Raw genomic sequence first — 72,089 nt, forward strand, 5'->3', positions numbered from 1 at the left:
GATCTCTTATATACTGGGATCCTAACCTAAATGCCTCTATCTGGGATGTAAGGGGAAAACGTTTCTCCTTGTGGAGACTGACAAATCAATCTGGCTGTCAATGGTAAGGAGTCTTACAGCTGCAATGCTCCTCTGGCTAATATTCAAATTGTCTCTTCAAGGAGACAAACTCTAGTGCCACCTATTGGAAGTAGCAATCCTAAGGGGCACTTTGCACACTACGACATCACAAGCCGATGCTTGCGATGCCGAGCGCGATAGTCCCCACCCCCGTCGCAGCTGCGATATCATGGTGATAGCTGCTGTAGTGAACATTATCGCTACGCCAGCTTCACATGCACTCACCGGCCCTGCAACGTCGCTCTGGCCAGCAACCTGCCTCATAGCGACGTCACACGGCAGGCGGCCAATAAAAGCGGAGGGGCGGAGATGAGCGGGGTGTAAACATCCTGCCCACCTCCTTCCTTCCGTGTAGCTGGTGTGAGCCGCAGGACGCAGGTAGATGTTCCTCGCTCCTGTGGCTTCACACACAGCGATGTATGCTGCCGCAGGAACGAGGAACAACATCGTAACATCGGTCATTTCCAAATTATGGAAATAACCGACGCTACACCGATGATACGATTACGACGATTTTGCGCTCGTTAATTTTATCAAAAAGGCTTTACACACTACGATATCGCCTGCGACGCCGGATGTGCGGTACTTTCAATTTGACCCCACCGACATCGCACCTGCGATGTCGTAGTGTGCAAAGTGCCCCTAAAAGTGGCCCTTTAACAAGCCTTTTCATATGACTTGGGATTTATGCCAGATCAGAAGCTCAATTTGCAGACACGGTGTTTGGGAGAGTTCTCATTCAGCAAGATCAGATCTCATACTTTGCACTGACGAGGGACAATCATCCCTAAACACCGTGTCTGCAAATTGAGGTTCTGATCTGGCATAAATCCTAGGTCATATGAAAAGGCTTGTCAAAGGGTCACTTTTGACTTTTAGGATTGCTACTTCCAATAGGTGGCACTAGTGTTCATCTATCTGGGATAAATACCTACATATCTGGGCAGAAAGGATCCAGCTATAAATGAAGGTGGACACAGCCTGGTTATAGGGCAGAGTGCTGAGTCAGAAATAAATTGATATATAATTTATTAAGACTGGCTTTTTTATATTATTTTTGAAGAAAAGTGAACTGGACTAATATGTGCCAAATTTATGAAAAGGCGAGCACTCCTTATTGAAGTTGGTACAAATTTTAGCTGCTGTGCACCTCCCCCAGAAATGTACCCCAGCTAGAATCTGGAATAGACTTCTGTAATAATTAACACAACTTTTACACGCAGAGAATGTAGACGTGGCATTGCTTAATGTATATATAGGAGCCTGTGGCCCCTTTGGTGCTTTTATTCCCTGTATTTGTCCTGATGAAGGGGATGATAATGCCCCTGAAACACGTAGACCCATGTGAAGAAAGGGATCGTTTAATATCCTCGTGTGGACCTGTGGTTTTGGCGCGGTATTCAAACCCGTTCTTCTTTCTACTCTGCAAACCAATTTAACATCAGTAGCATAGAGAAAACGTTTGATGAATTGCTCTCATAGTATAAACCTTGATATCTGTTGTCCGATTTTTTATTTCGAAGAAATTGACATTTTTCTTAATATGGGAATGAGCTGTCAAGATCTATGGGCCGGACACAGATCTCCCAGAGAATCTGCTTCCATAAATGTTCTTAAATGAAAGTGGGCCCAGTGTGAGACATGTAGATCGGGAGAGTAGACTGTCAGTCATTACATGTCTCACACTGGTAACACCCGCTTTCATTTAAAATAAGCTCTGTAGGAAGATTCTTAGGAAGATCTATGTCCAGTCCGTAAATCTTAACAGCTCATTTACATATTTGGAAAAATGTGGATTTCTCTGCAATAATACATCGAACTGAAGATATCAAGCTACAATTTTATTGAGCTTTTTATGCGCGACATGTCCATATAGATGGCTAGGGAGGGTTGAGCCTATGGACACATTTGCTCTCATGAAGAGACCTTTGTAGTAAGAAGTGGCTAACTCATTAAGAATTAGACACATCTTACAAATGGTGTGTTCTTCCTCCAGAAATGTAGAAATGTTACTCCAGGAGTACTTTTCTGGTATAATTTATGCGGACATTTTAATAAATTTGCCTAATGGGTAGAGTTGAGCGCGGTTCGTGGTTCGAGGTTCTCCAGTTCGGGGCTCGAGTGATTTTGGGGGCTGTTCGAGATCGAACTAGAACTCGAGCTTTTTGCAAAAGCTCGATAGTTCTAGATACGTTCGAGAACGGTTCTAGCAGCAAAAAGCAGGGCTTTTTACAGCTAGAGTGTGCAGGAGCCATCGCTGGCAGCCTGCCAGAAGCTGGTAACCAAGATAAACATCGGGTATCCAAGCAAAACGCTTTGGTTAGTAACCCGATGTTTATCTTAGTTACGTGCAGGAAGCCCACACTTTCCCGCTCAGCTCGCTCCGCCCCCTCCTGCCCGCGGCATGTACACACGTACACACACACACACACACACACACACACACACACACACACACACACACACATGGTCCCGCTCGGCTTACCTGCGGTCGGCCCGGGGGCAACAGTCCTTGGCACTGGAAACTGTGGCTGCCGGCCCTTTAAGGCTCACTGTGTTCTCCTGCATTGAGCATCATCTGTGGGCGGAGCTACCGCCCGGCGTCCTGCTCGGTCGCACAGATGAAGGAGTCACAGTGTCAGCCAGCGACCCCCAGCAAATCGCTTCCCTCCGGCGCTGTGTGGGCCCCATCTGCACCGTGACCTGATCAGTATGTGGGACATCACTCCCTCCCCGCCCCTCCCTGTCCCCCCGTGCGTGTGTGGGCCCCGCAGAGCCGTGTGTGTGGCCCCCGGAGCCGCGTGTGTGGGCCCCGCAGAGCCGTGTGTGTGACCCCCGGAGCCGCGTGTGTGGGCCCCGCAGAGCAAGGTGTGTGTTTGTATGTATGCATGCAGCAGAGCAGTATGCGTGTCTATATGAATGTATATATGCAGCAGAGCAGTATGCGTGTCTGTATGTATGTATGTATATATGCAGCAGAGCAGTATGCGTGTCTGTATGTATGTATATATGTAGCAGAGTAGTATGCGTGTCTGTATGTATGTATGTATATATGCAGCAGAGCAGTATGCGTGTCTGTCTGTATGTATGTATGCAGCAGAGCAGTATGCGTGTCTGTATGTATGCATGTATGTATGCAGCAGAGCAGTATATGTGTCTGTATGTATGTATGTATATATGCAGCAGAGCAGTATGCATGTCTGTATGCATGTATATATGCAGCAGAGCAGTATGCATGTCTGTATGCATGTATATATGCAGCAGAGCAGTGTGTGTGTGTCTGTATGTATATATGCAGCAGAGCAGTATGCGTGTCTGTATGTATGCATGTATGTATGCAGCAGAGCAGTATATGTGTCTGTATGTATGTATGTATATATGCAGCAGAGCAGTATGCATGTCTGTATGCATGTATATATGCAGCAGAGCAGTATGCATGTCTGTATGCATGTATATATGCAGCAGAGCAGTATGCGTGTCTGTATGTATGCATGTATGTATGCAGCAGAGCAGTATATGTGTCTGTATGTATGTATGTATATATGCAGCAGAGCAGTATGCGTGTCTGTATGTATGTATGTATATATGCAGCAGAGCAGTATGCGTGTCTGTATGTATGCATGTATATATGCAGCAGAGCAGTATGCGTGTCTGTATGTATGCATGTATGTATGCAGCAGAGCAGTATGCGTGTCTGTATGTATGCATGTATGTATGCAGCAGAGCAGTATGCGTGTCTGTATGTATGCATGTATGTATGCAGCAGAGCAGTATGCGTGTCTGTATGTATGCATGTATGTATGCAGCAGAGCAGTATGCGTGTCTGTATGTATGCATGCAGAGCAGTATGCGTGTCTGTCTGTCTGTATGTATGTATGTATGTATACAGAAGAGCAGTATGCGTGTCTGTCTGTATGTATGTATGCATGTATGTATGCAGCAGAGCAGTATGCGTGTCTGTATGTATGTATGCAGCAGAGCAGTGTGTGTGTGTGTCTGTATGTATGTATGCAGCAGAGCAGTATGCGTGTCTGTCTGTATGTATGTATGCAGCAGAGCAGTGTGTGTGTGTGTCTGTATGTATGCAGCAGAGCAGTATGTGTGTGTCTGTCTATATGTATGTATGTAGCAGAGCAGTGTGTGTGTGTCTGTCTATATGTATGTATGCATGCAGAGCAGTATGTGTGTGTCTGTATGTATGTATGCAGCATAGCAGTGTGTGTCTCTGTATGTATGCATGTATGATGTGTATCTATGTATGTCAGTGTATATGACTGTATAGATTTGTCTGTTTATATGTATTTTTGTGAGTTTGTCTTTAAATATGTATATGTACGTGTATGTATCTGTGTATGTGTGTGTGTCTGCGTGTGTATGGGACCCACTGAGACTCTTCCGCCCGGGGCCCACAAAAACCTGGAGCCGGCCCTGCCTGCGGTGATGAAGTCCCGCCATCCCGACCTCAGCGCTGTCACTGTCCTCCATGGTCGCCGCTTGTCACATCACCTTCTCTCGCTTCCGACCCGAGACTGACTAGCGGTGACGTCACGGGCCTCTCGCGATTCTTGGCTGTGAAGGCGGCGGTCATTGAACTTAGTGACAGGGGCTGTCAGCAGTGCTGGAGATCAGCGCAGGTAATGTACCTCGCTGACAGCAGCACTTGTCATGCCCTGCAGTGACCTGGGCTGACCCATTGATGTTAGCTCAGGTCACTGCACTGCTCTCCCAGCCAATGGGGAACATCCTGCTCTTCATTGACTGGGACAGTGTGGATCGTCATGGCAACCCCTTGGATTACACCAGACCTGGATTTGTTTTTCATTCTAATAAATTGGTTAAAGAGGGAATGTTTTGGGGAGTGTTTTTTCAAATAAAAATGTGTTTGTCGTCTATTTTTTTTATTACTGACTGGGTTGGTGATGTCGGGTATCTGATAGACGCCTGACCTCACCAACCCCAGGGCTTGATGCCAGGTGACATTACACACCTGGTATTAACCCCATATATTACCCCGTTTGCCACCGCACCAGGGCGCGGGATGAGCTGGGGCGAAGCACCAGGATTGGCGCATCTAATGGATGCGCCACTTCTGGGGCGGCTGCGGCCTGCTATTTTTAGGCTGGGGAGAGTCCAATAACCATGGACCTCCCTAGTCTGAGAATATCAGGCCCCAGCTGTCTGCTTTACCTTGGCTGGTGATCCAATTTTGGGGGACCCCTACGTGTTTTTTTTTTAAATTATTTATTTAATTTAAAATAACAGCGTGGGGTGCCCTCAGTTTTGGATTACCAGCCAAGGTGAGGTTGCCAGCTGTGGTCTGCAGGCTGCAGCCGTCTGCTTTACCCTAGCTGGCTACAAAACTAGGGGGAACCCTACGTCATTTTTTTTTTCATTTTTTTGGCTAAATACAAAGCTAAGCACCCCTTAGTGCCACATGAAAGGCACCAAAGGGTGCTCCACTTTTTCTCCACTTTTTCTCCATTTTTTTCTCCACTTTTTCTCCACTTTTTCTACATTTTTTTTCTACATTTTTTCTCCATTTTTTCTCCACTTTTTCTTCACTTTTTCTCCACTTTTTATCCATTTTTTCTCCACTTTTTCTCCACTTTTTCTCCATTTTTTTCTCCATTTTTTCTCCACTTTTTCTCCATTTTTACTCCACTTTTTCTCCACTTTTTCTCCATTTTTTTCTCCACTTTTTCTCCACTTTTTCTCCATTTTTTTCTCCACTTTTTCTCCACTTTTTCTCCATTTTTTTCTCCACTTATTCTCCACTTTTTCTCCTTTTTTTTCTCCACTTATTCTCCACTTATTCTCCACTTATTCTCCACTTTTTCTCCACTTTTTCTTCACTTTTTCTCCATTTTTTTCTCCACTTTTTTCTCCACTTTTTTCTCCACTTTTTCTCCACTTTTTCTCCACTTTTTCTCCTTTTTTTTCTCCACTTTTTCTCCACTTTTTCTCCACTTATTCTCCACTTATTCTACACTTTTTCTCCACTTTTTCTCCACTTTTTCTCCACTTTTTCTCCACTTTTTCTCCAATTTTTTTCCACTTATTCTCCACTTTTTCTCCACTTTTTCTCCACTTTTTCTCCACTTATTTTCCACTTTTTCTCCACTTTTTCTCCACTTTTTATCCATTTTTTTCTCCATTTTTACTCCACTTTTTCTCCACTTTTTCTCCATTTTTTTCTCTACTTTTTCTCCACTTTTTCTCCACTTTTTCTCCTTTTTTTTCTCCACTTTTTCTCCAATTTTTCTCCACTTTTTCTCCACTTTTTCTCCACTTTTTCTCCATTTTTTTCTCCACTTATTCTCCACTTATTCTCCACTTATTCTCCACTTATTCTCCACTTTTTCTCCACTTTTTCTCCACTTATTCTCCACTTTTTCTCCATTTTTTTCTCCACTTTTTCTCCACTTTTTCTCCACTTTTTCTCCACTTATTCTCCACTTTTTCTCCACTTTTTCTCCACTTATTCTCCACTTTTTCTCCACTTTTTCTCCATTTTTTTCTCCACTTTTTCTCCACTTTTTCTCCATTTTTTTCTCCACTTTTTCTCCACTTTTTCTCCGTTCTTTTTCTATGGTCGGTCTACCCATTAGCTCTGCCATGCATACTGTAGCTCTACACCTACTGCACATGTTACTTTATGATTGACATCTCTTTCGTACCAGAGCTGTCTAAGTCTACTCTGACCCCATATTTGTCATTACTATATTGTCCTTGTACTGTATTATGACATTTGTATCATGTGTTTCATTTCTTGCTGTGTTGCAATTTTTTTGCTGCATCCCAATTGTACCTCTACATTGTTCGAGTTTGTTATTGTTCTCTCACTCTTATGTGATACTGATTATTGTCATTTTTCATGATTACATGCAGATAAGTCCAATCTGACGAAGGCTCAGGCTGAAACGTCATTTGTAACTTGTTTTGGACAAAAACATATATGCTTATGAAAAAAAATTTTTTCTTAATACGGACCAATAAAGAGTGATTTTGCATTACTATCCGTTGTGACTTACTGACTTAGTCTGGGAGATTTAGAGTGCCGAGGTTACTCACTAATTGTATCTATTATTACCTCTGAGCACCTATATACCAGTGAGCAGAGCTTCCTCTACAGTAGTTCTCCTGATTAGGCATGCCCTTACCTCATGAGCAGGGCATTGCAGCTTTGGTAGCAACCATTACGACATGGACTCTGCTGCTGTGGACCCGGGGAGAGTGAGTGCAGATTCATTGCACCCACACTCCTCACATGAAGGGTCCGCACTCCTAGAAAATGGGGGATACGTTCCCTGAGTGTCTCCCCCCCATATTCTAGACGGTCCAGAGTCGTCGTGGGACCCCTTTATTTTTTTTCTTACAATAAATTGGTGAAAGAGGAAATGTTTTGGGGACTGTTTTTTCAAATAAATTTCTTTTGTCGATTTTTTTTTTTTTGTTAGTACTGACAGTTTATGATGTTGGGTATCTAATAGATGCCATGACATCACAAACTGCTGGGCTTGATCTCAGGTGACTTTACAGCTAGTATCAACCCGATTTATTACCCCGTTTGCCACTGCACCAGGGCACGGGATGAGCTGGGGTGAAGCGCCAGGATTGGCGCATCTAGTGGATGCGCCACGTCTGGGGTGCCTGCGGCCTGCTATTTTTAGGCTGTGAAGGCCCAATAACTATGGACCTTCCCACCCTGAGAATACCAGACCACACCTGTCCGCTTTACCTTGGCTGGTGATCCAATTTGGGGGGGACCCTACTTTTATTGTGTAATTATTAATATTTATAAAATAATTATAAAAAAGAGCCTGAGGGGACCTCCACATTGGATCCCCAACCACGGTAAAGCTGCCAGCTGTGGTTTACAGGCTACAGCCGTCTGCTTTACCCTAGCTGGCTATCAAAAATGGGGGGACCCAACGTCATTTTTTTTTTTAACCATTTTTTAAATAGAAAAAATTAATGGGCTTCCCTGTATTTTGATTGCCAACCAAGGTAACGGCAGGCAGATGGGGGTGGCAACCCATAGCTGTCTGCTTTATCTGCGCTGAGAATCAAAAATACCGCGGAGCGCTACGTCATTTTTTTAAAGATTTATTTTTACAGCACTGTGATGTCTAGCAATCAAAATACAGGGCAGCCCATTTTATTTTTAGTTATTTAAATAAATAATTAAAAAAAATATATATGGGCTCCCGCTGCATTTTTTGTATTGCTAGCTAAGGGTAATCCAAGCAGCTACTGGCGGCTAACCCCCACTGCTTGGTGTTACCTTCACTGGCAATGGAAAATCCAGGGAAGCATTTTTTATTTTTTTTGCCAAAAAACTACAAAAAAAAGGACGTGAGCTTCGCCATATTTTTGTATGCTAGCCAGGTACAGCAGGCAGCCACGGGCTGCCTCCAACCCCCAGTTGCCTATTTGTACCCGGCTGGGAACCAAAAATATAGGGAAGCCCGTTTTTTTTTAATTATTTCACTTATTTCATGAAATAATTAAAAAACAAATGACGTGGGCTTCGCCCCATTTTTGTGTCCAGCCGGGTACAACTAGGCAGCTGGGGATTGGAATCCGCAGCACAGGTTAGCCCGAGGTTTCTGGGCCCCTCTACTGCGGATTTCAGTCCGCAGCCGCCCCAGAAAATGGCGCTCTCATAGAAGCGCCATCATCTGGCGCTGTATCCAACTCTTCCAACAGCCCTGGAGCCGGGTGGCTTGTTGGGTAATCATGAGTTAATACTGGCTTTGTTTTACTAGCCAGTATTAAGCCAGAGATTCTTAATGTCAGGCACGTTTGACCCGGCCATTAAGAATCTCCAATAAAGGGTTAAAAAAAACACCACACAGAGAAAAAATACTTTAATAGAAATAAATACACAGACACATTAGAGACTCCATCTTTATTACCCCCTGTCAGCCCTCCACGATCCTGCTCTTCTGTCTTCTTTCTTTCTAGTGTAGTAGTAGTGACGATTGTAGTGAGGATGAGATTCACCAGCTCATCACTTGGGGCTGGGGAACCTCCATCCTCACTACAATGCTCACTACAATCCTCACTAGTGTAGTAGTAGTGACGATTGTAGTGAGGATGAGATTCACCAGCTCATCACTTGGGGCTGGGGAACCTCCATCCTCACTACAATGCTCACTACAATCCTCACTAGTGTAGTAGTAGTGACGATTGTAGTGAGGATGAGTTTACCCAGCTCATCACTTGGGGCTGGGGAACCTCCATCCTCACTACAATGCTCACTACAATCGTGCAGCCTTCACTCCGTGAGTGATCAGTGCTGGCTGTCAGCGGTAACAGCGGTAACGCTGACAGACGCGTTACCATAGCAACGGTGCTCTCGGAGCCGCGGTTAGCGGTGACATCACCGCTAACTGCGTTGCTATGGCAACGGTGATCTCCGTTAATGACCGGCTGTGACAGCCGGTCCCTAACGGAACGGGGAGTCGACCGTGTGCTAGAGCATGTCGCCGGTACACGGCAATACACATATGTGCACCGTGTACCGGAGAGATGCACTCGCAGGTCCTACATGACGTGTCATAGTCATGTGACCAGTCTGTAGCCAATGAGATAATAGCCACGTGACTGGTCACATGGCTATTCTGACGTCACGACAGGTCCTGCATCTCTGCTGGCAGTGCCGGTCACGGGAGGATTCAGCGATCATCGGATGGAATAGCGGCAGGAGACAGAGTGCAGAAGGGATCGCGAGGACCGGTAAGTGTTATGGCAATGTTTATTAACTGTTTGTGTACATTTATCATGCATTTTTATGTGTTTGTGATTGCCTCCCATTCTAGCCTATACGTTCGAGTTCGGTTCGTCGAACGTTCGACGAACCGAACTCGAACGGGACCCCCGTTCGGCGAGCCGACCTCGAGCCGAACCGGGACCGGTTCGCTCATCTCTACTAATGGGCTTCATCTCGCCCCATCCCAGTTGCGGCAACTTTGGCGAAACTGGCTGGGACTGATGACAAAATGCCAGAAGTCGCAACAATTTTGTACAACTTTCAGTTGATAGAAATGTTTGCAACATTCCAAGGTTTTGTTGCCAGAAATCTGGAGAAAATGCCTTGATAAATTGGGCCCAATACCTATTAAATTTAATGAGGTTGAGCTGCAATATCAAACATAGCCCAAGGATAAGAGTGGTGTTTTTTCTGGTTTGCATTCACATAAAATCCCAAAGGCTACATAATTAATGAAATTATACTTTTAATTTAACCACACATTAACACAAGGGCACCATCAACCCTCTGGACTGGATTCACTCCAGCGGACATGGAAACATTCATTCATTAAAGGGATTGTCCACTACTTGGACAACCCCTTCCCATTCCCTTTGTTTGCTCCCGTAAAAATAAATAAGCCTATACTCACCTCCGATGCAGCTGCGGTTTTAGGGATGTTTGAAGATGCGTTCCCGGGGCCCACGTGACATTGTTATGACACGTGAGCCATGTGACCAAACAGTGCTGGCTTCCTTCACCCCACCTTCGGATATTTGAGCAGGAAGTCAGTGCAGTGTCCAAAGGCGAGGAGACATATGCTGGGCGCTGATTGGTCGGGAGGCTTGAGTGTCATAAAAATGTCACCTGGGTCCTGGGAACATGACTTCAGACAGCTGGGACCACGGCCACACCGGAGATGAGTGTAGGCTTATTTACTTTTACGGGGGCGAACAAGGGGAATGAGTAGGATTTGTCCAAGTAGTAGACATCCCCTTTAAGTGCATTGTGCATAAGTCCATTTTTTCACGAATAGTCCAGTTTCTTCCCATTATTTTCATAGATTCATTCTATTATGTTCATTCTGGTCCTCACACAATTCTTCATCAACATCCAGCGGCGGAGCGCATTTTGTAGTTTCATCCCCTTGCTGTAAAGCTTCTTTTAAACGCCTCCAGAAAACTTTTCTCTCCACATATCCATCCAACCACTTGAGGTAAGTGTTCTTTCGAAGATATTTGTTTAGTCCAATCATATGTTTAAGATGACCCATGTTAACTGCCTCCAGTAGAATAACAATGATCCCGCATTGACTTTCCAAGAACTGCCAGGACATGACCATCTCGAATTCGTAGCTGCACCATTTGCTCTCAATAAAGTTTTGGGAAAGTATAATCAAAGCTTTTCTGCTTCTACGAATGCCTTCATTCAAGATATTGGTAGTGATGGGCATGCCTGGTATAAAATCTCGGTAATGTAGGCATAATTGAAAGCTTGGGTTACCTCCTTCTAATTTGGGGACCAATTGCTCTTTTACCCATTCTTCATCTAAGCTGGAATGGATGACAAATGCATCGTATTCCTTTTCACAATTTTCGGTTTTATCAGTATGTAATAAATAGCAAAGATAAAAATACCTTTTTTTATAACAATAAAATATACCCCCAGTAATGACTATTATAATTATAAAAATGCTGAAAAATACATAAATAATCATATTACAACTTAAGTCCACCTTACTAAGCTGCATACCCTTGAGATATTCTGGTGTGCTACATTTCAGATTTTCCCTAAATTTCAGTCCTCTCTGGCTTTGCTCATTGACCCACGACAGAAATGTTTTCTGGTGGCACGAACAATCATACGGATTATGTGACAGGTCCACATTTACCAAAATTTTGGATATAAATTGAGTTGTTTCTTCAGTGAAGGTCTGGAAACTGTTGGAACTCAGATTTAACATGGTGAGAGCTATTAATGGACTGAGCATTAGCAGCTGGAGATCTACCAAGTGGTTCTTACTGAGGTCTAATGATTGCAAAAACTTAAGACTGGCAAATGTCTCAATGGGAACATACTTCAGTCCACAAGATGAAACGTCCAAGAAGCGAAGTTGTGTCAAGTTTTCGAATACAGAAGCCAAGATATTGATATTGAAGGTAGTGTGGGATACTTTAAGGACTTCTAAATTCTTCAGGCCACAAAAAGAGCACTGAATTGAGAAGTGGCATGGTGTGTACGACAGGTCAAGGTAAAGTAGTCTTTCCATAAAAAAAAAGATTGGATGTGTCCCTACGTTGGTCAACTTTGTGTGACTGAGATCTAGCACACGAAGGTGAGACATGTTTAGGAATAAACTGCTCAAGCTTATCTGAGGATTGTAACTGAGATTTAGATATTTAAGAATAGGTGCCCCATTGTAAATCAAAGCACAACATGGGTCAATATATAGATTATTCCTGCTCAAGTCCAAAAATTCAAGGTTAGGGGCTTCTATTCGGTCTCTGAAGATGGAGAACTCTTCGTTTCGTGTTATCCGAATCTCTTTCAGTTCTTTCAGCCTTGAGATGACTCTCGATGGCATTTTAGTGATCAGACTTTTCTTTATTTCAATCTTTTGAAGGCTGGAGGTTACAAATTTAAAGTCCAAAAAATGTAAATCTGTATTTATCACCCGAAGAGATGTGATATTTCTAAAACATTCACAGAAGGTATTTTCGTCCGAAAAATGCAAACCACTTATTATCACCTTCTTAATGTTCATTTCACATAATTTTTCGAAATGTTCACTATTTACCACAATTTTCAAACGAGAGTTTCTGTAATGGCCAATCACTACTGTCTCAACACAAAGTCCGTACATGGCATTTAGGCTCCTGTTCATAATATCTGCATTAGAAAAACAGCCTTTTAAATGTAACATACGTAAAGAAATGAGTCGAAAAGCACCAGGATCAATGTGCTCTATATGGTTCTGAGATAATATGAGAGAAAAATTGGAAATATTTATATTCCGTAGGTTCTTTAGGTCATTTTCTTTTATTTCATTAATCTGGTTTGCATGGAGGTCCAGAACGTGCAAGGAGGACACATAGGTGGGCAGGTACAAACTCTTTAGCAAGTTCTTGCCAACATTCAGCTCCTTTAGCGAGATAAGGTGAGCCACAGGAAGCTTTGATAGTGAAGTAAGAGATGTCTCAACAACAACAAGTCGCTGTAAGGAACCAAGGTCCAAAAAAGTCAGTGAAGACCAAAATCCTATTGGGTTTCCAGTGAGGATTAGTGTATGCAAATTCTCAAGGCCAACGAAAGCATGATCTTCAATTGTGGTAATACTGCACCTATAAAGATGTAAAAAGTATAAGACAAAGGTATACAGACTGTAAGATGACGACTGACCTCATTGTACAGTGCCTACAAGTAGTATTCAACCCCCTGCAGATTTAGCAGGTTTACACATTCGGAATTAACTTGGCATTGTGACATTTGGACTGTAGATCAGCCTGGAAGTGTGAAATGCACTGCAGCAAAAAAGAATGTTATTTCTTTTTTTATTTTTTTTTTGAATTGTGAAAAGTTTATTCAGAGGGTCATTTATTATTCAACCCCTCAAACCACAAGAATTCTGTTTGGTTCCCCTAAAGTATTAAGAAGTATTTCGGGCACAAAGAACAATGAGCTTCACATGTTTGGATTAATTATCTCTTTTTCCAGCCTTTTCTGACTAATTAAGACCCTCCCCAAACTTGTGAACAGCACTCATACTTGGTCAACATGGGAAAGACAAAGGAGCATTCCAAGGCCATCAGAGACAAGATCGTGGAGGGTCACAAGGCTGGCAAGGGGTACAAAACCCTTTCCAAGGAGTTAGGCCTACCTGTCTCCACTGTTGGGAGCATCATCCGGAAGTGGAAGGCTTATTGAATTACTGTTAGCCTTCCACAGCCTGGACACCCTTTGAAAGTTTCCACCCGTGCTGAGGCCAGGCTTGTCCGAAGAGTCAAGGCTAACCCAAGGACAACAAGGAAGGAGCTCCGGGAAGATCTCATGGCAGTGGGGACATTGGTTTCAGTCAATACCATAAGTAACGTACTCCACCGCAATGGTCTCCGTTCCAGACGAGCCCGTAAGGTACCTTTACTTTCAAAGCGTCATGTCAAGGCACGTCTACAGTTTGCTCATGATCACTTGGAGGACTCTGAGACAGACTGGTTCAAGGTTCTCTGGTCTGATGAGACCAAGATCGAGATCTTTGGTGCCAACCACACACGTGACGTTTGGAGACTGGATGGCACTGCATACGACCCCAAGAATACCATCCCTACAGTCAAGCATGGTGGTGGCAGCATCATGCTGTGGGGCTGTTTCTCAGCCAAGGGGCCTGGCCATCTGGTCCGCATCCATGGGAAGATGGATAGCACGGCCTACCTGGAGATTTTGGCCAAGAACCTCCGCTCCTCTATCAAGGATCTTAAGATGGGTCGTCATTTCATCTTCCAACAAGACAACGACCCAAAGCACACAGCCAAGAAAACCAAGGCCTGGTTCAAGAGGGAAAAAATCAAGGTGTTGCAGTGGCCTAGTCAGTCTCCTGACCTTAACCCAATTGAAAACTTGTGGAAGGAGCTCAAGATTAAAGTCCACATGAGACACCCAAAGATCCTAGATAATTTGGAGAAGATCTGCATGGAGGAGTGGGCCAAGATAACTCCAGAGACCAGTGCCGGCCTGATCAGGTCTTATAAAAGATGATTATTAGCTGTAATTGCAAACAAGGGTTATTCAACAAAATATTAAACCTAGGGGTTGAATAATAATTGACCCACACTTTTATGTTGAAAATTTATTAAAATTTAACTGAGCAACATAACTTGTTGGTTTGTAAGATTTATGCATCTGTTAATAAATCCTGCTCTTGTTTGAAGTTTGCAGGCTCTAACTTATTTGCATCTTATCAAACCTGCTAAATCTGCAGGGGGTTGAATACTACTTGTAAGCACTGTATATGTACCACGGAAGTGGTGTAAACCTGGAGGTCCTTTCTGGTACGTGTAGAAACATATTTTGCTAAAATGTTCATTGGGACATCTTTACAGGTAGCTGGAGAGATGAGTGGGTCTGGTTATCTACATACCCCCGCCCGTGGGTGAGTCTGAGGCAGTGTCGGACTGGCTACTGGAGGAACCGCCAGTAATACTAAGCCTGGCTGCGGTTACCTGATTTGAACTCCGGAGCGCTCACCTGAGCTCCGGAGTTCAGCTCGGCATGTCCGCAGCTGTGACATGCACTGAATCGCAATTGCCAGGGAATCAGTCAGCGCTCGTGGTTCAGTCCTGCAAACCCTGAGTTCAGTCTAGGCTGCACTCCGGAGCTCAGGTGAGAGCTCTGGAGTTCAATGCAGGTAACCGCAGCCAGGCCTGGTATTACTGGCGGATCCTCTGGTAGCCAGTCTGACACTGGTCTGAGGTGTCACTCCTGACATGTAAAATGAAGTCTGTTGTTTGACACATGTCAGAGTTTGTGGAGCAGTGTGTGAAGAAGCAGCTTCTGGCCTCCGACACACATCCGTGCCGCTGATACGTGTTTGCCATTTTTTGCACGTACTGGCGGCACGGAGACACGTTCAGCAATGCTACCCTATTGTAGCAGGCACACACATGTAAAACCACATGGAACTTGTGTCCATGTGCGTTTGTACGTGTGTGCGTTTTTCTACATGCTGACATGTCCACGTTTTCTCCGGCAGCATGGGTGTCACACGGCCCGCACCCGTACAACACGGATGTAGTGTGGATGTGGTACCATGTGACACGCGCCGGAGAAAACACACGTGTCAGTGAAAAAAAACAAAACATTTACTCACCTTCTCCAGCCCTCCTGTCTCTGCCGCTGGTGCCACTTGCTGCCGACCGCCGCTCATTATGCTCATTTAATATTCACTTCACTGCGGCCGGCAGCAGCAGCAGCAGCGGGGAGACGGGAGGGCTGGAGACCGAAGATCAGCACCACGGACAGCAGGAAGAACCACGTGAGTATGCAAATTAACGGTTCTACGTGTGCTATCGGGGACAGCACACATAGAACACACGTGGACCGCAAGTACCCGAGACACATACTTACCACACGCAACACGCAGGGTAAATACGTCTCTGCGTGTTTTTAACGGAAGTGTGTTTCAGGCCTCTGAGAGAGAGGAGGCTGCAAAGCTCTTAGAGATAGGAAACCTCTGGAAGGAACCCCAGCTGAGAAAGCTGAGGGTTAGCTTCAATCGTCGGAAAGTGAGTGATTGGAGGCTGAGGGAGCTCCACTCGGATACTACTGAAAGAAGGGTATCCAAAACTTGTGCGAGAGGACCATGAGGTAACTGACCAGAAATCCGTGTAAAGTGTGTTACAAAGGCGGTTTATGGTATGACCTGACTAAACTTGCTGGACTTTAATGATGTGCGTTTCGGTGGGCTACCTTTGAGACGCAGCCAAGTGAGTTAACCCCATCACTTACAGGGTGTGAAGTGTGTGTAATGCCATAAGAGACAAGCACCTTCACAAACCATTTTGAAGGATCTTTTGGAACACTCACCTTGTAAGGTCAAGAAGTTCAAGTTTAGACATCTGGAAGAAGTTCTTCCTGTGAAGACTCCTGAGTGGGTTAAAACTAAGGTCTAGTCTTATGGTATATGCAGGTAAATACGGGGGCACCGCAGAGAAATTGCAATTACAGCAGTGCAATGATCCTGGAGGAAGTTCCTAGAGTGAATAGAGAAATGTTCTGTTAATATTACCGTGGATAACATTATGATCACTCAAGTTTGTAGTAGTCACTGGGCAGTTAATACATAATGCTAATACAATGCAGAATAAATCTGTGGTTGGCAGAAGAGTCTAAAGGGCCATTTACACGCTGCGACATCGCCAACGATATATCGTCGGTGTCACGGTGTTTGTGACGCACATCCAGCGTCGTTAGCGACATTGCAGCGTGCGATAGGCAGGGGCAATCTGCAACGATCGCAAAAGAGGCAAAAATCGTTGGTCTGTGAGACGTCGTTCATTTACCAAAAATCATTGTCTGGTCAGTAGCGAGGTTGTTCCTCATTCCTGCGGCATCACAAATCACTATGTGTGAGACCGCAGGAGCAACGATCATCTCCTTACCTGCGTCCACCGGCAATAAGGAATGAAGGAGGTGGGCGGGATGTTCCGGCCACTCATCTTCACCCCTCCTTTTCTATTGGACGGCCGTTTTGTGACGTTGCTGTGACGCCGAACACACCTTCCCCTTGAAGGAGGGATTGATCGGCGGACACAGCGACGTCGCAGAACAGGTATGTGTGTGTGACACTGCCGTAGCGATAATGTTCTCTACGGCAGCGATCACCACATATCGCACCAACGACGGGGGCGGGTGCTATTGCTCGCGACATCGCTAGCAATCGCTAGCGATGTCGCAACGTGTAAAGCACCCTTTAATCTGATCCCTCTGCATTTATAAAATGGAAGCATAATAAAAAGTGTCGTACATTATATAATTAATCAAATTACTTCTCAAAGATATACACAAGCATAACGACCATTTGGAACTTCATGCTTACAAGAGCTGAAGGTGGAATTTAAACTTGATTAATTTTTTGCGCCATCCTTCACCCCTATTAATAGTGCCAGAGGAGTGCAACCCTTTAATAATACCAGCAAATTGCACCCTATTAATTGTGACAGCAAAGTATTGCCTTGCTGTGTCTCTATAGTAAGAAAAAAAAATATGTCTTCAACAAAAGAGCCTCTAGTTGTAAAGGGAATCTGTCAGCAGGTTTTTGCTATGTAAACTGAAGCCAGCATGCTGCAAGGGTTAACCCTATATTAAATAGAGAATTCAGGGATGCCGTTCTTGTCAAGGTCTGATCTGTTGTTTACTTGCTATGTTTGTTTAACCAGCAGGACCATTATCATTGCTTGGACTATAAAGTCAACCGCACGGCAGTCTGGAACACCCCCTTCTCTGATTGACACCTCACTGTCAATATACAATCTCTATTGAGAGCCAGGTGTGGGTGGGAGCAGCCCTTTCAGCTCTGCTACATGACTAAAGCTAAGGCCATTTTCACACTGTGTTCCTATCCCTGTTTAGTGATCTCATTGGGGCTTCTGTCCGAACCCCCGCAAAACGGGTTTCGGACGTATGCGCCGATGGGGCCATTGACTATAATGATGCAGACGGAATTACAGTGTGCTCTGTCATGCACCATTTTTGGGGAAATACACTTAACGAAGGTGGCCTCCCAGACGTAGTATACTGTGTCTGGGAGTCTGCCTCCAATAAGCCTATACTCCTGAAAATGGTGCACGACAGAGCACTGTGACTCTGTTTGCACCATTATAAGTCAACAGCCCTGTCGGCACATATGTCCGAAACCCATTTTGCGGGTGGTTTGTATGGAAGCCCCAACGGAATGACTGAACAGGGACGCAGCAAGTAATCTGAGTGAGACATCACTGGATTCAGGATCTCTTTGCCTACATTATGCTGCTTTCAGCTGAGGTAGCAAAAACCTGCTGACAGATTCCCTTTAATTAAGAACAAGTATGTACCCAGCTCATCTCAGATATTTTCAGATTCATGCAATTTCGGGGACACAGTAAAAATGAAACAAACAAATTCCCCAAAACAATGTTAGTTATCTAAAACAGTGATATGTTGCACAATTTATGATTCAAGCTTAAAAGATCTTAGTTGCTGAGTTGACATGCCGTGACTAAGGTCTTCCAAGCTGGAAACATGTACATTCTATGCCTTGAATGTTGTACCATTTCTGATTTGTAATAAATCCTTCATTTTTTGAATATCGGATACTGAAATTCTTATATTCTAATATGAGTGATCTTGTAAAGTTCACAGAGACTGAGAAATATAGTGGAATCCTACAAGTGTCTACATTACACATAGTTATTATTCCGATTGTTACGCTTCCTTGTTAGTGTAACGCCCCTGCAGCCGGACAGAGGCTGCGAGAGAGTGCAGATCTCCAGAGAACAGCTCCTGCTGAGGAGATGCCACGAGACCAGGGCTGATAACATCTAGAGGAAGGGGATGGAGCCAAGGACTGGGGACCCTGGAGAATGTTGTACCTGGTGGCGGTTAAGGTGTACGCTACCGGGCAAGAGAGAGACAGAGAGGCGGCGAGGCCCCAAGATGCTCTATGCCACAGGGACAGCACTAACGCACACGAAAGAGAGAAACCCCCAGAACACCTCACCGGACCCTTCCTCCTACCTGCCCGGGACCGACCAGAGGCTAGAGGAGGCGAGGACCAGCACTCCTGTGTGATGTGGAACAGACTGTAAATAAAGAGAAGCTGGAATCCGCATTCCGTGACTGGTGTGAGTAATGCTACAGCCCCGTGCCCCCGGTGTCCCTGAGGACTGCTGCCCTGGGTCTCATTAATCTCCCGTGGCTCCCCCGCTCCACCCGTGGGGAGCGATTCCATCTGGCTGCCTGTAACACCTGACCCGGAGAGAGACTGTGCAGCGGCGGCTGAACACCTGGCCGCATACCACGGGTGGCGCTGCTAGCACGCCGTCCCCATCCCATACCGTTTCCTGGGGAGAGCTGTGGCAGATTAGGCCGAGACCTCAGTGGCTGCGGCAACTGATGGCAAGCTCCCTAGGAACCCCATTACCCTCCTTCCATCTCCCTTGTCACACTGGACTGACTGTCAGACTTTCCCGTTATTGAAACCCGCCGGGGTCACGGAAGCCGGGTCGGGTCATTCACAGCCGGATCTCAATACCATCGGCCCGGTGACCGTGCCAGCCCTGGAGGCCCCGGCGCGGGCGTTTCATTAGCTTTCTTCATGGCCCGGTAAGCCCCTTTCTTTGGTTTGGTACTGGCTACACTGGAATACTGAGTCTAAAGGAATTTCCCCATTGTTTACCCTTAAACCATGGTCATGTGATGCCCCAGGGCTATGGGGTACTCACTCCCGGGTGTGTGTGACACTCAGAGGAGTCGCGGTCGAGGCTGATGCCCGGTTCCGTGACCCTGGGGGCAGGTCCGAGTATAAAATAAAAGGGGGTAAAAATAAAAATAAGGAGTTTGTCGACTACGCCCCTTGTGGTGTGTGGCTAGGTTATTTGAGCCGCCGCTTAAGGGTTCTACTGGGGCTGATGGAGTTGTGCAGCTTAGGTGTTGTGGGCCCTCGACAAGCAGGGCTGGCCCATAGCAGTGGATGATGGAGGTTATAATAGGGGATAGTCAGTGTGTGTGTATGGACACGGTAAGGAAACAGTCCACAACAGTATTACAGTTTTAATTTGCCTTGTTTTACTCAAGTGTTTGGCCCTGCTGGTGCCGGATCCAGGTGTTCCCGCTCCCCTTATTCTCCGTTGCAGCTGTTACCTTGGTTGGCTGTCCTCCGTGCACACTTGTTGTTGATGGGCTCCCATGGCCTAGAGCTACTTGGGAACCCCTCTGTTTCTCTCTTGGTCCTATTGCAGGCAACCTGGACTATTTAAGGGGTTCAGTCCCTGGTCCCCTTTTTCCTGCTTGTGTTTCAGACTTTTTGGGTTGGCGATGGACCCTGGAGGTCTTCTCGCCCGGCAGAGTTAACAGCTGACCATAAAGTGTCCCACTGTCCTAGGGTCTGCACCCCGCCTTGTGTTGAGTACTGTGAGCCTTGGTTCCAGACTTCCACGGGTTCCTGGAGTCTGTCGCTTCCACAAGTAACCCATGGTCCCTGGAGTACCGGTTCCGTACTCCACAGTCCCTCACTCCTTTTACAGCACTCCGGTGTTACTTCAGGTCAGTTTCTATACTTTCCACTTTCTACTACTTCACTCTTCTCCTTCTTGCTTCTGTGACGCCCTGGGCAAGCCAGGGGTCACAGGTCATAACACCACCACACCCTACACCCCAGTTAGGAACACCAAGGCTAACCTAAAATCCTTGTTGCCTTCCTCCAGGGGCTGATATCCACACCAGGGGGGGTGGGCCAGGTGGTTGGCTCCGCCCACCGAGGAGTTCACAGCCCTGGAAGCGGGAGAACCAGGCAGATAAGAAAAGTTAGTGAAAGTAGAAGGAAGTGAAGTGGTGGAGGAGCAAAGGAGAGAAGCTGAAGTAAGGGAAAGTGACAGTTAAGACAGCCTGAAGCTGGTCCGGGTGTGTGCCCCGGACTGAGAGACAGCAAGGTCAGCAGACGGCGGTGACTGTCTGCAGGGGTGGCTGTTTGGAGGTTGCCGAAAGGACCGCGGACGGGTGGTGGCCCGGCGGTACCGGAGCGGTATACGAAGAACAGTCAGCACCTGTGGCAGGGGCCTTTTGGATCCCGGCAAGGCTAGGAGTCGCCGTGAATTTGCCAAATCTGTTAGTGAAGGGGACCTCTGGGTCTCCCAACAAGCAAGTCCCGACTGAAGGCAACAGTCCAACTGTTACAGAGAGACACCGCCACCGCCAGGGCACCAGTTTCTCAGGGCCAGCGCCTGCGGGCAAAGTAGGGCTCCTCCGGTCCATATCCAAGCCCGGGAGCGGGTTACCAGTGGGAACCCATCGAAACCATCATCATCTTAGGTGCAGGAAAAGGGACCGTCACCGTCAACTACTGGGGAAAAGCAAGTGTGACGCCCTGGGCAAGCCAGGGGTCACAGGTCACAACATCACATGCACCCCACATTCCCGGCAGGTACATCTAGGCTAACCCAAAATCCTTGTTGCCTTCCTCCAGGGGCTGATGTCCACACCAGGGGGTGGGCCAGGCGGTTGGCTCTGCCCACCGAGGAGTTCACAGCCCTGGAGGCGGGAGAACCAGGCAGATGAGTTTAAGAGGTGAAAGTAGAAGGAAGTGGTAGAGGAGCTTGTAAGAGGAGTTAAAGTGGAAAACTAAGGAACAGTTAAGAAAGCCTGAAGTTGGTCCGGGTGTGTGCCCCGGACTGAGACAGCAAGGTCAGCAGACGGCGGTGATAGTCTGCAGGGGGACTGCTTGGAGGTTGCTGGAAGGACCGCAGACGGGTGGTGACCCGGCGGTACCGGAGCAGTATACGAAGAACAGTCAGCACCAGGGCAGGGGCCTGTCGGATCCCGCAAGGCTAGGATTCGCCATAATTTGCCAAATCCGTCAGTGAAGGGGACCTCTGTCTCCTAACAACCAAGTCCCGATTGAAGGCAACAGTCCGACCGTTAAGGGGAGACACCGCCACCGCCAAGGCACCAGTTTCCCAGGGCCAGCGCCTGCGGGCAAGAGAGGGGCTCCTCCGGCTCATATCCAGGTCGGGGAGCGGGTAACCGGTGGGGACCCATCGCTACCAAAAGACTTCACATAGGTGCAGGGAAGAGACCGTCACCACTAACTGCAGGGAACAGCAGCACCGCAACCGTCCGAGGGACCCGTCCAACCAGCCGTTTTTTTACCGAGAACTGTGTCGTGTTTACTGGCTGAGTGAGTACCTCCGTGCCGTGCGGCACAGCGCTGCCCCTGCGCCCCTGCACCTCCACAGGACCCATACCCGCCTGTCCACCATTCCAACCCCATCACTGGGCCCCGGGAGCACCAAACCCCCCTTCCCACGGAGGGGCAAATCAACAACTGGCTGCTCCATACCATCCCTCCCGGGCTCCCCAGACAGAGCAGCGGTGGTGTCCACTTAATCACCACAACCGTGGGTGGCGTCACGGACAATAAACTATCCCAAAACCCAATCCCCTTTCACTCACGGGTGAGGAGCGCCGCTAGAGTCCCCGGGATCCGGCCCATCGCTCGAGCCACCGAGCAGCGGCAGCAGCAGGCCGCAGCAGCCTCAGCGGCAGCCGGACCCGAGCAGTGGGAGAGCACGGCGTCCCCTCCTCCGCCCGCGACAACTTGGCGTCACGAACAGGATCTTACCGCTCTGCCATTGGGTAGAGGTGCACCTTGTGACCGCCGGAGGTATCCGGCCGGAAAATTTCAGAAGTCGCCATCTTTGGCGCGAAAAGTTCCCGCTCGAGCGTCTTCTCGAGTAGTAGAGGCGCGAAGGCCAAAACCCCGCCCCGATAGAGGAGGGGCCGGAAAGAGGCTAAGGGGGACGGAAACAAGATGTCTGCGCCTGACGGAGCCGCTGGAGGAGCGGTGGTCGCAGCCACAGTGGCACCCGTGGATGGGAATGGGCCTGCCCAAGTCCCGGCCGCGCTGGCGGGGGGTGCCGTGGCCCCCGTGCTCGCTCAGGTGATGCCGTTCTCCTTGCCCTATGCGCCCGGAGCTACCTGGCTACCGCAGTATGACGGGAAACCTGATGCTTTACAGGTCTTCCGGAAAAAGCTTAACCTGTTGCTAGAACTGTACCCCCTGACCGATAAGCAACGTGCAGCGGTAGTGCTGGGCCAGTTAACCGGTGCGGCTGAGCAGGAGGCGGAGACCTGGGCCGAGGGGGACCGGCTCTCTGTAGCCACCATCTTTGAGAAGCTACAGACTGCCTTTGAGACCCGGACCGAAGCTGAGCTGAGGATGCAGTTTTACCAGTGCCGGCAACGGTCTGTGGATAGCATTCGAGAGTATGCTTTACGTCTGCAAACCGCCCTCCGCACGCTAAAGCGGGTGAACCCTATGAATGAGGCGGACAGCGACAAGATGTTAGTAGAGCAATTTGTGCAGGGGATGAGATCCCCTGAGGATCGCAAACAACTCCGGCTGTGGGCCCTAGAACACCCTGATGTGGACTTTGCCGTGTTAAAGGAACGGGCCATTAAAGCACTGCAGCCCCCAGCTTCAGAAATCTTGGAGCCAGCCCCGTGGCCCATTGAGACGGCCCCCGTGGTGGTGTCCCCTGCCCTACCAACCTTTCCAATACCTACGGCCCCAAGCAGCACGATGGAGGAACTGGCAGCCCAGGTCCGTCGCATGGACGGAGACTTCGCCAAGATTCTTGCTGCACTCCAACCTTTGACCAGATCTCAGCCTCCAGCACCGATACAGCTTGCCGACAGCCCTGAGGATGTCCCCTGGATGCAGCGGAGAAGTGCTAACAACCCGCGGAGCAGACCTCCAACCTGCTACAAGTGCCGTAAGCCTGGGCATTACTTCCGACAGTGCCCGTTAAACGAGCAACCCCTGGGGCCCCGGGCCAATCCTCAGGAGTAGAACCCCGTGGCCCTCCAGACTGGCGGGACCGGTATATCGGGGCCCGGCCCATCATCCCCGTGGCTGTGGACGTCATACCGGTGATGGCTCTCTTGGACACTGGATCACAGGTAACCACCATACCATACACATTGTACCAGCGGTATTGGGGGATAGACGAGCTGGCACCCCCAGATACTAGCATAACGCTAATTGCTGCTAATGGACTCCCATTGACCCAAGTGGGGTATAAACAGGTGGCTATGACAGTGGGGCAAGCTGAACTGCAACACCAGGGTATGATTGTGATCATGAATGAACCCAGTGATCATAACCCGAAGATAGTGCTAGGAACCAATGTGATGGAGCACTGTATGGGTGATGTGTTGGCCCTACTGCAACAGCTGGCCGCCACGGCGGCGGGGAGCCGACAAAGAGCTGTGCAGCGTGAGATCCGAGCCTTGATGTACCGCCAGCATGTAAACTCAACAGGAGGAGAGATTGGTGGAGTGAGGGTGATGGATGTTGCTCCGTTGATTGTGCCCCCTAGGAGTGAGATGATGATTTGGTGTAGGGCAGCAGTAGGGCCTCAGGGGCGTGACTACCCTGCCCTGATGGAGCCCATACCCTCCGAGCACTGGCCCACTGTAATGGCTGACCGAGGGGTGGTAGACGTAAAGAAGGGGAGAGTGCCCGTGAGGGTACTGAACTGTGGGGAGGAAGAAGTCAGGCTTCCCCGGTATGCCACCATTGCCAAGCTGCTCACCCTGGATCCCCACACCATCCATGAGGCCACCCCCTCAGTTTCCCCAACTACTACTAGCACTCCCTCGCCTCAAGGGGAGGTAAATGAGTGGCACCAACAGCTACATGTGGGCACTGATGATACCCCTACACATCACAAGGCAGGGGTATACAGGGTGGTGCGGGAGTATGAGCAGGTTTTAAGCAAACACCCACTAGACTTTGGGCAGATCAAGGGGGTCCAACACCACATCCCCACCGGTGAACACCCCCCTATCAAGGAGAGGTACAGCCTATTCCCCCTGCACATTACCAGTGTGCCAAAGATATTTTGAGGAACATGAAGGAGGCAGGGGTTATTCGGGACAGCTGTAGTCCCTGGGCCGCTCCGTTGGTACTGGTCAAGAAGAAGGATGGTACCATGCGGATGTGTGTGGACTACCGGAAGATAAATCAGATAACGCATAAAGATGCCTACCCACTGCCCCATATTGAAGAGTCTTTGGCCGCACTGAGAACCGCAAATGACTTCTCTACTCTTGACCTCACCAGTGGGTACTGGCAAGTGGCAGTGGCCCCGGAGGACCGGGAGAAAACCGCTTTCACCACCCCAATGGGGCTCTGTGAATTCAATAGTATGCCGTTTGGGCTGTGCAATGCCCCTGGAACCTTCCAACGGCTGATGGAGTGCTGTCTGGAACATCTAAACTTCGAGACCGTCCTGTTATACCTGGATGATGTGATCGTGTACTCCCAGACGTATGAAGCCCATCTGGAGCACCTAGCCGAGGTGTTCGCGTCCCTTTCCAAATACAGGATGAAGTTGAAGCCCTCTAAGTGTCACCTGCTGAAACCCAGAGTGCAGTACCTGGGGCATGTGGTGAGTGCGGAAGGTGTCGCCCCCGACCCTGAGAAGATCACTGCCATCCAGGACTGGCCAAGACCAACCACCGTGAGGGAAGTAAGGCAGTTTTTGGGTCTGGTGGGGTACTACCGACGCTTCATCAAGGGGTACACGAAGATGGCTGCTCCCATGCAAGACCTCCTCGTGGGACAGACCAAAGGTGGTAGACCCATCGGAGCCCCACTGGTGTGGGAGGACAGGCATGAGGAATCCTTCCGCCAGCTGAAAGCGGCCTTGACTGGAGAAGAGGTCCTAGCGTACCCTGACTACGGTTGCCCATTCATCCTCTACACAGATGCTAGCAATGTGGGTTTGGGGGCAGTCCTGTCCCAGGTCCAGGAAGGAAAGGAGAATGTGATTGCCTATGCTAGCCGAAAACTCCGGCCGACTGAAAGGAACCCTGAGAACTACAGCTCCTTCAAGCTCGAGCTCCTGGCACTGGTGTGGGCTATCACCGCAGCGGTTCCGCCACTACTTGGCCGCAGCAAAATTCACCGCTTTCACGGATAACAATCCGTTGACTCACCTGGACACAGCCAAGTTGGGCGCGTTGGAGCAGCGGTGGGTGGCCAGACTAGCCAACTATGACTTCACAATCAAATAAAGGTCCGGTCGTGTCAACATTAATGCTGATGCACTCTCTCGGATGCCCGACTTGTCAGAAGGGGGGTGCGAGGATGATGACCTCGAAGAGATCAAGTTGCCTGCATTTCACCAGCCACCAACTGAGAAGGTACATGTCCACCAACAACGGGTGAACCTGGATCCGCTGCCCAGTCAGGAGTGGCAGGAAGCTCAAAATCAGGCACCCGCTGTCCGCCTAGTCAAGACCCTGGTGGAGCAAGGCGCTGCTGGAATAGACCCTGCCGCCCCAGCTGAAGCCCAATGCTTGTGGAAGGAACGGACCCGGCTGTATCTGCACCAAGGGAAGTTGTACCGTGAGCTGATTAACCCGAAGACTCATGAGAAGATCCGCCAGTTGGTCATTTCCCAAGCTGATGTACCCACTGTTCTGCAGGCGTACGATGATGGTGCCAGACACTTTGGATGGAAGAAGCTGGAGATGCTGTTGAGGCAGCGGTTCTATTGGAGTGGGATGCAGGAGTCTGTGGAGGCCTGGTGTCGAGAGTGCGGTCCTTGTACATTGAGGAGGAAGGACGAAGCTAGCCAGAAGGCTCCCCTACGCCCGATCATTACACATCAACCGCTGGAGCTGGTCGCCTTGGACCATGTAAAGCTCACCCCCAGCCGAAGTGGGTACACCTACGCTCTGACCATAGTAGATCATTACTCCCGGTTCATGGTGGTTGTCCCGGTCAAAGACCTAACCGGCCGTACCGCCGCTAGAGCGTTCCAAGCTTACTTCTGTCGACCCCATGGATACCCGGAGAAGGTGCTTACCGACCAAGGCCCAGCCTTTGAGGCGGAGGTGTTCCATGAGTTCTGTCAGCTGTACGGCTGCAAGAAGATCCGGACCACACCCTACCATGCCCAGACCAATGGTATGTGTGAGAAGATGAACCATTTGGTCCTTGGCCTCCTTAAAACGTTGCCGTTGGAAGAGCGGAACCTGTGGCCGGAGAAGCTGCCTGACCTGGTCGACATGTACATCCCATCAAGCTCAACGAAGTGTACCCCAGCTTATCTGATGAGGGCTCGTCCCGGCCGACTGCCGGTGGACCTGGAAATGGGACTGGAAGCCCCAGAGACGCTCCCCTCGACGGCTGAATGGGACACCCGGCGGAGGGTGCAGTACCGACAGATTCAGGAGTATGTGGAGAAGAATCTAAGTCGGAGTCGAGAACAACAGGAGCGGCACTTCAATCAGAAAGCGTCTGCAGGCCCTTTCCAGCCCGGAGATGTGGTTTTAAAGCGGAAGAGGAAGACCCACAAGCTGGACGATCAATGGGAACAAACTCCATACGTCATACAGCCCACAGGATGGGAAGATGGAAAGGCCTACCAGGTCAGTCGTGACCAAGGGGGCACTTTGGCCACGGTTTCCCAGGACCATCTGAAAAGGTGCCCACCAGCATTGAGGGCGATGGCTGAAGTACCAGTTCCTCCACCAGCAGAGAAGGCAAAAGAGGTGATCCACACTGTGATGGATGACTTCCCAGCAGACTGGTCTACACAGAACGGTGCGGTGATTCTTCCAGTGATACTGTTCCCACAACCTGTGGATGAAGAAGTGATGGAAGTGGTCAACCGTGAGCCAGAACCAGTGCCAGTACCCAGGGATGAACCTGCGCCCAGCTCCCCTATGCCTCCGCCTGCCCCACACGATAGCAGAGAGGAGGAACTGATTGTTCCCTCTGCCCCACTGCCTAGTCCCACTTACACCGGACCCCGGAGGTCCACCCGTCCCAACCTAGGTAGACCCCCACTTAGGTACAGGGAAACTGTTCTTTAAAAGGGGGAGGGGGAAGAAAACAGGTGTGTTACCAGTGTGTTTGTTTAAAAGTTGAAAATGATGATAAGTAAATAGAACCAAAGCTTCACCTGATTAGCATGTGATTGAACCGGCCGTTGCCGGCACCGTTGTCCCCGTGGGGACCGCTTGAAAGGTTGCATAAGGGACTCCTTATGGACAAGCCCGTGAACTTGCAGGGCAACCACAGACGCTAGTGGCTTGTAAATAAGTTTACCGCATTTACCGCCTCCGGAGAGGCAGGTTGGAGGGAGGGCCCGCAGCAGAGCAGGCTGGGGCCCAGCCACCACAGGAACCGGTGGCTACCCTCTGGAGGGGAAGGACAGATCCCGCTCGGGTAACTGGTTCAGGACTGGGGTCAAGGGGTGCTGCCTGAGTTTTAGGGGCAGCATCAGGGCCAGGTTACTTGGGTGGGAGAGAGCGGAGACCGTAACCGTTAACCGTTTAAAAACCGTAACGTTTAAGAAATGTGCCTCCCGATGTGGGATGATGTCATAAATTGTATATATGTTACCGTTTTTTATCTTTTTACAGAAAAACAAAAGGAAAATAAAACCGGTGTTGGACGGGCAGCCCGAGGACGTTCTGCGTTTTGCTAAGGGGGAATGTGACGCCCTGGGCAAGCCAGGGGTCACAGGTCACAACATCACATGTACCCCACATTCCCGGCAGGTACATCTAGGCTAACCCAAAATCCTTGTTGCCTTCCTCCAGGGGCTGATGTCCACACCAGGGGGTGGGCCAGGCGGTTGGCTCTGCCCACCGAGGAGTTCACAGCCCTGGAGGCGGGAGAACCAGGCAGATGAGTTTAGGAGGTGAAAGTAGAAGGAAGTGGTAGAGGAGCTTGTAAGAGGAGTTAAAGTGGAAAACTAAGGAACAGTTAAGAAAGCCTGAAGTTGGTCCGGGTGTGTGCCCCGGACTGAGACAGCAAGGTCAGCAGACGGCGGTGATAGTCTGCAGGGGGACTGCTTGGAGGTTGCTGGAAGGACCGCGGACGGGTGGTGACCCGGCGGTACCGGAGCAGTATACGAAGAACAGTCAGCACCAGGGCAGGGGCCTTTCGGATCCCGGCAAGGCTAGGAGTCGCCATAATTTGCCAAATCCGTCAGTGAAGGGAACCTCTGTCTCCTAACAACCAAGTCCCGATTGAAGGCAACAGTCCGACCGTTAAGGGGAGACACCGCCACCGCCAAGGCACCAGTTTCCCAGGGCCATCGCCTGCGAGCAAGAGAGGGGCTCCTCCGGCTCATATCCAGGTCGGGGAGCGGGTAACCGGTGGGGACCCATCGCTACCAAAAGACTTCACATAGGTGCAGGGAAGAGACCGTCACCGCTAACTGCAGGGAACAGCAGCACCACAACCGTCCGAGGGACCCGTCCAACCAGCCGTTTGTTTACCGAGAACTGTGTCGTGTTTACTGGCTGAGTGAGTACCTCCGTGCCGTGCGGCACAGCACTGCCCCTGCGCCCCTGCACCTCCACAGGACCCATACCCGCCTGTCCACCATTCCAACCCCATCACTGGGCCCCGGGAGCACCAAACCCCCCTACCCACGGAGGGGCAAATCAACAACTGGCTGCTCCATACTATCCCTCCCGGGCTCCCCAGACAGAGCAGCGGTGGTGTCCACTTAATCACCACAACCGTGGGTGGCGTCACGGACAATAAACTATCCCAAAACCCAATCCCCTTTCACTCACGGGCGAGGAACGCCGCTCGAGTCCCCGGGATCCGGCCCATCGCTCGAGCCACCGAGCAGCGGCAGCAACAGGCCGCAGCAGCCGCAGCGGCAGCCGGACCCGAGCAGTGGGAGAGCGCGGCGTCCCCTCCTCCACCCGCGACACAAGTGCAGCCGTCCGTGGGAACCGTCTTTCCAGCCGTGTGTTTTACCGAGAACTGTGTTATTGTCTCAGGCTGAGTGAGTACCACAGTGCCGTGCGGCACAGCGCTGCCCCCGCATCCCTGCACCCCACCAAGCCCTGCATCACCCACCTCATCACTGGGCCCCGGGACAACCAACCCCCCTACCCACGGAGGGGAGGACTAACATCTAGCTGCTCCATACCATCACTCCCGGGATCCCCATACAGAGCAGCGGTGGTGTCAACAAATCACCACAACCGTCGGTGGCGTCACGGACAATTAAACAATCCCAAAAACCAATCCCCTTTTCACTCACAGGCGAGGAGCGCCGCTCGAGTCCCCGGGATCCGGCCCATCGCTCGAGCCACCGAGCAGCAGCAGCAGGCCGCAGCAGCCGCAGCGGCAGCCGGACCCGAGCAGTGGGAGAGCGCGGCGTCCCCTCCTCCGCCCGCGACACTTCCTCACTCGACTCTCTACTTCCTTCAGCTCAATTTCTAACAGACTGCACACCACTTCCTCCCACCAACTTTCCAACTGACCACTGGCCCCTCCCTTTGCTGGTTCTCTCCCTACAGATTGGGTGGTGACTATCCAGTCAGTGCCCATCCCTTTTACCTGTTACTAGGCAGTCTTCCAGTTTGGTGTTGGGGATGTGTGTGTTGACTGGCACGGATAATCCGGGGTTTGGGTTTCCACTTACATTTTGTGACACCTGGTACCGCGGGGGTGCTACAATCATATTATAGCCTTCAGTATGATGAAGAAAAATTACCAATAAAACAGCCATGCAACGCTCCTCCCAGTCAAGTGGGCAGTGTTGTAGTTGTAAAACAACAACAACAACAACAAAAAGAGGAATTAAATCCTCAAATAGCTAAGCAATTACTCACAGAAAAATGGCAGTAGATGTAAACTGGCCAGGCCAAAAAAACTAATGCACTACCAGGATGCAGCAAGACCTCCAATAAATGGAGGCATCACAGGTGCAAGAGGAGCAAATCACTCTACTGTTTCCAATAATGGAGGGTAGTGATTGCTTGATGCAGGATAAAAATCATGGGGCCCCATAGCAAACGTCTGAGTGCCCCCCCCTCCCCGAATAAAAAAAAAAAAAAAAAGTAAAATATTAATATAATAAACAGCATATATGTTACTGGGGGGGCATACAAGTTACTGGGGAGCCAGTGGTGGGGGAGCATAAAAGTTACTGTGGATGCATATGCATATTATGAATTAATCTTTATCCTAGCCAGGCTATACATCTATCTACCAGTTCAGTAAGTAGACTATTACTCGGCATGGCTCCGTCTGCAGAACACCAGTCTATCTAGGCAGTGCTGTGTGCCTGTGCTCCTGTCTTGTGACTGTGTGCGATGCACTGAGCAGCACAGGGCCTGACGGTCACTGTGCAGCGAAAGGCCTGATGGTCGCTGGGCAGCGCAGGGCCTGACGCTCGCTGGGCAGCAATTTTCAGATGTCTCTCCCATATAATGGTAACGATTATGACCTTCTTTGTAGTCTTACGAGCTATAGTAAAGCTCTGCACAGTAGAGGGATAATACTCACAGAGATCTCACAGCACAGGGATAATACACATAGTGATGTCACAGTACAGGGATAATACACACAGCCATGTCACAGTACAGGGTTAACATACACACAGTGATGTCACAGTGTAGGGTTAATATACACACAGTGATGTCACAGTGCAGGGTAACATACACACAATGATGTCACAGTACAGGGTTAACATGCACACAGGGATGTCACAGTACAGGGTTAAAACACACACATTGATGTCACAGTACAGGGTTAACATACAGTACACACAGTGATGTCACAGTACAGGGTTAACATTCACACAGTGATGTCACAGTACAGGGTTAACATACACACAGTGATGTCACAGTACAGGGTTAACACACACACACACACACACACACACACACACACACACACACACACAGTGATGTGACAGTACAGGTCAGTTTCTTTCTGTAGTGTTACAGGCAGACATTTGTACATTATAATACTTACCTGCTCCTGTGCTGTGAGTGGCAGCCTCCGGCCTTGCTGTTGCATATGTGGCGCCCTGGACAAGCCAGGACGTCACAGGTACTGCAACAACACACCCCGGTTAGGCACATCAGCCGCACACACAAAATCCTTGTTGCCTCCCTCCAGGGGCTGATGTCCACACCTGGTGGCGTGGAGCCAGGCGGTTGGCCCCACCCATCAAGGAGTTCACAGTCCTGGCGGGAAAAGGAAGTCAGAGCGTAGTTTGGAGTTTGAGAGTTGAAAGAAGTGGTAGTGGAGGAGCTGACTGACCGTGTCTGGGTACGTGGCCCGGGCACATACAGCAAGGTTGGCAGACGGTGGTGACCGTCTGCAGGAGAGGCTGATTGACACACAACCATAAGGACCGGGGAGCGAAGAGAAGCCAGCACCATTCGGCAGGGCCTACGGACCCCGACCAGGCTTGGAGTCGCCGTTAAAAAACGGTCAAATCCGTCAGCGACGGGAACCTCCGGGGTTTCCCAGCAGCAAAGACCTGACTGACGGCAACCGCTCAACCGTGAAGGGAAATACAGCTACCGCCACAGCTAGAGTTCCCAGGGCCAGCGCCTGCGGGCAAAAAGGGGCTCCTCTGGCAAATACACCGCTGGGGAGCGGGTTACCGGTGGAAAGCCATCGGGGCCGAAAACACAACACAGGTGCAGGGAGAGACAGTTACCGCCAACCTACCGGGAGTGACCGCCGCAGCCGTCTGTGGGACTCGTCCATCCAGCCGTTTGTTTTACCAGAGACTCCATGTACATTACTGGCTGAGTAAGTACCACCGTGCCGTCAGGCACTGCGCTGCCCCCGCGACCCTGCACCTGGCCAAGCCCCGCAATCCACCTTCCAGTCAACATCACCGGGCCCCGGGACCACCAAAATCCCCCTAACCACGGAGGGGAGAGAAACATCTCAGCTGCTCCCTGCCATCGCTCCCATGATCCCCGTACAGAGCAGCGGTGGTGTCCCAACCTCACCACACACCGTGGGTGGCGTCACAAATCGACATCCCCGAACCAAACCACCCCTTTCACTCACGGGTGAGGAGCGCCGCTCGAGCCCCCGGGATCCGGCCCACCGCTCGAGCCACCGAGCAGCAGCAGCAGCAGCTGGACCCGAGCTGCAAGCGCGGTCGAGCAGTGCACCCCCCGCCCACGACACATACACTTCCTGTGCATTCTCCTGGCTGTGCTGAGATCCTGTCCTTTGCTTTTTCTTTCTATTCTTTCTATTCTTCCTTCTCCTCGTTTTATCTACTCCTGCTCCCTCTTTTCTCTGCTTGCAATGCTCAGTCTCTGCTCCTTCTTCCCTGTTTAGCTTTCCATATTTTCAATCTCCCACGCTGTAATGAACAAGCTCTCCCCCCTCTCCTGATTGGCTGTTCTCCTCCTGGCATCTCTTACACCTCTCTGATTGGAAGAAGATGCTGCCGGGGACTCCCTCCTCTTCAGCAGAGGCCGCGCAGTGTGGAGTGTGGGCGAGTCTGTTCCTCTGTGTTGCGGCCCACTGCAGATGTACAAACACTGTGGGCCCGCTGTGGCCTTAATCAGCTGCTTGGTGACCGGGCAGCCCATGCTGGGAATGAGGAAAGTGAAATCGCAGACACAGCGGGCAGCCGTCACGGGGCCCCTATCAGGCCCCATAGCAGTGGCGTGGCCTGCCTCTATTGACAGTACACCACTGGCTTGATGGTAAAATTGCACACTTGTGGCTTGCATAGAGCACCGTTCACACATGCAGGCTCACAGTATCTGGTAAACAGCCTATTAGTTACGCCCATCTGATTAGATGCCAGCGGGCTGCGTTAGTACTATATATGTGCACCATACAGGGACAGTGAATATAGTATGCAAGGCCTAACATAAAGAGGCCTGGCTGCATCCTGTATAAAATGTTCTGTGCAAAAGAATATATAAATATATGAGGTATTGGTTGGTGTTATGGCCATAGGCCACCCGTGACATCCCCTGACCCTCACCGACCCGGTGACGAGTATTCCCAAGACCCCGTGGGGTGCTTCACACTTAACTGCTAAATAGTTTCTTTCATTCTTGACCATTTTAGTAAAAACATTATTACTTTCATTAGGGCCTGACACTTTTTCAAAATGGGCTGATTAGAGATGAGCGAACCAGCCGCGGTTAGGCTCGAGCTCGGTTCGCCGAACCGAGGTCCCGTTCGAGTTCGGTTCGGCGAACCGGTTCGGCGAACCACTCGAACCAATAGGAAAGAATGGGAGGCAATCACAAACATATAAAAACGCATTATAAATGTACACATACAGTTAATAAACATTGCCATAACACTTACCGGTGCCCGCGATGCATCCTGCACTCTGTCTCCTGTCACTATTCCTTCCGATGATCGCTGCATCCTCCCGATGATCGCTGCATCCTCCCGATAACCAGCACTGACAGGACCTTCCGTGACGTCGTCAAAATAGCCATGTGACCAGTCACGTGGCTATTATCTCATTGGCTACAGACTGGTCACATGGCTTTGACGTCCTGTCCTGTCCTAGGTCCTGTCATTGCACTCTCCGGTACAAGGTGTACGTTTGTGTATCGCCGTGTACCGGCGACATGCTCTAGCACACGGTCGACTCCCCGTTCTGATTCCCCGTTCCGTTAGGAACGGAGATCACTGTTGCCATAGCAACGCAGTTAGCGGTGACATCACCGCTAACCACGGCTCCGGGAATCACATGATCGGAGCACCGTTGCTATGGTAACGCGTCTGTCAGCGTTACCGCTGTTACCGCTAATAGCCAGCAGCACTGATCACTCACGGAGTGAAGGCTGCATGGGAAGCAGCGTCTTCCCCCATGCAGCAGTGATGGAGCAGGCCTGCATTTGTTGAACGAGAAAGACAGAAGACCATGGATCGTGGAGGGCTGACAGTGAGTAATAAACATGGAGTCTCTAATGTGTCTGTATTTATTTCTATTAAAGTATTTTTTCTCTGTGTGGTGTCTTTTTTTTAACACTTTATTGGAGATTCTTAATGGCCGGGTCAAACGTGCCTGACATTAAGAATCTCTGGCTTAATACTAGCTAGTAAAACAAAGCCAGTATTAACTCATTATTACCCAGCAAAGCCACCGTCACCAGGGCTGTTGGAAGAGTTGGATACAGCGCCAGATGATGGCGCTTCTATGAAAGCGCCATTTTCTGGGGCGGCTGCGGACTACAATTCACAGCAGAGGCGCCCAGAAACCTCGGGCTAACCTGTGCTGCGGATTCCAATCCCCAGCTGCCTAGTTGTACCTGGCTGGACACAAAAATAAGGCGAAGCCCACGTTATTTGTTTTTTAATTATTTCATGAAATAATTATAAAAAACGGGTTTCCCTATATTTTTGGTTGCCAGCCGGGTACAAATAGGCAACTGGGGGTTGGGGGCAGCTGTACCTGCCTGCTGTACCTGGCTAGCATACAAAAATATGGCGAAGCCCACGTCATTTTTTTGGTGGGCAAAAAACTTCTGCATACAGTCCTGAATGGAGTATGCTGAGCCTTGTAGTTCTGCAGCTGCTGTCTGCTCTCCTGCATACACTAGTGAATGGAGCATGATGAGCCTTGTCGTTCTGCAGCTACTGTCTTCTCTCCTCCATGCAGACAGACAGCAGCTGCAGAACTACAAGGCTCAGCATACTCCATCCAGGACTGTATGCAGGAGTTTTTTGCCCCCTGAAAAAATTATGTGGGCTTCGCCATATTTTTGTATGCTAGCCAGGTACAGCAGGCAGCTACGGGCTGCCCCCAACCCCCAGCTGCCTATTTTACCCGGCTGGGAACCAAAAATAAAGGGAAGCCCTTTTTTTATTATTTCATGAATTTCATGAAATAATTAGAAAACAAATGACGTAGGCTTCGCCCCATTTTTGTGTCCAGCCAGGTACACCTAGGCAGCTGGGGATTGGAATCCGCAGCACAGGTTGGCCTGAGCTTTCTGGGCCCCTCTGCTGCGAATTGCAGTCTGCAGCCGCCTCAGAAAATGGCACTTTCATAGAAGCGCCATCTTCTGGCGCTGTATCCAACTCTTCCAGCTGACCTGGTGAAGGGTGGTTCGCTGGGTAATAATGGGGTTAGGGCTAGCTGTATATTATCAACTGAAATCATTAATACCCAGCGAGCCACCGGCATCAGGGCAGCTGGGAGAGTTGGATACAGCACCAGATGATGGCGCTTCTAGGAGAGCGCCATTTTCTGGGGCGGCTGCAGACTGCAATTAGCAGAAGAGGGGCCCAGAAAGCTCGGGCTAACCTGTGCTGTGGATCCAATCCCCATCTGCCAAGTTGTACCCGGCTAGACACAAAAATGGGGCGAAGCCTACATCGTTTTTTTTTTAATTATTTCATAAAATTCAATAAATAATTAAAAAAGGGCTTCCCTATATTTTTAGTTCCCAGCCGGGTACAAATAGGCAGCTGGGGGTTGGGGGCAGCCCGTACCTGCCTGCTGTACCTGGCTAGCATACAAAAATATGGCGAAGCTCACGTCCTTCTTTTTGTAGTTTTTTTGGCAAAAAAAATAAAAAATGCTTCCCTAGATTTTCCATTGCCAGTGAAGGTAACACCAAGCAGTGGGGGTTAGCAGCCAGTAGCTGCTTGGATTACCCTTAGCTAGCAATACAAAAAATGCAGCGGAAGCCCATATATATTTTTTTTAATTATTTATTTAAATAACTAAAAACAAAATGGGCTTCCCTGTATTTTGATTGCTGGACATCACAGTGCTATAAAAATAAATCTTTAAACAAAATGACATAGCGCTCCGCGGTATTTTTGATTCTCAGCGCAGATAAAGCAGACAGCTATGGGTTGCCACCCCCATCTGCCTGCCGTTACCTTGGCTGGCAATCAAAATACATGGAAGCCCAATAATTTTTTCTATTTAAAAATAGTTAAAAAAAAATGACGTTGGGTCCCCCCATTTTTGATAGCCAGCTAGGGTAAAGCAGATGGCTGTAGCCTGAAAACCACAGCTGGCAGCTTTACCGTGGTTGGGGATCCAATGTGGAGGTCCCCCCAGGTTCTTTTTTTATAATTATTTTATAAATATTAATAATTACACAAAAAAAGTAGGGCCCCCCCCAAATTGGATCACCAGCCAAGGTAAAGCAGACAGCTGTGGTCTGGTATTCTCAGGGTGGGAAGGTCAATAGTTATTGGGCCTTCACAGCTTAAAAATAGCAGGCCGCAGGCACCCCAGACATGGCGCATCCACTAGATGCGCCAATCCTGGCGCTTCACCCCAGCTCATCCCGTGCCCTGGTGCAGTTGGCAAACGGGGTAATAAATCGGGTTGATACTAGCTGTAAAGTCACCTGAGATCAAGCCCATCAGTTTGTGATGTCATGGCGTCTATTAGATACCCAACATCATAAACTGTCAGTACTAACAAAAAAATCGACAAAAGAAATTTATTTGAAAAAACAGTCCCCAAAACATTCCCTCTTTCACCAATTTATTGTAAGAAAAAAAATAAAGCGGTCCCACGACGACTCTGGACCGTCTAGAATATGGGGGGGAGACACTCAGGGAACGTACCCCCCATTTTCTAGGAGTGCAGACCCTTCATGTGAGGAGTGTGGGTGCAATGAATCTGCACTCACTCTCCCCGGGTCCACAGCAGCAGAGTCCATGTCGTAATGGTTGCTACCAAAGCTGCAATGCCCTGCTCATGAGGTAAGGGCAAGCCTAATCAGGAGAACTATTCTACATTTCCAAATATTGGTATTTGCTGATATTATTGCTATTCCACCTACTATATATTGGGGATAGGATCTTGGAGATGGAATACCCCTTTAAGTCCAGTTATCCAGCTGAATGAATACTTAACAACAGAGCTCGCTATTTAGATGTGTTTTCTTGTGGCGTATAACGGACTCTCATGTTTGGTAGTCGTTCAGCAGGGAAACTATAAAAGCAAATCCCTCCATTTGGAAATGTAGTATATAGCTCTCCTGATCAATTATGTTCCTTACCTCATGAGCAGGGCATTGCAGTAATAATAATAATTTATTCATTTACAGTGCCTACAAGTAGTATTCAACCCCCTGCAGATTTAGCAGGTTTACACATTCGGAATTAACTTGGCATTGTGACATTTGGACTGTAGATCAGCCTGGAAGTGTGAAATGCACTGCAGCAAAAAAGAATTTTATTTCTTTTTTTATTTTTTTTTTTTAAATTGTGAAAAGTTTATTCAGAGGGTCATTTATTATTCAACCCCTCAAACCACAAGAATTCTGTTTGGTTCCCTAAAGTATTAAGAAGTATTTCAGGCACAAAGAACAATGAGCTTCACATGTTTGGATTAATAATCTCCTTTTCCAGCCTTTTCTGACTAATTAAGACCCTCCCCAAACTTGTAAACAGCACTCAAACTTGGTCAACATGGGAAAGACAAAGGAGCATTCCAAGGCCATCAGAGACAAGATCGTGGACGGTCACAAGGCTGGCAAGGGGTACAAACCCTTTCCAAGGAGTTGGGCCTACCTGTCTCCACTGTTGGGAGCATCATCCGGAAGTGGAAGGCTTATGGAACTACTGTTAGCCTTCCACGGCCTGGACAGCCTTTGAAAGTTTCCACCCATGCTGAGGCCAGGCTTGTCCGAAGAGCCAAGGCTAACCCAAGGACAACAAGGAAGGAGCTCCAGGAAGATCTCATGGCAGTGGGGACATTGGTTTCAGTCAATACCATAAGTAACATACTCCACTGCAATGGTCTCCGTTCCAGACGAGCCCGTAAGGTACCTTTACTTTCAAAGCGTCATGTCAAGGCTCGTCTACAGTTTGCTCATGATCATTTGGAGGACTCTGAGACAGACTGGTTCAAAAATCTCTGGTCTGATGAGACCAAGATCGAGATCTTTGGTGCCAACCACACACGTGACGTTTGGAGACTGGATGGCACTGCATACGACCCCAAGAATACCATCCCTACAGTCAAGCATGGTGGTGGCTGCATCATGCTGTGGGGCTGTTTCTCAGCCAAGGGGCCTGACCATCTGGTCCGCATCCATGGGAAGATGGATAGCACGGCCTACCTGGAAATTTTGGCCAAGAACCTCCGCTCCTCCATCAAGGATCTTAAGATGGGTCATCATTTCGTCTTCCAACAAGACAACGACCCAAAGCACACAGCCAAGAAAACCAAGGCCTGGTTCAAGAGGGAAAAAAATCAAGGTGTTGCAGTGGCCTAGTCAGTCTCCTGACCTTAACCCAATTGAAAACTTGTGGAAGGAGCTCAAGATTAAAGTCCACATGAGACACCCAAAGAACCTAGATAACTTGTTGAAGATCTGCATGGAGGAGTGGGACAAGATAACTCCAGAGACCTGTGCCGGCTTGATCAGGTCTTATAAAAGACGATTATTAGCTGTAATTGCAAACAAGGGTTATTCCACAAAATATTAAACCTAGGGGTTGAATAATAATTGACCCACACTTTTATGTTGAAAATGTATTAAAATTTAACTGAGCAACATAACTTGTTGGTTTGTAAGATTTATGCATCTGTTAATAAATCCTGCTCTTGTTTGAAGTTTGCAGGCTCTAACTTATTTGCATCTTATCAAACCTGCTAAATCTGCAGGCGGTTGAAGACTACTTGTAGGCACTGTATATAGCGTTATTAATTCCATAGCGCTGTATGTCTTTGGAGTGTGAGAGGAAACCGGAGTACCCGGAGGAAACCCACGCAAACATACAAACTCCTTGCAGTGCTAACCACTGAGCCACCGTGCTGCCCATTTAGATGCATAACCACCACTCACTGTGTCTGAACACAGGAAGCTGAGCTGACAGCCGCTCTGTGCATGCGGCAGCATCTATTGTGAAGGAGAGGGCCGGGGGGGATCAACGCTGCACAGGTACCGTGGGACACCGGGGAACACCGTTGGGGTTATAGGGGGTGACCTGGCAGGGCCTGGGGAGGAGTTTTCTGTCGCATATGTCATGGCACATGCGAAAGAAATCAGAGGAGTAGGGTGAATGCGGCCGGCGCACTGCTGCGCGCGCGGCCATCTTGTATTTCTGGGAGGGCATCAGGGGGGGCACTTTGGCGACACTGGGGGACCGGAGGGGACCGGGGAGGAGATTTATCATGTTTGTTCATGCCAGATGGGAGATAAATAATTTTTTACCGGCGCTGTCATTTACTGTAACGTGATCATCGGTGTACGGTGTATACCTGTGATCACGTGAGCGGGGACCGGAAAAACCGTCCTGAATCATGATCTCCAGGGTCTCAGCTACCCCTGAAACCCCGGAGATTTTCTGACGCTGGGGGGTGTTATTCACTTATTTCTGCCTGCTGTTTATAAACGGCAGATCAGAATAAGGCTACATTCACACGACCGATCGGTTTTTGCGGTCTGCAAAAAACAGTCCGTTTTTTTTCACGGGTGCATCCGTGTGGCATCCGTTTCCGTTCCGTATGTCATCTGTTTGACATCCATGTGCCTTCCGTTTTTTTGCGTACTGCAAAAAAACTGAAGGAGGGAAAATACATAAATTTACCCAGGATCCATAGCTTCAACCTACATGAGGCGGTCACATGTTCACTCCAGTGCCATTTTCTACTGCTTTTCACAGCGTAGTGCGCTCTGGTGATTTTCTTGTGCTTGTACACTTCATTTCAGTCTTTTCTGTCATTATAATGACACATAATGTCCCACTCTCCTGCATTTTGTAATTTTGCACCCTTTGGTGCCTTTCATGTGGCACTAAGGGGTGCTTAGCTTTGTATTTAGCCAAAAAAATGAAAAAAAAAAATGACGTGGGGTTCCCCCTATTTTTGTAGCCAGCTAGGGTAAAGCAGACGGCTGCAGCCTGCAGACCACAGCTGGCAGCTTCACCTTGGCTGGTAATCCAAAACTGAGGGCACCCCACGCTGTTATTTTAAATTAAATAAATAATTAAAATAAACAAAAAACACGTAGGGGTCCCCCCAAAATTGGATCACCAGCCAAGGTAAAGCACACAGCTGGGGTCTGATATTCTCAGACTAGGGAGGTCCATGGTTATTCGACTCTCCCCAGCCTAAAAATAGCAGGCCGCAGCCGCCCCAGAAGTGGCATCCATTAGATGCGCCAATCCTGGTGCTTCGCCCCAGCTCATCCCGTGCCCTGGTGCGGTGGCAAACGGGGTAATACATGGGGTTAATACTAGATGTGTAATGTCACCTGGCATCAAGCCCTGGGGTTGGTGAGGTCAGGCGTCTATCAGATACCCGACATCACAAACCCAGTCAGTAATAAAAAAAAATAGACGACAAACACATTTTTATTTGAAAAAACACTTCCCAACACATTCCCTCTTTCACCAATTTATTAGAAAGAAAAACAAATCCAGGTCTGGTGTAATCCAAGGGGTTGCCATGACGATCCACACTGTCCCAGTCAATGAAGAGCAGGATGTTCCCCATTGGCTGGGAGAGCAGTGCAGTGACCTGAGCTAACATCAATGGGTCAGCCCAGGTCACTGCAGGGGATGACAAGTGCTGCTGTCAGCGAGGTACATTACCTGCGCTGATCTCCTGCACACTGACTTCAATCATCTTCACAGCCAAGTATCGCGAGCGGCCCGTGACGTCACTGCTAGTCAGTCTCGGGTCGGATGCGAGAGAAGGTGATGTGACAAGCGGCGGCCATGGAGGACAGTGACAGCGCTGAGGTCGGTAGGGCAGGACTACATCACCGCAGGTAAGGCGAGCGGGACCATGTGTGCAGAGTGCCAGGTGGGCGGAGCCTAGCGGGGTAATGTGTGCAGAGTGCCAGGTGGGCGGAGCCTAGCAGGGTAATGTGTGCAGGGTGCCAGGTGGGCGGAGCCTAGCGGGACCATTTGTGCAGATTGTCAGGTGGGCGGAGCCTAGCGGGACCATGTGTGTAGAGTGCCAGGTGGGCGGAGCCTAGCGGGGTAATGTGTGCAGAGTGCCAGGTGGGCGAAGCCTAGCGGGGTAATGTGTGCAGAGTGCCAGGTGGGCGGAGCCTAGCGGAGTAATGTGTGCAGAGTGCCAGGTGGGCGGATCCTAGCGGAGTAATGTGTGCAGAGTGCCAGGTGGGCGGAGCCTAGCGGGGTAATGTGTGCAGAGTGCCAGGTGGGCGGAGCCTAGCGGGACCATGTGCGCAGAGTGTCAGGTGGGCGGAGCCATGTGTGCTGGCGTCGGAGTGCAAAGTGGGTGTAGCCTAGCGGGGTCATGTGGCGCTGAGGACGTCAGTGTCGTGGACTGCATGGCTGGGGACAGGTGAGTGTGAGTGTGTGTGTGTGTACATGCCGCGTGCAGGAGGGGGGGGAGCGAGCTGAGCGGGGAAGTGTCGGCTTCCTGCACACGTAACTAAGATAAATATCGGGTTACTAACCAAAGCGCTTTGCTTGGATACCCGATGTTTATCTTGGTTACCAGCTTCTGGCAGGCTGCCAGCGATGGCTCCTGCACACTGTAGCTGTAAAAAGCCCTGCTTTTTGCTGCTAGAACCGTTCTCGAACGTAACTAGAACTATCGAACTTTAGCAAAAACTCGAGTTCTAGTTCGATCTAGAACAGCCCCCAAAATCACTCGAACCGCGAACTGGAGAACCACGAACCACGAACCGCGCTCAACTCTAGTGCTGATACGACATAATGTAGGGTCGTAACCAGAGGGGGATTTGTGGGGCAAGTGCCCCAGCACCATTAGCAGGGTTCAAAGGGGGCACCGAAGACACAGCATAGTCCACAACATGCGTTTATTACTGCAGCTGCTCAACACAGCTGCCTATACAGTGGCTGAAGCATAGCACAGTGATCCCTCTTGCTCACACAGACCTTTGCTCAAAACTTGCTGGGTGTCATGGCGGCATCAGATGCTGTTCACACTACAGATTCTGACACTCCACACTATGGTTTCTCTGCTGTTTCTGAGATATACCAGGCTCAGACGTCAACCTGCTGTGTGCTCATTAATGATCTTATTAATGATCAGCCTAGCAAGAGTTAATATCTGCTAGCCTGCTGGTTACTTCTAGGATCACATGTTGCTAGAATCCTATCACATTTACTCCCTGCCTTTTAAAGATGGTAGAAAACTGCATGTTTTGACATGCCGACTATAGTGTTGGTTAGTGCTGGTGTGTCCATATATTGCATGGTGCTTGCACGTGTTCTGGAATTCTCTTGTAGTCTTGTTTTCTTTCTGCTCCTATTTTAATCCTTACTTCTTATTGTCTTTTACCTTTGTGTGAGCATGCTGTAAGATCTAGTTTCCCCTGTTTGTCTATCTCTGTTGGTGTAATAATATTCCGGGGCAGACCTTCCCCTGTGGTATGGAGGAAGGGAGTATATTATCAGGGCTGGTCAACAAGGTCAGGCTTGTGGCTCAGACATCCTCACCTTCAGAAGTAACTCTGAAATAAAGAATAGCCTGGGCCCCCCTAGACTGACGGTTCCCTGCTCTCCTCTAACATTATTACACCAGCCTAGCTGCCCTCTCCTTTCTGCTAATGCCTAAACAGCTGCCCTTCCCTATCCTCTCCCTCAAATCCCAACAGCCCTCTCCAATGTTCTATTTTCTCTTCGACAAACTTTCTGCCCCCCCAACAACTCTCCCAGTCATCTCAGCAGCCAAAATCCCCCTATTATGCTGTCCTTTGATGGAACAAACCTACTTGTTTATGTTTAGATATCAACTTTTTGAACAAAAGATATCTGCATAATGTATGTATAAAAACTGTATATGTACTTGTCATGTTTGTTTATGTGTGTAATGTACAGTCCCTGACAGAAGTTCTGTCGCTTATCCATGTTATGTAAATAAAAGCTTATCAACTGACTATAAATTCATCCATTGGTTTCATAAATTACTCTTTTGAAAGCTGAAACTCTCCCAAACTTGGTTTAGGTTATGAAAATAAAGTTGCTGCAAAGCTGAAATATTGATCATTTAATGAACACAGAAAGGTCAAATTTTGGCAAGACAAAAGTTTTGTCGCCTTGTCATATAATGCACCCAATCCTAGTTTACATCCTCACCTGTGCTCACTAAATGATTGGTTAATTAGTGGGTGTGTATAAAAAGAAACCCAGCACCCCAGACCTTCACTTGAACTGTAACTTGACCTCTGACAACAGGCCAAAAATCCACCCTTCGACCAAAGCCTTGATTATCAAGAGGATGAAGACCAGATCCACTGCAGAGGTGGCTGGCACCTTTAATGTGTCTCAGCGTCAAGTACAAAGAATTAAAAAAAGATTTGAAGAAATTGGAGATGTTTTTGACAAGCCCAGGTCCAGCAGACCCCGCAAGACAACTGCTCAGGAGGAACGTTTGTTGGTTAGAAAACCCAAAGCCAGCCCCTCTTCCACTGCAGCAGAGCTCCAAAAGGCCTGGTCACCTCAAGTCCCTGTGTCAACTAGAACAGTTTGTAGGATTTTGTCTTGAAATAGACTCCATGGTCAAATCAGTGCCCAGGAGCCAGCACTAAACAAAAGGCAATTAATAAACCATGTAGCATTTGCCAAGTCCCACAGCCTGCTCAACAGATGTACACTGGAAAAGTGGCAGAAGGTGGATTTCTCTGATGAATCTTCAGTTGAATTACACCACAGCCGCCGCAAATAATGCAGGAGACCTACTGGAGCCTGTATGGATCCAGAAAACAGTTACATTTGGTGGTGGAAAGATTGTGGTCTGGGGTTACATTCAGGATGGGGGTGTGAGAAACATTTGCAAGGTGGAAGGAAATATCAATAGCCTAAAATATCAAGAAATATTAGCTACCTCTTACATTCCCAATCATAAAAGAGGTCCAATTCTGTAGTAGGATGGTGCTCCATCTCATACATCCATCTCTAGAACAAAGTTCCTCCTGGCAAAGAAGATTAAGGTGCTCAAGGACTGGCCAGCCCAGTCACCCGACATGAACATCATTGAGCATGTTTGGGGTAGGATAAAAGAGGAAACTTGGAAGACAAAACCAAAGAATCTAGATGCACTCTGGGAGGCATGTAAGACTGCGCTCTTTGCTATTCCTGATGACTTCATCAATAAATTGTATGAATCATTGTTGTACCGCATGGATGCAGTCCTTCAAGCTCATGGAAGTCACACAAAATATTAAATACGGCTCTAATAGCACCACAACTTCATTCACCAATGTTATGCAACATATCTTTGTATTAGAAGTTAATTATTTGTTTGAATTTCACATTACTTTCTGTGGGCGACAAAACTTTTGTCTTGCCAAAATCTGACCTTTCTGTGTTCATTAAATGATCAATATTTCAGCTTTGCAGCAACTTTATTTTCATTACCTAAACAAAATTTGGGAGAGTTTCAGTTTTCAAAAGAATAATTTATAAAACCAATGGATGAATTTAAAGTCAGGTTATAAGCTTTTATTTACATAACGTGGATAAGCGACAGAACTTCTGTCAGGGACTGTATATGTGTGTAGTGTAGTGTATGTGGATGTGTAATTTTGTGGATATTTCTGTATATATTGGAATGTGCATATGTCGCGGGCGGGGAGGAGGGTGTCAGCACACCGCGCTCACCTCTTCTGCTCAGTGGTGGCTCGAGCTGTGGGCCGGATCCCGGGGGTTTCTCGAGCGGCACTCCTCGCCCGTGAGTGAAAGGGGGTTGTTGGGTGTGGGGATTGTTTATTGTCCGTGACGCCACCCACGGTTGTGGTGATTTCACCACCGCTGCTCAATACGGGGATCCCGGGGATGGTGATGCGGAGCAGCCAGGTGTTGTGTTGCCCCTCCGTGGGTAGGGGTTGGTGATCCCGGGGCCCGGTGATGGCTTGGGAGGTGCAGGGCCTGGTGGGCGCAGGGACGCGGGGGCAGCGCTGTGCCTTGCGGCACTGTGGTACTCACTCAGCCTGAGACGTTGACACAGTTTTTACGGTAAACCAAACGGCTGGTAAGACGGTCCCACGGACGGCTGCAATTGCTCTCCCAGTAGGTGACGGTGATGTCCCTCTTCCTTGCACCTTTGTGTACTTGTTGGTTGCAATGGGTCCCCACCAGTAACCCGCTCCCCGGCTTCAAGCTGGACCGGAGGAGCTCTACTCTTTGCCCGCAGGCGCTGGCCCTGAGAAACGGTGCCTTGGCGGTGGCGGTGTCTCTCCTACACTGGTTGGACTGTTGCCTTCAATCGGGTCTTGGTTGTTGGGGGATCTACGTCCCCTTCACTGACGGATTTGGCAAACTCTGGCGACTCCAAGCCTTGCCGGGGTCCGAGAGGCCCCTGCCCTGGTGCTGACTGTCCTTCGGAACACTGCTCCAGACCGCCGGGCACACAGCCTCCGGGGTCCTTCCAGGAACTTCCAAACGGTCCCCCTCCAGACAGTCACCGCCGTTGCTGACCTTGCTGACCTGTCCTGCACACAGCTGGACTACTTCAGGCTTTAGCACACTCTTTCTGTTCTGTCTCCACTCTTGCTTTCCTCCTTTACTACTTTTCTCCCTTCACTTTCACTTAGTTGTTTACTCCTCTCTAGCCCTCAGCTAGACTTCACTCTTGCCCTGCCTGGGCTAAACTGACTGGTTTTTCCCGCCTCCAGAGCTGTGATCTCCTCGGTGGGTGGAGCCAACCGCCTGGCCCATCCCCTGGTGTGAATCATCAGCCTCTGGAGGAAGGCAACAAGGATTTTTGGTTAGCTTTGGTGTTCCTGACTGGGATGTAGGGTGTGGTGGTGTGTGACCTGTGTCCCCTGGCTTGCCCAGGGCGACACATTCCCCCTTAGCAAAATGCAGACCGTCCGCGGGCTGCCGTCCAACACCGGTTTTATTTTTCTGTAAAAGATAACATGGTAAATCAAACAAAAATACATTTTTAATAACTCTTCCCTTAACGGGAGGCACATTTGACTTTAACGTTGCATAACGGTTTACGGTTACGGTTTCCGCTCTCTCCCACCCAAGCAACCTGGCCCTGATGCTGCCCCTAAAACCCAAGCAGCACCCCTTGACCCACAGTCCAGCACACGGTACCCGAGCGGGATCTGTCCTTCCCTCCAGAGGGTAGCCACCGGTTCCTTTGGTGGCTGGGCCCTAGCCTGCTCTGCTCAGGGCCCTCCCTCCAACCTGCCTCTCCGGAGGCGGCCTGCGGAAAACGGTAACGGTAAACAACATATTTACAAGCCACTAACGTCTGTGGTTGCCCTGCAAGTTCACGGGCTTGTTCATGGAAAGTCCTCCATGCAAAACTTTTAAACGGTCCCCACGGGGACAACGGTGCCGGCTCCAGCCGGTTCAATCACACGGATAATCAGGTGAACTTCGGATCATTTCACTTATCATTCTTTCAAACTTTTCAACTTTTCAACAAACAAAGTGGTGGTCCCAACGGGGACTGGACAACGGTGCTCCGCTGCCCTACTCCAGGCCTTCAGCTTCATCCGAGGGAGGGGGTGCCGAGCTCACTCTGCTCTCTTGGCTGCCCCGTAGTTTCACATCCAGGGCAAACCACCCCCTCTCTCCGCAGTGTCGGGTGTACCGCACAAGGTCTCCCGGCATTAGGTTGCGGCCAGGATGCTCCTCGGGCAGGTGGGCATTCACATCCCGCCGGGCTACAAACACTTCGGCCTCCAGGCCCGGCTCGTAGATGAACCCGTAGCCCCGGCGGACATCAAACCGCCTCACCTGTCCCTCGTACAGCGGTCCCCGGACACGGAACGTGGCCTGGCGGAGACTTTCTTTTTCTCGGATAGCTCGGGCCACCAGCTCGGCCTTCTTCCGCTCCCTCTCGGCGATCTCCAGGCCCAGCGGTACCGGCTCCCTATCCCAATACGGCGCTGCTGCCAGCGCCGGCGCACGGGTCGGGCCCCGCGGGACATCCTGGACGTTGCCCACTGTCAGGAATCTGGGCGGCATGTCCCGCGGCGTCTTGGCCTTGGGCGCTGCCTTGCAGCAGCAACCCGGCGCTACCTCAGCCAAGGTGTGGGGGATGGGCATAGGGGCTTTCCGCTGCTGGGCCTTCGGCTCGGAGCGGGTCATCGGCTCCGGCTCGGGGGATTTTTCAGGGGATGCCTCCGGTTCAACTTTCGGAATCTTCCACGGTAACACCTCCGGTGTACTGCGGGCTCCGGCTACAGGTTGACCCGCCTGGGCGGGGACGCTGGGTACTGCTACCGGTTGCGGTGGTAGCAGGCCTAGTGGCGGGGTCACGGCCTCCGAGACGGGTGGCGAAGGAGGCGACGGGGGGAGAGGGCTTGGACCGGGCCCCACAGCCGCGATGACCGGCCCTTCAAGGGCATCGGGACGTGGGTCACTCACCCTCCCTTTCTCTGCCTCCTCCTTGCGTCTCCGCACGGTGGCTACAACGTCCGCCATGTCGGCCTCCCACTCCTCCATGAGGAGCTGCATCCTGACCTGCAGCCTTTGGTAGAGCTGCGCAGTTCGGATTTCCACCCACGCCGCGGTTCCAGGCGCGGGGGCTACGGTGTCGCGGGACGGCATCCACATGATGGCTTCTTTTTCTTTCCAGGAACGGTATGTCTGCAGAGTCCTGGCGTCCCTGCTTTTATAGCTGCAGCTACATGCGTCCAGCTGCCATCGCGTCCCTCTTAGCTCTTTCCGGCCCCTCCTTTCTCGGGGCGGGGTTTTGGCCTTCGCGCCCCTACTACTCGAGAAGACGCTCGAGCGGGAACTTTTCGCGCCAAAGATGGCGGCTTCTGAAATTTTCCTGCCGGATACCTCCAGCGGTAACAAGGCGCACCTCTACCAGATGGCAGAGCGGTAAGATCCTGTTCGTGACGCCAAGTTGTCGCGGGCGGGGAGGAGGGTGTCAGCACACCGCGCTCACCCCTTCTGCTCAGTGGTGGCTCGAGCTGTGGGCCGGATCCCGGGGGTTTCTCGAGCGGCACTCCTCGCCCGTGAGTGAAAGGGGGTTGTTGGGTGTGGGGATTGTTTATTGTCCGTGACGCCACCCACGGTTGTGGTGATTTCACCACCGCTGCTCAATACGGGGATCCCGGGGATGGTGATGCGGAGCAGCCAGGTGTTGTGTTGCCCCTCCGTGGGTAGGGGTTGGTGATCCCGGGGCCCGGTGATGGCTTGGGAGGTGCAGGGCCTGGTGGGCGCAGGGACGCGGGGGCAGCGCTGTGCCTTGCGGCACTGTGGTACTCACTCAGCCTGAGACGTTGACACAGTTTTTACGGTAAGCCAAACGGCTGGTAAGACGGTCCCACGGACGGCTGCAATTGCTCTCCCAGTAGGTGACGGTGATGTCCCTCTTCCTTGCACCTTTGTGTACTTGTTGGTTGCGATGGGTCCCCACCGGTAACCCGCTCCCCGGCTTCAAGCTGGACCGGAGGAGCTCTACTCTTTGCCCGCAGGCGCTGGCCCTGAGAAACAGTGCCTTGGCGGTGGCGGTGTCTCTCCTACACTGGTTGGACTGTTGCCTAAAATCGGGTCTTGGTTGTTGGGGGATCTACGTCCCCTTCACTGACGGATTTGGCAAACTCTGGCGACTCCAAGCCTTGCCGGGGTCCGAGAGGCCCCTGCCCTGGTGCTGACTGTCCTTCGGAACACTGCTCCAGACCGCCGGGCACACAGCCTCCGGGGTCCTTCCAGGAACTTCCAAACGGTCCCCCTCCAGACAGTCACCGCCGTTGCTGACCTTGCTGACCTGTCCTGCACACAGCTGGACTACTTCAGGCTTTAGCACACTCTTTCTGTTCTGTCTCCACTCTTGCTTTCCTCCTTTACTACTTTTCTCCCTTCACTTTCACTTAGTTGTTTACTCCTCTCTAGCCCTCAGCTAGACTTCACTCTTGCCCTGCCTGGGCTAAACTGCCTGGTTTTTCCCGCCTCCAGAGCTGTGATCTCCTCGGTGGGCGGAGCCAACCGCCTGGCCCACCCCCTGGTGTGAATCATCAGCCTCTGGAGGAAGGCAACAAGGATTTTTGGTTAGCTTTGGTGTTCCTGACTGGGATGTAGGGTGTGGTGGTGTGTGACCTGTGTCCCCTGGCTTGCCCAGGGCGACACACATACGCTTGTTGTGTATATGTGTATACATATATGCTGCACAGAGCCTCACTGCCAGCCACACAGAGCTTCTCTGCCTGCCGCACAGAGCCTCGCTGCCCGCCGCACAGAGCCTCACTGCCAGCCACACAGAGCCTCGCTGCCCGCCGCACAGAGCCTTGCTGCCCGCCGCACAGAGCCTCGCTGCCCACTGCACAGCCTTGCTACCAGCCACACAGAACCTCACTGCCAGCCACACAAAGCCTCGCTGCCAGCCACACAGAGCCTTGCTGCCAGTCACACAGAGCCTTGTTGCCAGTCACACAGAGCCTCGCTGCCAGCCACACAAAGCCTCGCTGCCAGCCACACAGAGGCTTGCTGCCAGTCACACAGAGCCTCGCTGCCAGCTGCACGGCCTTGCTGCCAGCCACACAGAACCTCGCTGCCAGGCACACAAAGCCTCGCTGTCAGCCACACAGAGCCTTGCTGCCTACTGCCACAATGAGCCTTGCTGCCCGCCGTCGCATAGAGCAGCAAAAAACAAGCCCTCATATGACTATATTGACGGAAAAATAAAAAAGTTATGGCTCTTGGAAGAAGGAGAGGAAAAAACAAAAAAGTAAAACAAAGGTTAATGGGTCAAGGGGAATCTGTCAGCAGGTTTTTGCAATTTAAAATGGCAGCAACCTAAAGTAGTACAAAAGAGCTGGATTACAGGGATGTCTCACTTTTTTGGCTGTGTGTAGTAGTTTCAACATAATCAGCGTTTTATCAGCAGAAGATTATTACTAGAGGACTAAGGCGGGCTTTACACGCTGCGACATCGCTAGCAATTGCTAGCGATGTCGAGCGCGATAGCACCCACCCCCGTCGCACATGTGATATCTGGTGCTTGCTGCCGTAGCGAACATTATCGCTACGGCAGCTTCACACGCACACACCTGGTCGGCGACGTTGCTTTGACTGCCGAACAATCCCTCCTTCAAGGGGGAGGTGCGTTTGGCGTCACAGCGATGTCACTAAGCGGCCGGCCAATAGAAGCGGAGGGGCGGAGATGAGCGGGACATAACATCCCGCGCACCTTCTTCCTTCCGCATTGGCAATGGATGCAGGTAAAGTGATGTTTGTCGTTCCTGCGGTTTCAGGCCTGCAACATACATCCGTAGAAAACGTGCGTGTTTGGTCCGTTTCCGTTTATACCGGAGACACGGCCAAATGTGCACCAATGTTATTTAATATTTGAGGACACATGTGCGTTTTTCATTAAGGTCCGTGGGTCCGTGTGCATGCTACGTTTGTGTCTCCGTTTTGCACGGAAGCATGTCCGTTTTCAGCACGCAACACGCAGCACGGACCCAATGAAAGTCAATGGGTCTGTGCGCACGTCCGAGTGACACGGATGCATCTCTGTTTGCTCCCTGTACGTTTTGTGCTTTTTCCATGTGATGTCGGTCTTTTTTCTTTTTCTGTTTCATTCTCTCCCTCAGTCCGTCGGTCGGTCTCTATGTCTGTCGGTCGGTCTCTCTGTCTTATCTGTCCCTCTCGCTGTTTGTCGGTCAGTTCCCCCCCTCTCTCATACTTACCGTTCCCCGATCTCCGGCGCGGCGCTGCACGGCTGTTATAAAAGCTCTGGCGGCTTTTACTATTTTGAAAAAGCCGGCCGCTCATTAATCAATCTCGTATTCCCTGCTTTACCTGCCCACAGGCGCCTGTGATTGGTTGCAGTCACACACGCCCACCACGCTGAGCGACAGCTGTGTCACTGCACCCAATCACAGCAGCCGGTGGGCGTGTCTATACTGTGCAGTAAAATAAATAAATAAATAATTAAAAAAAACGGCGTGCGGTCCCCCCCTATTTTAATACCAGCCAGATAAAGCCATACGGCTGAAGGCTGGTATTCTCAGGATGGGGAACCCCACGTTATGGGAAGCCCCCCAGCCTAACAATATCAGTCAGCAGCCGCCCAGAATTGCCGCATACATTATATGCGACAGTTCTGGGACTGTACCCGGCTCTTCCCGATTTGCCCTGGTGCATTGGCAAATCGGGGTAATAAGGAGTTAATGGCAGCCCATAGCTGCCACTAAATTCTAGATTAATCATGTCAGGCATCTCCCCGAGATACCTTCCATGATTAATCTGTAAATTACAGTTAAAAAACACACACACCCGAAAAATCCTTTATTAGAAATAAAAAACACTAACAAAGTCCCTCATCACCAATTTATTAACCCCGACAAAGCCCTCCTTGTCCGGCGTAATCCACGGACCTCCAGCGTCGCTTCCAGCTTTGCTGCATGCAGGTGACAGGAGCAGCAGAAGACACCGCCGCTCCTGTCACCTCCACGCAGCAAATGAGGTGAGTAGAATGAGGTGTGCGTGGAATACACGCACATACGGCTAGCATACGGGATACACACGCAGGCCACACATACCATAAAAACGGAACTAAAAAAACGGAAAACGGCCCCAAAAAACAGAAAACGGCCCGTTTTACACGGACGAGGTTTTAACGGATGTGTGTTTTCGGCCTCACACACAGCGATGTGTGGTGCTGCAGGAACATTAAACAACATCGTATCTGCAGCAGTAACGACATTATGAAAATGAATGACGTGACACAGATCGGCGTTTTTTTACGCTTTTGCCCTCGTTCATTGTGGCACCTAGGATTTACACCTTGTGATGTCGCTACCGGCGCCGAATGTGCGTCACTAACGACATGAGCCTGACGATATATCGGTAGCGATGTCGCAACGTGTAAAGCCCGCCTAAGGCACGTTGCGACATCGCTAGCATCGGCTAGCGATGCCGAGTGCTATAGTCCCTGCCCCCGTCGCACATGCGATATCTTGTGATAGCTGCCGTAGCGAACATTATCGCTACGGTAGCTTCACATGCACTTACCTGACCTGCGACGTCGCTCTGGCTGGCGACCCGCCTCCTTCCTAAGGGAGCGGGTCGTGTGGCGTCACAGCGACGTCACACGGCAGGTGGCCAATAGAAACGGAGGGGCGGAGATGAGCGGGAAGTAACATCCCGCCCTCCTCCTTCCTTCCGCATAGCCGGTGGAGTCAGGTAAGGAGATGTTCCTCGCTCCTGCGGCTTCACACACAGCGATGTGTGCTGCCGCAGAGACGAGGAACAACATCGTATCTCCTATTGGTGCGACATTATGAAAATGACCGACGCTACACAGATCACCGATTTTTGATGCTTTTGCGATCGTTTATCGGCGCATCTAGGCTTTACACGTTGCGAGGTCGTTACCGGCGCGGATGTGCGTCACTTTCGATTTCGAAGCGCCGCGTGGAAGATGCTGCGCTTGGTAACTAAGGTAAATATCGGGTAACCAACCCGATATTTACCTTGGTTACCAGCGCACGCAGCTACACGTGCAGAGAGCAGGGAGCAGCACACACCGCTTAGCGCTGGCTCCCTGCTCTCCTAGCTACAGCACACATCGGGTTAATTAATCCGATGTGTCCTGCAGCTACATGTGCACAGAGCAGGAGCCGGCACTGACAGTGAGAGCAGCGGAGGCTGGTAACAAAGGTAAATATCGGGTAACCAAGCACAGGGCTTCTTGGTTACCCGATGTTTACTGTGGTTACCAGCCTCCGCAGAAGCCGGCTCCTGTTGTCTGCACATTTAGTTGTTGCTGTCTCGCTGTCACACACAGCGATGTGCGCTTCACAGCGGGACAGCAACAACTAAAAAATGGCCCAGGACATTCAGCAACAACCAACGACCTCACAGCAGGGGCCAGGTTGTTGCTGGATGTCACACACAGCGACATCACTAGCAACATCGCTGCTACGTCACAAAAGTTGTTCGTTAGCAGCGATGTTGCTAGCGATGTTGCTTAAGGTCCAGTCACACTAAGCAACTTACCAGCGATCCCAACAACGATAGGGATCGCTGGTAAGTTGCTAGGAGGTTGCTGGTGAGATGTCACACTGCGACGCTCCAGCGATCCCACCAGTAACCTGACCTGGCAGGGATCGCTGGAGCGTCGCTACACGGGTTGCTGGTGAGCTCACCAGCAACCAGTGACCAGCCCCCAGCGCCACGTGGAAGATGCTGCGCTTGGTAACTAAGGTAAATATCGGGTAACCAACCCGATATTTACCTTGGTTACCAGCGCACGGAGCTACACGTGCAGAGAACAGGGAGCAGCGCACAATGAGCGCTGGCTCCCTGCTCTCCTAGTTACAGCACACATCGGGTTAATTAACCCGATGTGTCCTGCAGCTACATGTGCACAGAGCAGGGAGCAGCGCACAATGCTTAGCGCTGGCTCCCTGCTCTCCTAGCTACAGCACACATCGGGTTAATTAACCCGATGTGTCCTGCAGCTACATGTGCACAGAGCAGGAGCCGGCACTGACAGTGAGAGCTGCGGAGGCTGGTAACAAAGGTAAATATCGGGTAACCAAGGACAGGCCTTCTTGGTTACCCGATGTTTACTGTGGTTACCAGCCTCCGCAGAAGCCGGCTCCTGCTGCCTGCACATAGTTGTTGCTGTCTCGCTGTCACACACAGCGATCTGTGCTTCACAGCGGGACAGCAACAACTAAAAAATGGCCCAAGACATTCAGCAACAACCAACGACCTCACAGCAGGGGCCGGGTTGTTGCTGGATGTCACACACAGCAACATCGCTAGCAACGTCACAAAAGTTGTTCGTTAGCAGCGATGTTGCTAGCGATGTTGCTTAGTGTGACGGGGCCTTTAGTGTGACAGGGCCTTTAGTCTCATGTGCCAGGAATTCCAGCTAATCTGTATAACCCCACCCCTACCAGTGATCAATGCCAGTTGTGGGTGTAGGCGGGGTTATACGCAGCCCAGAAGTCTTACATTAGAAAAAACAGGGATTCCATCAAAACTTCACCAAGCAGCCCTGTTGGTGATACAACTATAGAAACAGGCTTTCTTGCCCTATGGCATGCTACTCTCAAATTACATAAAGGAAATCTGTCAACAGGTTTTTCTAAGTAAAAGAAAAAAAGGTGGAAAATCCCACAGGACTATTTTTAGCATTAAGAAAATATTCTAGTATAGGCAAGTAGTTTGTAAATATATATAAAAATATATAAATATATATATATATATATTAGATTAAATATTTAGATACATTTATAGCATTAAAAGTAAAACACAAAACAATAAAATAGAAGAACAACAACCCACCTCGATGCAGCAGCTCCAAGCAAAGTGAAACATATAAGAAAGACTGAAAAATAAAAGCCATCGATCTTCCATACTCCATAAATTTCTCCTGTTTAGTTTCTTAAATGACTTGCTCAAAGGAGAACACGGTTTTGGACATTTTATACTACTTGTGTTCTAGAAGTTGCTGCGTCAAAGGCAAGGAAAATACCAGATGGAGATCACTTCCTGAAATACTTTGAGAAGTTGAATAAATTGATACGTAATTCACATTTTGGATACATAAACTAAACATAAAGAAGATATTATTTAAAAATAAAATCAATAACAGTCAATAAAACATTTTTGGGAGAAATGTCTTAAAAAAATTGTGTATATTACTGTTGGTATGTTCCATACTCCCCTCTGTAGACGTGTAAGTTGTGCTTTCCTGATCTAGCCGTCACTGCTTCCTCTTTTAAGGGTATTCTGGGGTTAATAAGATGAAGAACTAGGTTAAGGTCAGAAAACAAGTTTTGGTTGATAGCCTTGATGTTGACCCTGAAAATGTTATCTGTTGAAGAAGATCCTTTCAATGAACCTCTAAAGCCGCAATATATTAAAGGTACAGCAGCCAGCCAGGGGTAAGCCGGTGAATGACAGACGCAGCTAGTGACAGTTCTGAGATGAAGAATCCCTGATTTTAAAATACAGTGCCTTGCGAAAGTATTCGGCCCCTTTGAATTTTTCAACCTATTCCCCCATTTCAGGCTTCAAACATAAAGATAAAAATTTTAATGTTCTGGTGAAGAATGAACAACAAGTGGGACACAATTGTGAAGGTGAATGATATTTATTGCTTATTTTAAACTTTTATCAAAAATAATCAATTGAAAATTGGGGCGTGCAATATTATTCATCCCCTTTAAGTTAATACTTTTTAGCGGCACCTTTTGCTGCGATTACAGCTGCAAGTCGCTTGGGGTATGTCTCTATCAGTTTTGCACATGGAGAGACGGAAATTCTTGCCCATTCTTCCTTTACAAACAGCTGGAGCTGAGTGAGGTTGGATGGAGAGCATTTGTGAACAGCAGTTTTCAGCTCTTTCCACAGATTCTCGATTGGGTTCAGGTCTGGACTGTAACTTGGCCATTCTAACACCTGGATATATTTATTTGTGAACCATTCCATTGTAGATTTTGCTTTATGTTTGGGATCATTGTCTTGTTGTAAGACAAATCTCCGTTCCAGTCTCAGGATTTTTGCAGACTCCAACAGGTTTTAAAGAATGGTCCTGTATTTGGCTCCATCCATCTTCCCATCAATTTTAACCATCTTGCCTGTCCCTGCTGAAGAAAAGCAGGCCCAAACTATGATGCTGCCACCACCATGTTTAACAGTGGGGTTGGTGTGTTCAGGGTAATGAGCTGTGTTGCTTTTATGCCAAACATATCGTTTGGCATTGTGCCCAAAAAGTTCGATTTTGGTTTCATCTGACCAGAGCACCTTCTTCCACATGTTTGGTGTCTCCCAGGTGGCTTGTGGCAAACTTTACATGACACCTTTTATGGATATCTTTGAGAAATGGCTTTCTTCTTGCCACTTGCAGTGTACGACTGATTGTTGTCCTATGGACAGACTCTCCCACCTCAGCTGTAGATCTCTGCAGTTCATCCAGAGTGATCATGGGCCTCTTGGCTGCATCTTTGATCAGTCTTCTCCTTGTTTGAGATGAAAGTTTGGATGAACGGCAGAGTCTTAGTAGATTTGCACAGTGCTTCTTGCGATGTTTAAAGTTGTGGGAATCTTTTTGTAACCAAATCCAGCTTTAAACTTCTCCACAACAGTATCACGGACCTGCCTGTTGTGTTCCTTGGTCTTCGTGATGCTATCTGTGCTTTAAACAGAACACTGAGACTATCACAGAGCAGGTGCATTTATACGGAGACTTGATTACACACAGGTGGCTTATATGTATCATCATCAGTCATTTAGGACAACATTGGATCATTCAGAGATCCTCAATGAACTTCTAGAGTGAGTTTGCTCCACTGAAAGTAAAGGGGATGAATAATATTGCACCCCCCAATTTTCAGTTTATATATTTTTACAAAAGTTTAAAACAAGCAATAGATTTCGTTCAACTTCACAATTTTGTCCAACTTGTTGATTCTTCACCATAACATTAAAATTGTTATCTTTATGTTTGAATCCTGAAATGTGGGAGAAGGTTGAAAAATTCAAGGGGGCCAAATACTTTTGCAAGGCACTGTAGTTCATTGGACTCAGAGACAAACTACATGTCATGCCTGTAGCACTGACAAACCTTCACTCACTCACTGCCACTGCTGCCTGGCTTCCCCGCAGTCCTCCATTTGGACGACCTCTGCTTCTCCCTACTAGGTCCTCTAGGAGTGTTCCTAGGGCTTACACACTATCTGTTGCCCTTTTGTTAAAGGGCCAGAGTGTTATTTTCTAGAAGTACCTCTCAGTCTATTGCTTAGAGGCACTAGATACTTAAGGCACTCTCCCACTAGGGGAGATGCCTGAGCAATGTTTTAAGTTAGTTAGTGTTTTTTCCCAAGCCAGCTACTTGTCAGATCCCCTTGTCTGCTGTACATCTCTGTTGCAGTGTACAGTGTCATTTTCCTGTCTCCTGGTGCCATCGGTACCCTGTGTCCATCCACTCAGCCATACTGTCTGCCTCAGCTACCCCGGAGGTCCCAGCTATAATAGAGATTGTGTCCAACACCCCCCCCACACCGGCTGTGCCATCTGCCTCCGCTACCCCAGTGGTCCTTGCTATACTTGAGACTGTATCCATCCAACCTGGCCATGCCATCTGCCTCTGCAACTCCGGTGGTCCCTGCTATACTTGAGACTGTGTCTGTCCACCTCTGCTGTGCTAACTATCTCAGCTCTCTTTGTGGCCCCAGCTACACTAGTGACTGTGCTCACTTTTCCCCATGTCTGTCCCTGCCATGGGGTTCAGCTGCCACAGTCGCGTTCACTGCCCTGGGAGTGGCACCTGGCATCTGCCTCACGGTGAGTGCTTAGTCAAGCCCATCCCACTAAAGGGTAAGCCTCGGTGACCCTGTGGTCCAGTGAGTCCACTCCTGCTTGCCGCTGTACCATCTCCTGCGGCACGTGTTACAATTCCATAGAATAATTATGATGGAGTAAATCCAAATGTCCTCTTATTTTTAAAGAATACCTGTTGTGTCCCATGAAAGGGAACAACGTGTTTTTATATATTTCTTGCATTGCATATTTTCCTCCTATCAGGAAATTCCTTATTGTTACTAGGTCGATTTAGACTGTATGAAGTTTGTCCCTATGTTCTTTGTTGTGAATGCTAGTTATGCTTTGGCTGCTGTGAGGCTCCCTCTTGTGGCCAGGAATGGTTTGGTCAGAGACTAGGTGTGTTGAGCTATGGGCGTTTCCATTGCTAACTCTCTGCCTATTTAAACCCTGATCTAATAGCAGGCTATGCCGGATGTCAGTTGTTCCTTGTTCACCAGCCTGCTTCATCCTGCTCCAGACCACATCTACCTCAAATAAGTGCTTTGCTCTTTATTTGTTGTTTGGTTCTTTTACTCTTATCTGAGTTTGTCATTTACTGTGGTTGTTTTCAGTTTATTTGCATGCAGGGATCTTCCCTCTCAGTTGCTTAGCTGGGAAGCTCCCTACAGCTATGTTTGGAGTTTTGCTCCTATAAGTCCATGTGTTTGTTTGTTCTTGAATTTGTAATGATTCCTGCTTTCTGTTCATTGGTATGACAAGAGTGCCTGGTATAGGACAGAGTTCAGATCTAGTGATCTGAGGGCCTTTTTGTACTATCAGGTTTTTGGATTTTTGTAGGATTTTTCTCTGGCCACCATCAGTCCCTTTCCTGTCCTGTCCTATTTAGTCAGTAGGGCCTCACCTTTTGCTAATCTTATAATCTATCTGTGTATTGTGTTTTCCTATATCACCGCAGTCTTTGAATGTGGGGGGCTTGCTATTCTTTATCTATTTTCTGAGGCAGAGAGTTATTCATCTTTCCTTCCTTTAGGATAGCTAGCTTCTCCGGCTGGGTTCGCGGTGCACAGGATGTTAGTTCACCCCTCGGCTACTTTTAGTGTTGATGGTTAGTAAGGGGATGGCGGTCAGATTAGTTGCCAATGCTTTTGTCACCTTTTTACCAGTGATTTATGGTGGTCTTCCATGGTTCCGGATCATAACAGTTCTTCCCTTAGTTGGCTTCTGAATAGAATGCTCCTCCCTTCTCATTCAGTTTAGTCTAGAGAGGAACCATTGCTGAAGACATGTCTACAACCCTGTACAGATTATTCCTTTTCACATGCCTTTACTTTGTACTTAATACAAGATTCTAGAAGAAAACTACAGTGTTTCTCCTTGTCTTCCTACAAGTCATCGTTAGGCTGAGTTAAAACTATCTGTTGATGCTTTGAAAAGTGAGTACAATCATACAGTTATCTAAGGGACTGATAATTAGAGCAGTTGGGATTCACAGCTTCTAGGAAGAGACAGAATAGTGTAAAGGACTAACTGTGACCGGGATTAGTATACATATATCAGTAAAGAACCTGTTTCCAGGAGCGCTATACTGCATACAATTCAGAGAAAGGATTACCCCAAGGGGCTGAGAACAAGCCACTGCATAAAACTTTATAACAGCTTCAGACAGAAAGTGCCCTGTAAAGTATTAACCTGTTATCAGAACTGTGTGCAGCTATAAACCTAGAATCACCCATAAGCTAATTGTAAGCTGCAGCAGAGACTCTGCAAATACATTCTGCAAACACAGGCTGCTCCATGATCAGATTGCAACATTGAATAGGTTTCCCTGTCAACCAGTGCAGAGCAGCATTTACCCTTCCTGATGGAGGTACAGAGATCAATTTCACTACCTGCTCTAAAGGAACAAGAGAAAGACATGGACTCACAATCAAATTACAGTGAAAGATCTAAACGGTTGACCAAACCAACCACGAAGGTTAAAGAGAACCTAGAAACAGCCAGAAGTGAACTGCTCACCCACACAGCATTATTGTGGCAAAGAGTGCAAAAACAAGTGACTGTTTTATCTGCGCCCGGTGCTCATGAGCTACCACCAGAGGGAGCCCTTGAACAACTGTACTCAACATACCGGTCCTACAAAGAGATTTGTAAAAAATATTCCTCTACCATGCTGAGATCAAATACGTCTGAGTCTCAAAAAGAACTACAGGACTTCCAACAGCTTAATGCTGAATCAGACCAAACCGTGCGCGACATTGTGAGCGAGACTGAAGCAAAAATTGCGCAAATGTCAGCAGCGGCATCTTATAAATACAGGTCCATTAAAAGCTCAAGGCACCCACTCAAATCAGGCTCATCAAGGTACTCAACCCTCAGCGAGCAGCTCATAAAGGCGCGCGCTGAAGCAGAAACAACAAAAGTACAAGCCATCTTCGCCCAGAGAGAAGCAGAGATGAAAGCACAATCTGCACGCAAGGAAGCAGAGACAATTGCAGAATCTGCACGCAAAAAGGCAGAAATTGAAGCCCTTCAGAAGGAATGTGAACATTTGGCGGTCATGGCAAGGCTAAAGGTCTTTGAGCAAGCTCTGGGTGGGAGCCAAGAAGGCAGCGCCAGTTTGTGTGATCTCGACACAGAAGACTCACTTAAGCGTACAAGAGATTACGTGCTGAGCCAAGCCGACGAACTTCCAACTACCATCAACATTCCCGTCAGCGCTAACACTTCTCCAGACCTTCAAGACACTGATCCACTTACAGCTTACAGCCTTCCAGGTCAGTCCAATGTACCTCAGACTTTCAAGCCGGAACCTGCTTCATATTCCAATGCACAGCCACACCCTGCGCATCAACAACCTCCGTATGCCCATGTCTACATGCAACCTAACATGGCGGTAAGGTGCTACACTTCCAACAATGTGTAGTTCCGGCCCAAGAAGCTACAAACCACGCAACCAGCACCACACAGTCAGCAAATGTGCCCCCAATGTCGGAAAGATCAGACATGTCCGACTTTGCGAGGTACATGATCCGCCGAGAGCTCACCAACACCGGTCTCACAAAGTATGATGACCAGCCCGAAAACTACAGAGGGTGGAAGTGTGCCTTCAAAACCGCAACGCGTGACCTCAGCATTATGGCTGCCGAAGAGCTGGACTTGCTAATCAGGTGGCTAGGGCCACGGTCTACCGAGAGAATCAAGAGACTCAGATCCGTCTACATCAGTGACCCAACAACTGGTCTCGCAAACGCATGGTACAAACTAGAGAAAGGCTTCAGCAGTCCTGAAGCAATTGAAGATGCATTGCTGAAACAACTATATGACCTTCCCAAAATATCTGGCAAGGATGCTTCAAAGTACCAGGAACTCAGCGACCTGCTGTCCGAGCTCCAGCTAGCCAAAACAGACACACACCTACCTGGCCTCAGCTACCTGGACACCGTTCGTGGGGTGAAACCCATAGTCGCCAAGTTACCTTATAATGTGCAAGAAAGGTGGACCACGGTAGGAACAAACTATAAAAAAGAGCACCAAGTCTCCTTCCCTCCATTCTCCTACTTCTGTGAGTTCATCAACGACATCGCTGAACGTAAGGCAGACCCCAGCTTCACCTGTGGAGAACCCACCGACTCCACTTCACCAGCTCCCAGGTATGAGGGCACTCATCAAAATGACAGAAAACGTAGGGGCCCAGTATCAATCAAAAAGACCGATGTTCTACCACCTACACCAACGTCAGCACCAGACAAGGGCAATGAAGGCGGGAAGGCGGAAAATCCAAACCGCCAGTGTCCTATTCACAAACTGCCATACTCCCTGAAGAAGTGCATTTTGCTTCAGGAAAAAACCCTCCAAGAACAAAAGGAACTCTTGAAAAGGTTTGGGGTATGTTTCAGGTGTTGTGCCTCTACAGAACATATTGCCAAGGACTGTAAAGTTACAATTAAGTGCATGGAGTGTGACAGCACGGATCACGTACAAGCGCTCCACCCATCTCAGCCTGATCCTGCACCTACACCTTCTCCTACCACAAGTTATGGTGGGGAGAGTACAGGCCAAGCTGCAAACCACCTCACATTATCCTCCTCGTGCACCGAAGTCTGCGGAGAAGATCTCTGGGACAAGTCTTGTGTGAAAATATGTCTAGTAAGGGTATATCCCAAAGGTCACCCAGAAAGGGCCGTGAAGGTGTACAGCATCCTGGATGACCAGAGCAACAGGTCACTCGCCAGGCCTGAACTCTTTGACTTGTTCGGCTTAAAAGGAAATGCCTACCCTTACACACTAGGTACTTGCAGCGGCATCTCAGAAGCTTGCGGAAAAAGAGCCAGTGGTCTCGTGGTAACATCTCTTGAGAATACCGTAGAGATATCTCTACCGACACTCGTCGAGTGCAACCAGATACCGGCTAATCGGGAAGAGATTCCGACACCTGAGGCAGCTCTTCACCACCCTCACCTGAGAACTATCGCCAGCAAGATCCCAGCTCTTGATCATAATGCAATAATCCTGATTCTGCTTGGAAGGGACATCCTCCGGCTACACAAAGTATGCCAACAAATCAACGGGTCACACGACGCGCCATTCGCTCAGCACTACGACTTAGGCTGGGTGATCATAGGAAACATCTGCGTAGACAGAATGAAGAGTCCTAACGCGATCTCCTCCTACAAGACGCACATCCTCCCAAACAGTCGCGGCACTCACTTTCAACCATGTCCGCATCTTTACTGGGTGAAAGAGAGGCTGAGCGACACCAGGTGGCGACAGCAGCCGCCTGACTGTGCGGACACACATCATCTCTGGGATGACAACTTTGGGTCAACAGTGTTTGAGTCTACAAACAAAGACAACAAGTTGGCACCGATGAGAGAAGACAAAGAATTCATAAAGATTATGAATAAAGAGTTCTCTCAATATGACTCTAACAGTTGGGTAGCCCCATTACCCTTTCGGTTCCCAAGGCCAAGGTTGCCAAACAACTTCCAGCAAGCAACCGCAAGGTTCTCCTCTCTAAAACGCATCTTGAAAAGACAACCAGAGATGGAGAAACACTTTGTCGAGTTTACGCAAAATATCCTCGACAGAGATCAAGCCGAACAGTGGCACCACATTCCCACCGAACAAAACCCAGCTGACCGAGGAACGAGACTCACTGCTGCGTCCAAACTCGGCAACAACATGTGGCTGACACCTCCAAGTATTTTATACGAGGATACCTGCGATAACTACTCCGGCAACATGTATGAGCTGGTGGAACCAGAATCCGACAAGGAAATTAGACCAATCGTCTCCGCTCGCTACACTTCAGTGACATCAAAACAGAAGGTGAGACCTCATCGCTCACTGTTTCTACAAGTCTTCAACATGCCACGGCTGGCACATGTGCGTAAATCATCCTGGTGTCATCGACAAAGAACATGCCAAACAATTCCGGTCCGACTGTGGAACTAATTTCACAGGGGCTTGTAAGGAACTGCAGCTAAACAACTTCTCGGCTGACAACGGCTGTACCTGGGTGTTCAATCCCCCACACTCGTCACACATGGGTGGATCCTGGGAGCGCATGATCGGAATCGCACGAAGAATCCTTGATTCCATGCTACTAAGTCACAAACTTGCTTTCAACCACGAAGTGCTGGTGACCTTCCTCGCAGAGGTATCCGCTATAATAAACGCCAGACCTCTGGTTCCTGTATCATCCGAACCCGACGCCCCAATGATTCTCACTCCAGCCACACTCCTCACACAGAAAATTGGAGCTGTTTCAGTCCCTCCTGGGGACTCTAATCAAAAGGACATTTTCAGACGTCAATGGAAGCAAGTACAACATCTGTCCAATGTGTTCTGGCATCGGTGGAAGACCGAGTATTTGCATCTGCTTCAAAGCTGTCACAAATGGCAGAAGTCATCTCCTAACCTGCAAGTAGGAGACATTGTCTTGCTGAAAGACAGAGAGGCTCATTGCAACAATTGGCCAATGGGACTCATCACCAAGGCTGTACTCAGCGACGATGGAAAGACCCGAAAGGTAGCAGTGAAGGTGACGAAGGGCGGTTCAACCCGAATCTTCTTTCATCCAGTCACCAAACTCGTGCTACTTTTACCGAAGGAGGACGTTACATGAACTAACTTTGTTGTTGGACACTGCCATGGCGGGGAGCGTACCTTTTCTTACCCCTGCTGTACTGAGACACAACTGTCCGTGTCCACTTGAACCTTGAACTTTTCATTTGGACTAAAACTTTACCGTTGGATTATTGGGTTGGAGAAAGAGTTGGCATGTTTGCGCCTTCCCCAATCCGAAGATGGGTTTGTTGAACTTGAATTCATTTTTCATTTTTTCTACTTTTACATTTTTATGCAAGGACTATGCGTCATCAACCAAGCATGGACTTGAATTCAGTGCATTACAGTTGCATTGTTTTGTGTTTGTCTCTTTTCTCATTACAGGTTTCGTGACATCGAGGGACAGGATCGACTCCTTACGTCGTAGAAGGGCTTGTCAAATCAGATGATTTCAGACGGGGAGTGTTGTGTCCCATGAATGGGAACAACGTGTTTTTAAATATTTCTTGCATTGCATATTTTTCCTCCTATCAGGAAATTCCTTATTGTTACTAGGTAGATTTAGACTGTATGAAGTTTGTCCCTATGTTCCTCCCTTAGTTGGCTTCTGTATAGAATGCTCCTCCCTTCTCCTTCAGTTTAGTCTAGAGAGGAACCATTACTGAAGACATGTCTAAAACCCTGTACAGATTATTCCTTTTCACCTGCCTTTACTTTGTACTTAATACAAGATTCTAGAAGAAAACTACAGCGTTTCTCCTTGTCTTCCTACAAGTCATTGTTGGGCTGAGTTAAAACTATCTGTTGATGCTTTGAAGAATGAGTACAATCATACAGTTATCTAAGGGACTGATAATTAGAGCGGTTAAGATTCACAGCTTCTAGGAAGAGACAGAATAATACCTACCTCCAATCTGTGCTGCCCATTACTGTATATTTAAAGGAACTGTCCAGGACTTTAACATTGAAGACCTATCCTTAGGATAGGTAATCAATGTCTAATTGGTCAGGATGTGACACCTGGCCCACCAGCCGATCAGCTGTTACTTGTGCCGCCCCCAGCCAGAACTACTCAATCATGGGGCTGTACAGCATACTTTCATCAGTGGAATAGTGGTTGGGTATGTGTACTGCACATTCAAACCCTATTAATTTGAATCAGAACAGATATGCACTACCCAGCCATGGCCACTATAGAGTTGGCAGAGCTGTGCCGTACAATTCTGAAACTGAGTAGTTCCGGAGGCAGCCCAGGAGCGGCTGATCTGCGGGAGTGCCAGGTGTTGTAAAAACCGCACTCTACTCATCTTACCAGATCCACTGGCGAGTCTCCACCACTATTCCTAGTGTCTACCATTGACCGAATATCTGATGTTAGGGGTACTTTGCACGTTGCGACATCGCTACTGCGATATCGTCGGTGTCGAAAGTGACGCACATCCGGTGCCGGTAATGATGTTGCAATGTGTAAAGCCTAGATCCACCGATAAACGATCGCAAAAGCATCGAAAATCGGTGATCTGTGTAGCGTCGGTCATTTTCATAATGCCGCACCAATAGGAGATACGATGTTGTTCCTGCGGTAGCACACATCGCTGTGTGTGAAGCCGCAGGAGCGAGGAACATCTCCTTACCTGCCTCCATCGGCTATGCAGAAGGAAGAAGGTGGGTGGGATGTTTATGTCCCACTCATCTCCGCCCCTCCGCTTCTATTGGCCGCCTGCCTTGTGACGTCGCTGTGACGCCGCACGAACCGTCCCCTTAGGAAGGAGGTGGGTCGCCGGCCAGAGCGATGTCGCAGGGCAGGTAAGTGCATGTGAAGCTTCCGTAGCGATAATGTTCGCTACGGCAGCTATCACAAGATATCGCATGTGCGACGGGGGCGGGGACTATCGCGCTCGGCATTGCTAGCATCGGCTAGCGATGTCGCAGCGTCAGCGTGCAAAGTACCCCTTACATCAGCAGCAAGACAGCCAATTAGTGACCTCAATGGCTGTACCAATGTATATGAAAAAATATGTAAAGCCTTAATTACTGATGCTAGGCTCACTAATTGGCTGATGTGCTGTCAATGTGATATAAATGCCAAAATCAATTTCAGAGTCCGAGAACAGTAGCGAAGAATCCCTAGTGGACTAAGGGAAGGTAAGTACAGCAGAATTTGTTTTTTATACCAAACTATACCCACGGATTAGTGATACATTGAAGGAATTAGGGATATGTAGTGAGGCAAGGAGCGTCAACTGATAGGAGATGGTTTGAGAACCTCAAAAGGTCCAATAAAGCGAGAACATAACTTGTAGGAAGATATCTTGAAATGTACCATACCGAAGAAATCCATACCTTGTCTTCAGGATGGAAACAAGGTGTGTCCAATAGCCTGTTGTCTGCATGCTTCTTCACCAGCTGTGACATCTTTACTAGTATGGTCTTTTTGTCCTCCCAGATTCTGGAGAAAATCTTGGAGAATATCTGCTACATGAACACAAGAGGTGGTATACACAGGAAAGACAATATTGGACTGTTGACAATAAAGAATGGAGAGCTTGACGAAGCTTTATGCACATGGTTGTTATATTAGCACTTCGCCCAAGGCAACAGCTTGACCCAATCACAGTCGTGTGCATTTGTGCCGCCCTGCGCAGACCGGGGTGCTCGGATCTGGGGTGGTCGTGGCTCAAGTGGTCCAGACTCGGGTTCGGCTAACTCTCTGATCCTTGAAAAGGGGGTATTTACAGGGGAGAAGTTTGTGACGCCACCTGTGGGTTGCGGTAATGGGAGCACCGCTGCTGCTGGAGGGAGTACCAAAGCAGATGGTGTGGGGTAGCAAGGTATCAGCCCCTCCGCAGTTAGGGAAGGCCCCGGACTCTGGGGTGATTGTTGGGTTGCTTGGGAGGACAGGGTGCAGGGATCAAGGTACTCACTGTGGTAGTCGTGGTGTTGGATGAGGATTATAAAGTGGATGCACACACTGTGGCAAACCAAAGCTTCTGTGTACCATTGCCACTGCGGGGAGCCCGTCCAAATGTCCGCAACAGTGTCACTTGGTAATCCGGACCCTGCCTCCGTGCTCAATTTTAGTTGTCTGCTGTGGCCCCTTGGCTTGAAGCTGTTAAGGCCCCGCTACCTATGTGTAGTGTAGCTGTGCTCTTGATGGCTGGCACTTGGGATTTCAGTGGGTTGCTTTATATGGAGAACCCTATCCCCCGCGTTGTGCTGATGCCTTTAATCTCTGAGCTCCTAGGGAAGTTCATGAAGATACTCTTCCTCCCAGGTTAATTATCAGGACGTTGAATCGGTTCCTGACCTAGGTTCCTGTACCCCTTTGGGCTCGGTACCAGTCTGTTTATTGGGTTTGCTGATGCCGACAGTCCTCCAAGACTATGTCCGTTGCACCCCTTTCCAATGTCACTGCTACTGGTCCCCGACTCCTGTAGTCCCGGACCATCGTATGCGACTCAACTTTGGTCTAGCTCCCCGGTCTAGCTACCACTCCCAGCTCCTCACTCTTTGAGGGCTACTCACTCAACTCACTTCCACCCTCCCACCAGTCTGCCTGACCCCTTGGTGGGTGGCCCTATTCCAGCTTGAACATCCCACTGATGTGTCTGACAGAGGTGTGGTTGGGATTTGTAGTGTTGATGGTGTGACACCGGTTATTGGGAACCTGTAACCATGGGGGATAGGTCCTGCACCCTGGGGAACAGGATGCAGTTCCCTGTAGCACCCTGAAATAGTCAGGGGTGCTACACATTGATTAAGTGCTGAAGGAAGTTAGTCAAGCCCTGATTGACCAGCTTCGCTTGACCATTGGACCTAGGATGATAGGCAGACAAAAAGTCCAGAGACACATTCCGCAGCTTGCAGGATTCCCTCCAGAACCTGGACGTGAATTGGACGTCTCCATCAGATCCTATGTAGAAAGTTAACCAGTGAAGATGGAAGATTTGCTGAATGAACTTCTCGGTGAGCATGGGAGCAGAAGGAAAGCCGGACAAGGGAGCAATGATCCACTACCACTTAGATGACGGAATACCCACCTCGTGAGACTATTCGCTATTTGCAGTCGTATTTTTTAGTTTTTAAGCATTTCCTCTTTGTGTTTGTCTAACCTATTTTTTATCATCTATACATCCATCCATCCATCCATCCATCCATCTATCTATCTATCTATCTATCTATCTATCTATCTATCTATCTATCTATCTATCTATCTATCTATCTATCTATCAGTCCTCTATGTAACAAAACAAAATGTAAATGTTTAACTATAAAATGTCCACATTCTTAAAAATGAAAATATAATAGATACTTTCTGTACTTCCCTTTTCGTAACTTTCTTAAAGCTAAACACTTGCTTCCTCTTTTAAACAAGTTCTATTACTTTCATTTTTCATCACATACAGTATGATGTGACAAACCAAATGTAATTTGTAGTTCAACTACTATAAAATTAAAGGGAAGGGGCTGCGATTGTAGTTTTTGTATTAATAATAGGGATTATGGAATTAGTTATTTTTCATACAAATTAAATTCATTGTTTATTTAGTTTTTATTTTATTCTCTTTTTACTCAAACACTGGGGGCTGCCATTTTGGATTTGAAGTGTAATGACAGTTACACACTGCAAATACGGCAGACCCTGTGCATAAGAGATAAAAGTCGGGCTGCGACCCTATTTCCTACACTGTGGCTGCTCCCTGTTGTGACCTGGGAAGAGACCGCCGCCATCTCTGTGGAGCTCACGGCATGTACTGTGCTCTCCACTTTCCTCCTGAGCACAGGGTTGGTGGCGAGAGGCAATCTGCAGCCTGATATTGTACTAGAAATGTCATGCTGTGATCACCGCTCCCCCCTTGCATGTACTCAGCTCGGACCTCCGCTCTTAGTAGGTCCTCCTGCTACTGCTCTGTACGCTGACAGGAGGATTTGTCGACAGACACCAGGCTGATTGGTGGAAATGCTGGGAGCGGAGGTCCAAGGTAAGTTACATGTGGGGAAAGGGGGGGCAGCGGTGATCACAGCCGGCCATCTATAGTACACTACCAGGCTCAGGCCACTGCCAGTATTCACCTCATACTTCCACTCCCTGCTGTTTCTCCTGACAGCGCTCTGTGCTCAGAACATGGGGTACAGAAAGCACTGGGGAACGCAAGTGGCACAGAGCACTGGGGAGCATTGGGGGCACAGAACACTGGGGAATGCAGGGGGCACAGAACACCAGGGAACACAAAGGCCACAGAGCACTGGGGAACATAGGAGGCACTGGAGAACGTAGGGGATACAGGGCACTGGGGAAGTAGGGGGCACAGAGTACTGGGGAACGTAGGGGGCACAGAGCACTGGTGAATTGGGGAATGCAGGGGCACAGAGTAGTGGGGAACATTAGGGACACAGAGTACTGGGAAAAACTGGGGACACAGAACACTGGGACACACAGGAGGCACAAAGCACTGGGGAATGCATGGGGCACAGAGTACTGGGGAACGTTGGGGGCACAGAGTACTGGGGAACGTTGGGGGCACAGCGTACTGGGAAACGTTGGGGGCACAGAACACTGGGGAACGCAGGGGGCAGGGAACACAGAGGCCACAGAGCACTGGGGAACGTAGGAGGCACAGAGCACTGGAGAACGTAGGGAGCACAGAGCACTGGGGAACGTAGGGGGCACAGAGCACTGTGGAAGTAGGGGGCACAGAGTACTGGGGAACGTAGGGGACACAGAGCACTGTGGAAGTAGGGGGCACAGAGTACTGGGGAACGTAGGGGACACAGAGCACTGTGGAAGTAGGGGGCACAGAGCACTGGGGAACGTAGGGGACACAGAGCACTGTGGAAGTAGGGAGCACAGAGCACTGGGGAACGTAGGGGGCACAGAGCACTGTGGAAGTAGGGGGCACAGAGTACTGGGGAACGTAGGGGACACAGAGCACTGGTGACTTGGGGAATGCAGGGGCACAGAGTAGTGGGGAACATTAGGGACTCAGAGTACTGGGAAACACTGGGGACACAGAACACTGGGAAACGCAGGAGGCACAAAGCACTGGGGAATGCATGGGGCACGGAGTACTGGGTAACATTGGGGGAACAGAGTACTGGGGAACGTTGGGGGCACAGAGTACTGGGGAACGTTGGTGGCACAGAACACTGGGGAACGCAGGGGGCACAGAACACTGGGGAATGTTGCAGGGGCACAGAGAGCACAAACGGGGGATACTGGGTGTATAGCCAGGCCTGGGGGATGCTGGGGGCACAAGGTGCACTTGGGGACACAGTAATATGGGGGCACAGTATATGGTGCACAGTAATATGGGGCACAGTAATATGGGGCACAGTAATATGGTGGCAGAATACATGGGGCACAGTATACAGTGAGGCACAGTATACAGTGGAGCACTTTTCACAGTTCAGGATCACTTTGAAGTCATCAACAAAATGGCTCCACACTGTGATCCTAAAATTCATCCTCACTTATCCCTTATTAAGTGGAGGGGGAGGAGTGACATCACACACGAAAGCAGATTCCTCCCACTTTTACCTCAGTTGTAATCCAGCCTAGTTATACAACTGGTTTTCAGCAGCTGCTCGCCCTAGTGTTTAAAAGTGGAACATATGAAACTTTTTAAATTATTTTGTCAGATTTTGCTCTATTAAAAACAAATGATAATATTTAAACAATACATTAAAACTTGAATACATTTTTTTCAGCTATTGAAAAAAAATGTTTTTTTATGGCACCTTCCTTTAAAAGGAAATCTGTCAGCAGGTTTTTGCTATGTTAGCTGAAGACAGCAGTCTGCAACGGATAACACAGAGAATTCAGGGATGCTTGTCTTGTCAAGGTCCGAACTGTTGCTTATTTGCTATGTTTGTTTAACTAGCAGGACTTCTCTATTTTTATTATAGGCTGGGAAAAGCCAAATAACCATGGACAATCCCAGCTTGATAATACCAGCCCCCAGCTGTCTGCTTTACCTTTGCCGGTTATCAAAAATAGGGGGAGCCCAAGCCCAAAGTTGTTTTTTTTCAGTTATTCATTTATTTAAACATAAAACACATCCTAATAAGTTCCACAGTGTCAACTTTATTATATGCCAGGGGATGTGCAATTATATGTCTGTCGTCTGTATGTTTGTATTTATCTATCTATCTATCTATCTATCTATCTATCTATCTATCTATCTATCTATCTGGAGTTGAAACCAGAGCCAATCATATGTTAGAAGGAATTGCAATACCCTGTATATATACAGCCAGGTGGAAATTGCCAATCCATCTATTATATCTGAAACCCGGCAACAAGAATTTTTGAAAACCTTCTAGGCAAAATAACACCAGATGTCAATTAAGCCAAATATGGCCAGGCGCCCCTAAGGATAGTGGAAGACCATCGCAATAAATGGGTAATAGATCAAAAAAAAACCAAAGGTCATAACACACACCGCCCAGCACCTCGACGTGCGTTTCGCCACCACTTTTTACCCCTTATGTGCCCATCGGTCTAGACAACTGTGCAATTTGTTTGTCTTGATTTATACTTATCACACTACACTGCACCAGTCTGTGTTTTCTTTGGTTTTATGGGGTAGGGTGCTATTTAATTAATCTGTCTGAACCAGCAATCTATGAATAAAATGAATTTTTGCTATATTTATTGTATTATAATCTTTGATGTGATGAATTGTTAAATAAAAATACTATTTTTGATTAAGCATAACATTTTGTTTGCAAACTCAATTTTTTGGTTTTTAGTGCAAATATGGTGAGGTTTGTTATGAGCATTAAATGATGAACATGGAGCTCTATGTCCTATTTTGGTTTAACATGAAGTCAGAATAAACCTTTCCAGTGTTAGGTCATTTAGGAACCAAAATTATTTATATTTTCCAAGTGCCAGAATAATGAGAGGGAATATTTTAAGGTATCTTTATT

The 72,089-nt window shown here is 48.9% G+C and overlaps 1 protein-coding gene across 1 annotated transcript; it reads right to left on the reverse strand.

The window, feature by feature from the left end:
* Positions 1-10,374: 10,374 nt before the first annotated feature.
* TLR4 (toll like receptor 4) lies at positions 10,375-55,268 on the reverse strand. The gene is made up of 3 exons (XM_075322816.1): positions 55,107-55,268; positions 16,454-16,620; positions 10,375-13,215 (listed from the first exon to the last, which is right to left on the reverse strand). Exons 1-3 carry the CDS (start codon positions 55,176-55,178, stop codon positions 10,932-10,934), a joined length of 2,523 nt encoding a protein of 840 aa, XP_075178931.1. The 5' UTR covers positions 55,179-55,268; the 3' UTR covers positions 10,375-10,931.
* Positions 55,269-72,089: the final 16,821 nt, after the last annotated feature.

Source organism: Anomaloglossus baeobatrachus, chromosome 9, assembly GCF_048569485.1.
Source record: "Anomaloglossus baeobatrachus isolate aAnoBae1 chromosome 9, aAnoBae1.hap1, whole genome shotgun sequence".
Lineage (NCBI taxonomy): Eukaryota > Metazoa > Chordata > Amphibia > Anura > Aromobatidae > Anomaloglossus > Anomaloglossus baeobatrachus.

Bases quoted from the DNA above. Each gene is read 5' to 3' on its own strand.
- TLR4 (XM_075322816.1), bottom strand. From the start codon at position 55,178: ATGGAAGATCGATGGCTTTTATTTTTCAGTCTTTCTTATATGTTTCAC. The intron at 16,621-55,106 runs GTGGGTTGTTGT...TATTCACTCTAG, and splicing joins CTTGGAGCTGCTGCATCGAG to GAACTTCCTCCAGGATCATT. The intron at 13,216-16,453 runs GTGAGTGTTCCA...ACATCTTTATAG, and splicing joins GAACTTCTTGACCTTACAAG to GTGCAGTATTACCACAATTG.